The following is a 60,948-nucleotide window of genomic DNA, read 5'->3' as shown; positions in this document are numbered from 1 at the left end:
AAACAATACACAGTAAAATAACAATTAGTTTTTGAATTCAAACTAAAATAAAACAGTTTGCTTTAATGAAAATTGATAGGCACACTATAAATGATGAGGCGCTTATACTTACATCAAACCCTACGTAATGTACCACCCCCGGCCGAGTTAAAATGCGTAACCGGAAAAGAAGGTGTGCATGCCTGGCACGAACACTCAAAGCGTGTTCTAGCGTGCTGCTCGTACGGACTCAGAGCAAGGGTGAGATGTAGGTGTAAGGGCAGTGCGTGTTCGTCGGGAACCTGGTGCATAAGATCGGTCAAGGCCCGTTCTTACACTGAAAATTGCGAAATTTTTGGGTCCACCTTTTTTTGGCTTCTCTAAATTATAGTTATTGGAATTTTCGATAAGTTAAAATTTACACTTTCTGAATAAGAAGATTAGAGAAACATTGGTTTATTCGAACTTGAACATCAAACATTGGACATTCAATGTTCTAAACAATTTTGAAATTTTAAAATGTTTTTTTTCTGATTAGTTTACATAATTTTGCTTCGATATTTATAAGTTTAAATTTCCCGGGAGTCTCGACCGAATTTCCCGGGAATCGAGGGGTCCAAAAATGGTCAATTATTCCCGGGAATTCCCGCTCATCACCCTCTAGCATCAAAATAGTTTAAGCACGCAATTGAAATCAGCGTGCATTTTTCAATGTTTATTAGTTTCTATAAAATTTTTAAAAGGATTTTTTCAGTTTCTCAATGTATCGAAAACAGTCATGTTTTAATTTCCAAATTCGTTACTTTTATTGGGAACATTATTAAAATAATTAATCTTAAAATAATTAAGCAAAATTTGTACAGTTGCACTCTCTTAGCCCGTTAAACCTCATCCCCATCGGTCGTAACCAGATAATAATCCCCGTCGCCACACTCCAACACACTGTACTCCGGATCGTTGTCCGTCTCCGGCTCATCATCCCCGTCGATGATCTCGATCAGCTCGGTCGTTTCCTCTTCATCCGTATCCGTCGCCTCCCCGGTTGATTCCTTCCTCTCCTGCGATTCCACTGCCTTATCCTGCTCATCAACTTCCATCGGTTCAGCTTGCTTACCAGCTTCAGCTGTTTCCTCCTGCTCCTCCTCCTCTTCCGACTCCGCCCCGTAGTACTGCTCGATCACGTTAGCGATCTTCAGTGTCGTTTCCGAGTCCTGGCGGATTACCCCGCGCGGCTCATCGATCTCGCTGATTATAAACTGATGCTCGCCGTCGCCGGCACTCGCCTCCGACTCGCTGCTGCTGCTGGAGGTCGATCGCGATGCGTTGTGTTGATCTTCCGTGTCCGAGCATATCTTGAGCGGGCGTGGCGAGGTTTCCACCTTTGGTTGCACGGTGGCGGGGGTTGGTTGTTCGGCGGTTTGGTCCTGCTCATCGTCATCCGAGTCGATCTCGATCATGTCCGGTTGTTCCTCTACGATCGCGCAATCTTCGTCGTCGGCCTCTTTCGGTTCTGGTTCTGCTGGTGTGGCCGTCGGTGTCTCCGTCGCGGTCCTCGTCTCGGCCTGTGGTGGCGTTGGTTCCGGGTCTTGCACGGCCGCGCCGAACACCGGCCCGAGGTCGGCCTTTTCGTTGAAGCCCATGTTCTTGATGTCGCTCGCGCAGGTTTCCGTAAGCCCGGTGATTCGATCGATGGCGTATTTTAGGATGTAACCGACGTGGTGGTACATGTACTTGAGGTCCTGCTCCGTTTCGGCCGTTTTGAACGGGTTCGAGTTGATGAGGTTGTTGATCTTGGCCACCACGTGCAGGGCGATCTCCGCGGTGGAGATCAGCTGGTTCTCGAACTGCTTCTGAAACAGGTCGAAGGGCGTGATTTCGTCGTGCTTTTTGTAGATCAGACTTTGGAGAGCGGTCAGGCACGGTGCCACGACTGGCCGACGAGGCTTCTGGGCCTGGGTTTGGGGCATGGGATTTGGAGGGCGGACCGGAGCCGTAGTTGGAGCCTCAGGCATCGGAATTGGTATCGCTGGAGGCACCACTAACTCTGGAACCTGGGGAATCCTCAGTACCGTACCCTGCGACCGACGGTTCTTGTACGTTTTGTAATGCACCGGAACGGCAGGTTTCGCCGTTTCCGGCGGCGGCGGTGGTGGAACCAACATTTTTGGCGGAGCAGCACCCTTCTTCGCAACTCGTTCGGATCTCTTTTTGGTCGGTGGGATCGCCGTCAGCACAGGGACTTCCACTTGTTTCTCCGACACATCCGGAACCACTTCCGGTGCTTTGTCCTTTGGTATTTCCACGACCTGCTCCTTTTCGCCATCGGGCGGAGCAACTTCCGGCTCTGCGACCGCTGTGGCCGCCGCCGGAGCCTTCTTGGCTTGCTTGCGGACCTGGATGAGCTTCCCGTTGGGAAGGCGGAACATCTCCAGCTGGGAGGCGAAGCGTAGATCGACCACGAACCCGTTGATGGAGTGGTACAGCGGAGCGGAGTCCGGCTTGCTGGCTTCATCCGTTGCGGAAGCGGTTGCCGTTGAGGGTGTTGGAGCGGTGCTTGCAACAGGAGGTGGCTTGTTCGGGGTTAGCGAGGTTGGAGCTGGAGATGATTTGCCGGAAGTGGGTTCTGGTTGAATTTTAGCCGATTTGGGCTTGTGTTTTCTGTGGAAAGATTGAAAAATTGGAAATTTATCATTAAAAATGAAGTTTAACAAGAACCCATTTGAAAATACCGCAAATAATTAGAATTGCTTGATTTCACCGAATTGCTCTATCGAACAGATTTTTGCGGAATTTAAGAGCGAGTCCACGAACAGGGCATACCCCTTTGTATGGGACGTCGTTTGGACCTCACCAATCTGCCTGAAATTTTCAGGGGTTGTTTGTACATATATAACTAGCATCTGGCCAAAATTCAAAAACGTCAAAAATCTTAAAAAGGCTATAACTTAAGCAAAATTCAATTTAATTTCAAAATTCAAAATGCATCTGAAAAGGCTTGAAAAATGCAACAAAATGCAGGGTAGAGCATCTCAATTGGTTATTTCTAAAGAGAGTTATTGGCATTTTAGTGAAAAAATAGCATAATTTTCAAACTCAAATAAAAAAGTGTTCCATCCAGATATCAACTCGGTTCGACCTGCAGCTTGTAGGGGACATCTAGGACTACCATCTGAGACTGAGAACGCTTTGGGTAAGGCAGTTTAACATATTAAATAGACACTTTTACTTTTAGTGATTTTTTTGGTTGTAAATTTTTGCTCGGGGGACCCCTTTTCTTGGTGATAATTTTATCATATTCGTGTTCCTGAGACAATTTCACAATAGAAACATGTATAAAAATGTTTATTTTCATCCATTTTAACCCTTTAAAAAATGAAAGTTAAAAAAATTGAGAAGCTGCTCTTTTCTGGTGTCATCTAGTATCATTGGAAACGAACTTGATTTTCAATGAATGTGAATCGAAGATTTTTTTTAACTTTTATTTTTTTAAGGGATAAAATGGATGAAAATAAACATTTTTATACATGTTTCTATTGTGAAATTGTCTCAGGAACACGCATTTTGTTTGCATTTTGTTGCATTTTTCAAGCCCTTTCAGATGCATTTTGAATTTTGAAATTAAATTGAATTTTGCTTAAGATATAGCCTTTTTAAGATTTTTGACGTTTTTGAACCTTCAAACTTTGTGTCCCGATTTGCCCCACTTCCCGTTGACCTAGAGTGCTCATATTTTGGCCAGATGCTAGTTATATATGTACAAACAACCCCTGAAAACTTCAGGCAGATTGGTGAGGTCGATGCGAGATGGGTATGCTTTGCTCGTGGACTCGCTCTTAAGTTTAACAAATAACAAAATCTAAATGCAGTGTTCTGAATGCAAAAATTAAGTAAAATAAACTGTTTACTCCTTTATTTTACGTCCAAGAAAAATTGTGTCTTCGAAAGAGTTGTTGTAGGGCTAGATCTTTTGAAGTTATTGACGAACAATGTGACGACATTCCAAAGTGTCAACCAAAATCTAACTTTGTTTGGTGGGGCTTTATGGCTTTCGTGTCTTCGGTAAAGTTTTTTTTTTCATAAAAATATGTTTATTAGGTCCCTTTGCGGTGCTGGGACCTAGTTAAGACCGAGTCGGCTTTTGTAATTACATTTTACTTAAAGCTAAGAGTAATTACAGAGGATCTTGTGTGTAAATGTTAGTGGGAGGGGAGCCGATTACCCGCGGCCTACTCGGGGATCTTTGGAAAAGTTTGTAGAGTAGAAAATTTGTTGAAGAATCCAAATTTTTAGCTCTGGATATATTTTTTGCGATAACTCAAAATGTAAGCTTTTCCGGGGCCTTCGATGTTCTGAAGAGCTCCTTATAACATAAAATTACACATTTTTGCCCAAGACAGCAAAATGTTTCGAACCTTTATTGAGGAGTTATCACAGTTTGTTAGTGGTTTTGAGCCTATTTTCAAATTTTAATGTTATATAGAACTATAGAATTATCAATTTTATACGGAGTTCTATTAAAAAAACCGGTAATTTAATGGGTATTTTGATTGATGTTTATAGTAAAAATAATCTTTATGAAGAAATTTACGACGAAACCCAGTCAACTCAATCGGAATTCTGAAACGGAATTCAATTCGAATCGTTTACGAATAACGTTTCAAACCGCAACAACCGTACAAGGACGGTTTTCGTCCAGAAATAACCAAAAACGAAATTAATCAATTCCCCGCTGGAAACGCCATACAATTTACTCACATCACTTTCGCCGTACGATCCGGAACGGAGTTGCGCAGCAAAATCCGGTCCTTGTTGCCCTTGTGCGAAATGTCCTTCCGCTGGAAGTGCAAATGGCACAACCGCAGCCGTTTCCGGTCCAGCGTCTCCTTGGTCAGTTTGTTCACATTATGCTGGTTGATAAACTCCAGCCATTTGTCCAGCACCTCATCGTCTTTGGGAAAGCTTTACGAGAGAGAGAGAGGTTACTTCATTAGAGGGGGTCGGTTTTGTTATGGTTCGAGCTTACCTGAACAACGAGATTCGCTGCGAGGGCGAACCACTGTTTTGACTTTGGCGCGTTCTGCTGCACTTTTCGATGGCGCAAACGATCTTGCCCATGGCGATTTCGGGATAGATTTGCACTAAATTCCACTGTTTTTCACTGAAATTTTCACGGAACTCTGAAAGTGACGCCTGCCCACAAATCTACCTCTAGAAAATGACAGCTGTACGGTTCCGGAACCGGCCAGAGGTAGTGCTTAATTTGTAAGAAAAGCCGATTCAATCCGGATTCCCGCCAACAGATGACACAACTTAAAAGCTTACCTTTGGGACGCCATTTTGAATTCCTATAAGAAGGTGTGTGTCTCTGCAACAGATTATATGAGAAGAAGCTTGAGTTTATGTCCTGGCTGACACCTGTCGGCCAATGATTGAACTAGAAGGGCAAGCGTTACATATGCAAAATTTTAACAATTTAGACATATCATCAACAATCATTAGTTAACAATAGAATCAACTAATCAATGAAACATATCCCAAATCAAACGCAACAACGGCTGTTAATTAACTAATCAACGCTTGAATCGCCTAACAGCTGCATATCTTCGCTTGTATTACACTAGTTCAAGAAAGCTTCCATCAGATGGCGCTTTACTCGAGCTTTTCCAAGCGTCACATCAGCACGGACAGGCACCTCTCTTGTTGAGTTGCATGGTTTTGCTCTCTCCGGTGCGCACCAGTAGCGATTCATACCAGTATTTCGAATTCATACCACGTGTGTGTGTAGGGTGGAAAGCTTGAGCTTTGAGAGTGAAACGGTATTATTGTTGTTTACAAGTACCGTGAAGCTTGTGCTTTAGGAGAACCGTTGCATTCAGTTTCAACTTAAAAAACTTGTTTTGGGGAATGAAACTGGGAGATTGAAATTTTATATTTCTGCAATAAAATTTACAATTTTATTTGCAATAAAATTTAATATACATTTTAGAATCACGGCGTATTTTCTAAAACAAACTTTTCTTTCAAAAGTGTCTAACAGGAAGCTTTCCGATGCTTCAAAAAGCGAAATGTTTCATGACGAAATTGCTGAGAAATCTATTATTCAATTTTTTGTTAAAAATTCCTCCATTATTTATTGGAATCGTTTTAACCCCTTCCCGCCCAGAGCAAAATCGAGATTTTTTACGTTTTTGACCATTACTCGTAACTGGATCGACCAAATTGGATGATTTTAATGGTTATAAGCTAACATTTTATATAAACTAACGCAGTTTGAACCAGGTTGAAAAATTGCATGGTTGTAGAGAAATTTAATTTTGAAGACAAAAATTAGTTGTGCTCTGGAGTAACCATGGGCGTTAGAGGGTTAATAACAGTTCAGAAAACTTGTCAAATAAAGTCAAAATGTGCAAAATAAGACAAGAAACAACTTTGTAGAGTAATATTTGCTGAAAATTTTGTAAAACTAGGTTTTTGAAATTTCGAAATTATTTAAAGAAAATAGATGATTACATAATTTTTGTGATCAAATATTACCTGTCTGCTCTGATTTAGCATGGATACAAAAGATGTTTTAAACTTTAAAATTGACTAGAACAAGAGAGTACACGGGCATCGAGGTTACAAGTTTTACTACTTGTTTACTGTTGAAAATGCATTTAAAAGAAGCAATAAAATCCGTTTGTTTTCCGTTAATAATATTCCTAGAATCTCGTTAAAGATATTTTAGTACCTATCTTCAAATATACGGGAACTATCGATATACATTTTTATTCATCCCCCAAAGTACTATTAGCAAAATAATTTACAACAAAGTTTGACTATTTTTATAATCAGATTATTGCAGGATTGGGTCCGTAAGTTTGACAATTTTGGAATAAGAAGACAACAACTTCTTTCGTTGCTGTGTACCCTTAAGCAAAAATAAAATATCACTTTTAATACTTTAACAACACAAAAATAAACAAATACATCCATTCTAAAAAAATAATCAAGGAATTTGAAAAACGTTTATAAAAAAGAAGAAATTTATAAAATCTCTCTTTGATCACTTCACACTGATGGAAATATTTGTCGTGAAGCTTGCAACAGTAATCAGTAGTTCAATTTTGATTATAAAACGCGTTTTGTATCCATGCAATTGGTTAAGAACAATTTTGCAGAATGAAGAATGATAGAATGACCAATTGATCCTTACGAGCAGATGAAGTCGATAGTATTGTTTTTAAGGGTTGTGCACCGTTAAACATGATATATTTAATAATGGCTTCAATAAAATAACATTTTACTTCTAATAACAAAAATTCGGTGCTTGAACTCGCAATCCAGATCTCATTAGTTTAAACGGTTTAAACCCAGAGTTGAAAAGGGTTCATACCGTTTTTCAAAAAAAAAAAAAAAAATCAAAAAAGCTGTAGTTTAAATTTAAAAAAGAAGTTATTATTTTAATAACAATGCTGGTCATTTAGTAGAATAATTTAAGAAATGCGCACATTTTGTGCATTTTCTTAAATATTTTGTTTTCTTATCCCATGGGCAGTCGCGTACGTGTACTTTGTACACACTTTGTAACGGCACTTGTAAGAAATGCCAAAACACGCGACTTCTCGAAGGTTATTCTTTCGGAAGCCGTTCGAAAACATTTTACTTGAGAAACTGAGTATGATCGTAGTAGCTATTTATAACAGGAATAAGTTGAAAATATAGAATTTTAAAAATTGGCAGCATTTTTCCCACTAAAATAAATGGATAAAATATCATTTTTCATTCGCAAAATTGTTCTAAATATTGTTTGCAAAAATCTTACAAGATTAGTTTTCGCATTAAGACATGACAGTTTATTTACTAGAGCAAATTAAAAATGTTTTTTTTAAAAGAAATAACACTATTTTACACCACCTGATGAATCTGGGTCTCGATTCAAGATGTGCTGTGTCAGAAATATATCCTGGGCTCTTACAATTGGTATTTTGACGAAAATCAACATCCCTGTCCTGAGTTACACCAAGATTTTGGACGCATATTTGGGGGTTTAGGTAGTATATTACGGTTTTTAACTTCAAATTGAGATAAAATCAGTTTTCACCGACAGAATATTTTGGGACTTGATTTTTCCAACAACCTCCAGAAGGAATTTCCGAGGTGCACGCAAGTTGCATAATAATCCCCTTCCTACCCACCATGTTCGATTTGTAATTTTTAGCTATACTTTTTTGTAAGTTTTTCTAAGGATTATTTTACTAAGGTTCTGCCCAGCCTTGCTCCTATGTTTTCGGTAAAGTGAATTCTAAAATTAAACACATCGTTCTTAAACGCCAATCAACAAGTCTTTATTAAAGTTTTTCTTAAAATTATCTAGAACGAAATGTCTCAAATAAAACAAAAAAGAAACCTCAAACACAACCATTTTGCATTTACTTTCCGGATTCCAACCCTTTTGCAAGCTTTCGCCCAACTCTTAAACGTCGGTTTCGCTCTTTCCGTTCTTCTGCGCTTCCGGTCTGTCGCAGGGCTTCAGCGCCGCCGGGATGTACTTGTCGACGTAGGGCAGCACCAGCTCCCGGTAGCGGTAGATCACGATGCTGACGATGGTCACGGCAAACAGCAGTCCGGCGATGATTTCGTAGTGGTTCTCCAGGTGATCGTAGTCGTTCTCGATACCGATCAGGGCCCCGAAGAAGCGACCCAGGCCAAAGTGAGCGATTACGGGCAGAGCCTGGCCGATGGCGGTGACCTTGTGCGGGAGGATGTCACGGAAGTGCAGTACCAGGGTGATCCAGGTTAGGCCGAGGGTGGTTGGGAGCAGGAAGTCCTCGATGATGTCCCAGCACTGCCAGTCGAAGATTGCGAGCAGGATGTAACGTAGGACGAGGGAGAGGAAGGCCGCGATGAGGATCTTGCACATTCCGAAGACGTGGATGATACGTTCGGCGAAGATAAGGACGGGAACGGCTAGGAGGTCTCCGGCGAGGAGAAGCGTCTTCCAAATGGTACGGATCAAGGTTGGGGTATCGTGAGCTGGGATGTCCTCCTTGGGGATGTCGATCATGTGCGACTTGTCGATGGAGTCGATGATGCTCCAAAGGGATCCAAGACCGATGGTGACCAGGAAGGGAAGCCAGCACTGCTTGGCGTACTTCAGGAAAGCCGGATTGGAGAAGAACTTTTGCGGCGTGGTCTTGAACTTCCACCACTCCTCCGGTGGGGACAGATCCATCTGGAGCGGACTGAGCAGGATGACTGCGGCTGTCGTGTACAGCAAGCAGAACAGCAGGTAGGGCTGCTCGTAGTCATCGTTGAAGAAGATGATCCATCCGATCGCTCCCCAGACCAGCTGGCGGCCAAAGTTGGCCACACCGGTCGAGGCATCACGTGTCGCGATGATGATGATGGTGTTGAATAGGGTCAGAGCGGCCAGCAGGAAAAAGTCCAGCAGAGACCGGATCGACAAGTAGAAGTAGAAAGTGGAGTCACCACGATCGTCATCGCCGTCGTTGTCTTCATCCTGTGAAAAATGTAAGGTTAGTAGAGCATAACAAGTATCAAGTCATCCTGCATACACCATCGCACGCGGTTCCAGCCATCAAGCTGGAGTTGTCGCTGTACGGATCGCGCAGCGAACATTCAATAACCGGCTTGCATCCGTGGTCTTGCGCCTTGATCCAAGCCTTGTCAATGTGGCACTTGAAGCCATCTGCAACAAAGATTCGATTATCCCTCACTTCTTCTACCCAAAACGACTCTCAAATACCCAGCGGATAGATGCACTCCTCCACATCATCCCGTTCGCTTCGCTCGTCAATCGAAGCCCGCAGCTCGATCGCTTCTCCGCCAAACTCGTAGCACTTGACATCGTCGTCATCGTCATCGTCGCTGTCGGCCATCTCTTCCGAGTTGTCCACGGCCGGATCGTGGCAAATTTTCGGTGCCGCAAAGTCCAGCGCCATGTTTTCCACCGTATCGGCGATGCCGTCATTGTCGTCGTCGACGTCTTCCGCGTCGGGAATGCCTGGTGGGAAGAAGTTCGCTTTAGGACATTGAGTCTTGCGAATAGACCCAGCGCGTAACTTACCATCATTGTCATCGTCGTTGTCTTCCGCGTCAGGGATGCCTGCAAGTGAAATTTAATTTGAGCAATATTTAATAAACTACATGTAGATCATTTGAACTCACCATCATTGTCATCGTCGGTGTCCTGGTCATTGGGAATACCTGGATAGCGAAATAAGATCAAATTAGCTCAACCCAATGATATTGACCAGTAACTCACCGTCTCCATCCAGATCGTTGGCGTTGCGAGAACCGACGTCCAGCACATCCGGAATGCCGTCATTGTCATCGTCAATGTCCTCAGCATCGGGGATACCTGTAGAAATTTTTCAGTTCAGTATACGGAAAAAATATAAGGTTTTCAAACCATACCGTCATTATCGTCGTCCTTGTCCTCGGTATCGGGAATACCATCGTTGTCATCGTCTTCATCTTTGTCATTGGGAATACCTGCGAAAAAGGTAGTTTCATAGTTGTAAAGAGTTTAGATCACTTTAGTTACGTTTATTTTTTCAGCAAAGCATATTTTTGTTTGGGATTTATACAATTTTTCTACATCATTTCCTAATAAAACATTTTTTTCCCTTTTTAAAATTTTATGTCAGTTACTCAGAGGTATTTTTAGAGTTATTGTGTTAACTTCATATTTTTATTTATTTCTATAGAAATGGAGGTTATTTTTGAGATTTGTAATTATTCATAGAACGATTCATGATTCTATGAATTATCAAACTATTTTTTTAAGAAGTTAAAACATATACTACGATAAAAATACATTTTTTTCAAATAGACAAGAAAGTTTCCTATAACCCTGGATATATATAAATTGAACTTCTTCAATCTTCTTGACATATTTAAAGAATTTATGGTCTTTATGATGAAAAATACTACAAAAATATAAATTTATAAATTTCTTTTGAAATGGATACAGTGTTAATTGGTTCGCCTTCTATTTTTTTTCTCTATAATTTTAGTTTTTGTTTAAAAATAGATTTAATAATATGCATAACTTAAGAAAAAAATGTATATTGGTTAACATTTCTGCATAATACAAAAAATGGACTATAATTCAGCAATTCCCCACGAAAACAGCATGGAAAAAAACAAAAGTGCTCGGATCGGGCTCAAAATTTTTCTGGGGGTTCCCTGGCCGAAATAATTAGACCCGTATTTTTTTGTTTGGCCATTAGGGTGACCTACGCCGTGTTAGGGTGGTCGGAAAAATGGCCATTTTCGTCGATTTTCGCAAAAACCACTTTTTTCGAAAAATCATAACTCCTCGCCATTTTAACCGATTTCAATTGTCTTATACGCAAATGAAAGGTGATAAGTTGGCCTTTCAAAGAAAAATAATAAGAAGTTTCAAAAATCTAGCCTAACATATGAAAAGGGCGTATGAAACTTTAAAATGACGTTTTGACAGTGTCTGGACCAAAGAGCCTATGTCTGGAAATATTTTTATCGGATTCTCCGGACATTTTTACATAACATACTAAAAAATGGAAGGAGTTCATTAACAGGATTCCGAGTTATGATTTTTTGAAAATAAAATCCGTGTTTTTTGACGCGCCGCGCGCAAAAACCGGAGAATGACGAAATTGGCAAAAAATCAACTTTTTTCACTAAAACTGCGATAACTTTAAAATTTCAGCGATGACCTACAGATGTCTGGGTACCAAAATTTTCGTAATTAAAAGACGCAACTTTTGGTACCCAGACATGTATAGGTCATCGCTGAAATTTTTAAGTTATCGCAGTTTTTGTGAAAAAAGTTGATTTTTTGCCAATTTCGTCATTCTCCGGTTTTGCGCGGCGCGTCAGAAAACACGGATTTTATTTTCAAAATCATATCTCGAATCCTGTTAATGAACTCCTCCCATTTTTAGTATGTTATGTAAAAATGTCCGGGAATCCGATAAATATTTCAGACATAGGCTCTTTGTCCAGACACCGTCAAAACGGCATTTTAAAGTTGCATACGCCCTTTTCATATGTTAGGCTAGATTTTGAAACTTCTTACTATTTTTTTGAAAGGCCAACTTATCACCTTTCATTGCGTATAAGACAATTGAAATCGGTTAAAATGGCGAGGAGTTATGATTTTCGAAAAAGTGGTTTTTGCGAAAATCGACGAAAATGGCAATTTTTCAGACCACCCTAACACGGCGTAGATCACCCTAATGGCCAAACAAAAAAATACGGGTCTAATTATTTCGGCCAGGGAACTCCCACAAAAATTTTGAGCCCGATCCGAGCACTTTTGTTTTTTTCCATGCTGTTTTCGTGGGGAATTGCTGAATTTCTAGATATAGAGCAATTCCAGCCCAAAACAGGAATTTTCATGTACTTTTTTCTCGACCCTCTCCGATTTCAATGAAACTTTGTAGACATGTTATCCTTCGCTTACAGATATAAGCTAATTACATTGCTCATAACTGAAAACATCATAGTTTTTCAGTGTAGTATAGTAACCTGGATAGTAAATTAGCTTATATCTGTAAGCCCATACATCCAATTTAAATGTGGTCAAAGACAAACTTATGAGAAATTGGACGAGCTTTCCGATAAAAATATTTATGAGACTGAAAAATCAAGTCTGTCATATAGAAATTGCCAAAAACCATCAAAAAACCTATTTTTTCAACATTTATATTTTTAAAACCGCTGTAACTTCACAAGGATTGGACTTTGGACAGTAGTCAATATGGAGACTTTTATGTAAAATTATCTGGAGAATCGATTCCCGTATTCGGTTTTTGAAAATTTTGACGTTTAGAGCACTTTTCTAAAAAACAGTTTCAGTAAATGATTTTTGTATTTTTTCAGGTGAGTTGCTCTATCCTGCATTTTTCATGAGTCTTTTTGTAACATCTTAGGCTATCTTTACAAAAATTTTGAACGAAAAAAAATCGTGGGCTCCCCCTCAAGTTTGACTTTTAAACTTAAAAATCAAAAAATCTCATAAAAGTTGAGTCATTTTTTCTTTCAGTGTATTTTTATCAAAAAGCCCGCCAAATTTCCTACAAGTTTGTCTTTGACCACTTTTTGATACAATGCAACGGTTTCGAAATACAGAAATATTTAAATTCCGAATTACAAAAATATTTAAAACACTTACGCCCTTCTCAAATGTCATTATCGAGTGGAACTGGCTCCATATACACAAAAATGGCTTATATAAGCGAAGGATAACATGTCTACAAAGTTTCATTGAAATCGGAGAGGGTCGGGTACAACCGATTCCCTGTTTGGCATGGAATTGCTCTATAGGTTTGATTTTTTCTCGTTTTCTTAAGATCTAAAGAAAAATCAAATTGATAATAAATCTATGATAACAATTATAATCACAGATAATAAGTTTAACAAATAACGCAAATCTTAAAAATTACTTGAGACTTTCCTCGGACTCGATTTTCATGAATAATATGCTTAAAATTTGTAAATTTGTAAAATTTTAAATTATTCGACTTAGGCTAACAACTTATGTTTTTTTAATTAAAATATAAAAAAAAGTTATTAAGATTTTCAAAACAATTTTTCTGATTAAAATTAAATTGATGTTGCATCATATTTGCTTAATGTCAACAAACTTGTTAAAATATTTATTAGAAGTAAATTTAAATAAAAATTTAGGAAACCTATTTTTTAATACTAAAAAAGTCCCAATGTAACATAAAACTGATGAGATTTTACGTTGAAACCGATTGCTAAATTTCTATAGAGTTTGTTTTACCACTTTTTTTTAAATGTTTTAAATATAATTTTGAATCAAATTATTGTAATCTAAAATCATTTATGATTTTACGTTGAAATCGGTTGTTTAATTGCTTAGAGTTTGTTTGATCACCACATTTAAAAACAATCGATCGGGCGTCGAAAATCGATCGATCATGATTTTTTGCAGATTTTTCGAATGAATATTTCTCGAGAAATGATTGGATTGCGAAGCTTGATTTGGAGTCGGAGCCAAAATATTAAATGATTGTAGAATTTTTTCATCAAAATATTAAAATCTAATATCATTTGTTTTCAACTGTTAATTTCACCGTAAGATAAAAAATGTCTTGTTTTACTTTAAAATCTAATATATGTTTGAACAGCATTGAATCAGCCTTAAGGAGATATTAGACTATGACAAACAAACAAACAAATTCACACTTTTTCGTGTTTGACAGTTTTCCAAACTCGCAAACTTATTTGCGGCAAACTCGCAAACAACTCAAAATTTATATACGTTTCTGCAAACAAAATCATGGAAAACTGTCATAAAGTTTGTTTGTCATAGTCTAATACCTTTTAACACTTTTTATAAAATAAACTATTTTTTTAACTTGCAACAGTATTGAAAAATCAATAATATCTTCAGTATAATCGAAAAGGCCTTTTTAATATCATAAAATATCAATATAAAATTGTTTGACTCGAAAAAGTTGAAAACGGGTTAAGAACATTGATTCTCAACCTTCTTCAACCTTCTGCCATGTATTTCAAATAGGATGGTTAATCTGCAGGTATTATAATGTTTTATAGTTTTGGGACCTCGTAAACTCACCATCTCCATCCAAATCATCGGAAATCTGACCCTCCTTATCATCCGGAATGCCATCATTGTCATCGTCAATATCCTCATCATCCGGAATTCCATCATTATCATCATCGGTGTCTTCCGTATCCTTGATGCCTGCAAGCAAATTGGAATGTATTATTATAAAATGTTGATATCATTACAAACTTATGCGACTAAATCAAAACTTCTCAACTCACCATCATTGTCATCGTCGTCATCCTCTTCATTGGGGATACCTGGAAAACGTGCGGATTGGGATACCGTGAATGAATGAAGTGTTTGCCAATCACAGGGGCTTGCCAATCAATGCGAATCGAGAGTGATCTGAATACTTTAGGGCATAATATTACCGTTGAATTTTCGACATGAACACGAACATTTTTGTTAGTACCATGAGAGGCGGGGGTTAGTCTGACCATCACGTGCTCCCACATACCGTCACCGTCCAGATCGTTGTGCTTGGCCAGTGAATCCTTGTCCATGCTGTCCGGGATGCCATCGTTATCATCATCGGTGTCCAGTACGTCGGGAATGCCTGAAAATTGGGAGGTTCGGTTTAGATTGGACGTGATCATCTTCGCAGATGTTGTTACTTGCCATCGTTATCATCGTCATTATCTTGCGTGTCCGGAATGCCGTCATTGTCGTCGTCTTCGTCCTGATCGTTCGGGATTCCTGCAACGTGTAACACAGGTAGATGAAGCGTGGAGTTGTTGTCGAGGTTGTGGTAAAGGAAACATTGTAAATGCATGGAAGATGCTAGGGATGCGACCTTGTGGGGAATCCAGAGGCCTGCGGTCGAACCCCTAGTGCAAATGTAGCCAAAGTTTGTTGATTAGAGAATTTCGAGTTGTAGATTTTGGTTTGGGACTCGTTCATGTTAGGGAAGAAAGTTCGCTGAAGGAGTCGTGAAGATGATGAGGACGAGCATATAGTAACGATGATCGAACTCTGGGTCAGTATCGTACCCGAGCATGTAGAGTAGAGTATACGGAGAGTGATCGGTAGTGCGATGCATCGCAGTTTTTGGTAGCTGTTGTAGAGTTTCTTGTGTATGAGAGCAAAGAGAATGCTCAAGTAGATATGGTACACGCAACAGGCACACATGAACAAAGAAGAAGGTGGTAGTAGCGTCGAAGGGTGGAACCTTCCGTGCAGGTCCTACGTACCATCGCCGTCAAAGTCATCGTTGTTGTTGGACTTGGTTTCGGCTTCGGGGACCCAATCGCTGTCCTCCTTATCGGGAATGCCGTCATTGTCATCGTCGTCATCTTGAGCGTTGGGAATTCCTAGAAAATATTTGCTTTGCCGATTGCTATCCGAGAATCGCTACCATCCCACCAAGTTTTTACGTCGTTTTCCTTCCCGAGTGTTTGATACCAATTGCACCTTGACCATATTTTAGTCCTTTGCTATGTCGTTGATATGTTAATCGTTTTCAAAGTATACTAACAAGCTTAAATTCCGCAAAACCGCAAAACGTATCAACGACATCCCAAAAAATCGACAGGCTAATCTACATCCATACATACCGTCTCCGTCAAGATCGTTGGCCGTCATCTTCGAGTCCGGATCGACACTGTCCGGCACACCGTCATTGTCATCGTCCATGTCCTCCGCATCGGGCACACCATCATTGTCGTCGTCATCATCCTTAAATTAGTATAAAATATTGTTTTAATATCAGGACAATAGTATAATTCGTGAGTCCTAGAATACCTGCGTATCCGGAATGCCATCGTTATCATCGTCCGGATCCTGATCATTCGGGATGCCATCACCGTCCAGATCGTTACTCTTGGCCGCATCGGCGTCACTACCTCCACTGCCATCATCAACCCGTACCACCGCCTCGGAACCATCTCCCACTTCTCCGTCATCATCGTCGTCATTGTCCTGCACGGCCGCCAACAGCAAGGCCTGTTCCTTGCGCTCGTAGCAGTTGCTCTCGAACTGAACGTCCCTCTGGCAGGTGTACTTGCAGTCTTCCAGGGCCAGCATGCCCACCTTGTTGTGGTCCCAGTCGTGGCAGATTCCCTCCGCGGAGCACTTCTCCTGCGCAATGTAGGCGCCCTTTTTGTTGCACATGAAGCTCACCTGGGGCGTGCAGATTCCCGGCGCCGGATTACGACTCACGCCGAACATCAGCACCACGTACAGGACGACCGACGCGATCAAGCTGAGCGCCGTCAGGATCCGGATGCGCTTCCCATAGGCGAACGCACTCGAGGTGGCCCACTTGTCCACCAGCAGGGCAAACAACAGCGGACCGAGCAGGGCCACCACCGGAATGATGATCGAAATTGAGTAAATCTCGTTATAGTCGAAGCCCTTGTACGCCATGTTGGACTGGAGGAAGGGATAGATGCATCCCAGGCCTGGGGAATGAAATGGTTTGTAAGTTTTCAATCTACGAATCTGTGCCAAAAAGTTATTTATAAAAATTATCTCTTCAAATTTCACTTCAAAGTTATGTGGGAGGTGAACGAAAGTAACACTTTCGAACCATACAGGATAAGTGAGCAGTTCTCTGAGAAATCCTTAAACTTTGAAAATATTTTAAATTTTCTATATTTATGAATATGTGTTCCTCATAAAATGCTAAGAATTTGTTCGTCATTTGAAGGCTTCAATGTGATCTAAAATACCAGTTAACCGATTATACAAAATACTGATTTCAAAAATGAAAACTCCGAAATGTTCTATGACTCTGAACAGTCATATTTTTTGTGTTTATCAACGTTGTAAAATAGTAAGGTTATCGCCGATAAATTTATCGTTAAGGGTTTTGATATAATCGTGGCGAAAACTATAAAAGTATCGTTAATTTTATTGATGTACCGTAAACTGGGGTCAATCGGGACACATGGGGCGAATTGGGACAGCAGTTTTAACCATGTTAAAGCACAATATTTTGATTTTTCTGGTTGGTTTCGGTTAGAACAGACTCAGGCCAACAAAATGTGTACATCCATTTCCAATTTTAAAAGCTTTAAGTGCTCTAGAAACTGCTGTCCCTATTCAGACTGTAGTCCCGATTCACCCCAGATTACGGTACTATATTTTAGTTAGCGATAACTCATTCAAATTAACTTATTAAAACGAAATATTTTAACACAATCTTTTCAGAATTTCAAAGCAATGAAACATAATTTTATATAATTTAGTTTGAAAAAATGAAATTTAACTCAAAATTTGCATACAATTCTGCGTTTTTGAAAATACTTAAATTTTGATAATTAGCAATTGGAATTGAAATATCAAACAATGATAATATTTGCACAGATTTGCACTTTATTAGAGTTTTTAAGAGAAATCTCTGAAATTTTTACACAATACCAGTTTTTTTAAAACTCAAATATCCATTAATTTCAATATGGGTATCAAACGAAGCGAAATTTTGTTTTTATTTTCAAGATATTAGAGTTTTTAGTGTAAAATATATAATGGCACAAAATGCCGTATTTTTGCAAATATTATCATTTTCATAATAAGCAAAATGGGTTAATACCTAGGTTGATATCCGAAGCAACATTTTGTGAATATTTTCATTGGAGATTGCAGTTTTAGAAAACATACTGAGAAAATATCTTACTTTGTGAGGGCCTTCTCTATGACCACAGAAGCCATTTAGTGTCACTGGTTCACCCATACTTGTCTCCATATAATTTTGACAGCTGTCCATATAAGAATGGTTCATAAATATTTGAAAATCTGTTTCTTTTCAAGGAATTTTCCGATCGATTTGGTGTCTTTGGCAAAAATCAATACCTAATAAGACTATTCAGAAAAAATAAAGACGCGGAAAAATGCCAATTTTAAATTGGCTTTTTCCAGAAAAAATAGTTTCTCAAAATCCGTATTTTTAATATTGTTTTTTTTTATGTTTTATGGGAAAAAAAACCCGCAACTTTTGAGCCATGGAGAGAAACGGCCAAACTATTTGCCGTAAAGTTATAATAAAAAAATATTTTTTTGAAAAAAAAAAAAATGAAAACTCACCCACAACATTTTTGATTACAGTTTTAGGCCGTTGCAAATCATTTTCAAAGTTTATGTCGAAATTTCAGGACATTTTCTGAACTTTTCGACAGAAACATTTTTACTCATGGGTGCTATTTAAAAAAAGACGAAAACTTATGATTTTTAGTTAAAATCATTGGCTCAACAGTTTTGTTCCATAAAACCCGTTTTGCAAATGATGAGATTTCAGTATTTTGAATAGAATACGGTATTTTTTTGATTTTATTTTGTACTTATACGACTCATAAAGTCTCAAAAAGCTTACCTGATTCGAGGTCAGAATGAAAATTTGTCTTTTTTGGCCATTGTTTATTTTGGCAACAAAAACAGTTTTTGCCTTCCTCACCTTACTGAGGAAAGGCTATAAAATCACTCGAAAAATGAAATTCTTAATTTGATCTCCTAGACCCCCCATCACGTATATAGGGGAAATATACCCATTTTAATCACACTAAGCCGTTCGACCAATTCTCATCACTTTTGCCGTTTCTGCTATTAAATCAACATTTTCAGATGTATTAACAATGGAGAGTTGCTTGCTCACTTTTATTTGAGCTATTTATTACTTTGGAACAGTCAAAAACACTTTATATAAGCTGTAATTCATGATTAAAGTGCTGATAGGCCGATAATAGAAATAGGCTGAGAAAGGGTATAGTTCCCCTATATCGACTCAGAATCAAGTTCTGAGCAAATGTCTGTGTGAGTGGTGGGATGATTATAAGAAAATTGCACTGGATTATCTCGGCACTGGCTCAACCGATTTTGTCTTTATTGGTCTCATTCGATCCGTCTTGGGGTCCCATAAGTCGCTATTGAAAATTATAAAGTTTAGTTAAGTACTTCAAAAGTTATGCTAAAAAACAATTTTAGCAAAAGTCCGGAAGAATGTAAAAAGGGTGGTTTTTGTAAGAAACCCCACAATGCTATACATTTTTAGAAAGGTAATCAAAAGACCTTCCTAACGCGTTCAAAAGATTGAAGATCTGATAATCCTATCATAAGTTGTAAGCACATAAGTGCCCTGAATTATTAAGATCTGACTTCCCAATCTGATGGTATGAATCAGAGGGTAACGAAGAAGCCGCCATGTTGGAAGTACAAATAACAAACACTGAGAATCAATATTATTCATATTACTTTGGTAACACGAAGTGTGTTATCCTAGTTAAACTCAAAAGTCCTAGCAAATGTGTAAAACCTAACTGAAAAAATTGTAATGCCGATTCACAGTGTACGGGCGCACTGTTTGATCGACCAAAAGAAAAAAAGGAAAAAAAGGTAAACAGAAAAATCACTTTTTTCGATATGAATTTTCAGCCAAAATTGGGATGGAATCTCCAAGGATATGATAGAATTTGCCATCAGCAACACAATTCACGTGTTTTTTCATGTATTTATTGTTTGAATTGCGGGAAATTTGAAACCCAAACAATGATTTGTTATGGGCTACCATTTGACAGCTAGTGCTTTTGTTGTGGGCTCTCATTTGACAACCGTGCTAATGTCGACTGTTGTCAGTTTGCTTTAGTCGGAATAGGGTTGCCATCCCCCCGGTATGAATAATGAGTCAAATTAATAGAACACTGAAATTTCCGCCCTTTTGTGTTTATTTTGGATAGCATTACCTTCTAAATGTGAGGAAGGCACCAACCACCTAAGGGTGGACTAATCAACGTTTTTGCCTTTCTTACTAAAGAAAGGTATAGGTTTTACTTTAAAGCGGTATACGCACATCGGAAGGAACCGGTCAAGAAAAATTTCAAATGGGCAGCAGCGGCAGCGAAAGCAAGCCAGAGAGGGTGAAGAAAAGCCCCAAGAAAACGCTCCCTCTCCTTTGTTCTGCTGTTCGTAAAGCTGTTTCTTGACCCCTTTCCTTCCGATCTCCATACTAGCCTTAAGCCAGGACGTCATTTCCATCTTCGTAAATATGTCGATTCAGCATGAATTTTAATCGGAAAAATCGTCAAAAAATCACACTGCATCGATTTTCGACGCTCTATCGATTCACCTTGACAGAACTCGTCTATCTCCAACCCTCGAATTTTGAGAAAATAAATTCCGTGGAGGTCGATTGATGTTCGTATGTGGTAAAATTTTGCAAAATTTTGTGTCGCGCCGTTCTCAGCTCCCATATATCCGATTTCGATTCTTCTTAATGCAGATGAAAGCTAGTGTGCTGAACCTGGGCGAGTTGCCACGCAAATTTCGAAATATCCATCTGTTTTCGGATGCGGCCAGACTTTTCAACAAAATACACAGTTTTCAAATGAAAATATGGTCAAATTTTTTCATTTTCATATCTTTTATTTATCTCAAAAATTGCATTTTTCGAGCCCTACAACCTCCCAAATTTTCATCCAGATTCATAATATGGTTCTGGAGTTAGAGCCGTTTGATTGACCTACCATAAGAAAAAAAATCCCTAAAAAAAGGTAAAAGCCCACCTGGTGACCTTCGCCAACATTTTTCATTTCTGATTTTATTCAAAATTTCTTGCTACATTCATAGTACAGACCATGAGTGAGCATCTGAAACAAATTCGACATCGATGGGCAATCCCGATCAATTTTTAGAACGATTTACTTTTTGCCTTTCTTACTAAAGAAAGGTATAGGTTTTACTTTAAGCCAGGACGTCATTTCCATCCAAGTTGTCAAGTTGAGCTTCGAATACTGGCGCGAGAATGCTGGCGCATATATTTGCTGGGTCGACTTATACTCGTTTGTAGTAGCTTGTCTACCGATGTTTCCTACAACATGTAAGATATCGTAGCTTTTCGGTTTCTTTTGCCCTGTTTGTTTTTGCATAACTGTCCAATGTTTATTTAAAAACTTTTGTGATATAGGACATTCATCCGGCTACAATCTATTTGTTTTCCGTGTGCTCCGAAAATCGCCTAGAAGTAGACTTAATTTTTTTATGATTTCGTAAGTTTATTTAACAGGGTTCATTGGATAGGATAATAGGAGCTTTCTAAGCTTTTTATCGTTTATATCGTTTTCAAAGTTTTCAATGCTGGCGACGCCAATGGCTTTCTACCTAAGGTACTCGTGATTGAGTGTGTAGTGGTGCGGTTGTAAAAATAGCTATCTCTGACTCTGTCACATTCGTAGAAGCTGAATGGCTATCTTCCCTGCACCGTGCGGCACACGCGGTCACTTATACCTCGGTTTTTCTTTGCGCCTACCGCGGTGTGCGTTGTCACTAGCGCATGTGAAGCTTGCTATGCTCGCGTTTGTCATAAACGCTTGTTTGATTAAGAATATGTACGATTAAAAGTATTCTTTTGGTGAAAATTGCGTTTTTTGTTTCTTTTGGAAATCATATCATTTATAATACTTTGCTTTCATCATAAGACTTTCTTCTTCTTCTAAACAAAGTCAATGTTATGAATTGAAAGAAGTTCTACCATCGTTATAATCTTTAGTAAGAAAGGCTCTATCTCACCCCAGGTGGGATTAAATCGGGTTTTTGAATGAAATCTTTTTTTTCAAAGTTGAAAAGCAAATGTTTTCTTATAAAAGCACAACCACTAAGTTACATGAACTTGAATTTCAATGTTGTATTCATTGACTGATGTTTCTTTTAATGTTTATATCTAGAGTTTTTTTGTGAAAAGGTCCTATAAACATATGAAAGACAATAGCTTATAAGACCTTTTCAAAAAAAACAAAAAAAAAAAAAACTCTAGATATGTTAAATTTATTCTAAGAATATTGTTTTTCTAAATATTTATGTAACCTTAACTTTTCTTAAGATAATAGATATTAAACATAATCTACAAAAGATTTTTAATGATGAAATTTCAGTTTGTATAGATTGTAAAGATTCTAATGGTCTTCAAGGAAAAAATAAAATGTAAAAAATTAGTATCACTCTGAATTTCCAGAGAACTGCCCACTACCGGACAAGTGCAAAACCGCATCCACCAACGTAGTACTCACCTCCATAAAATAGAAATAGAACACATTTTAGCGAGAGGCAGTGCTTGCTCTCGAACAGTGTTTTGCCCTCCATCCCGGCGGAGGAGTCCGCTGCTACCATGCTCTCCTGCTTCACACTAGTCCGAGCTCCGGGGTCTCCACCTTGGGCAGCGTTTCTTCAACGTGTTTTACTTCCCGTGCTGCACTTCCTGGCGCGCGATGGTGATGGAGGAGAAACAATTTGTGAAATCAGTGCGGCCAAATTGTAAACACAAGTGCAATTAGCTGGGTGTAAACTTTTGTGAATGGATGAATGGCGTTTCGTAGAATTAGCAGGATTGTGTGTTCAATCTTGGTTCTCGACTCGACTTTTGACCAAAACACTTTTTGTTCTTCTTTTTTTCCATGAGTTTGATTACCACATTTTTTTATTAATTTAGTACCATTTCTTAAAAACAATCGAAGATCATGTCAAAGTCAGCTGAATCAGCTGTGAATAAATCTTACTAGTAAGACCAGAGTACTCAGCACTTCAGCGAATAGCTCTGCAAGGCAACACGAAATTATACAGCTGATGAAATATTTAATGATGTGAGAAAACATCAAGAAGCTAGGAAAGCAAAAAAAAACAACCTTAACTTGTATTTTGATCAACTTGTTCCAGTTTACACAATGAATTAGGAACACGGAGGAAACCCAGTTCACGAAATCGTGAACATGAACCATGAAATTCGGAACCACGAACAAAGTGTTCAAATTCAAATTTGTTCACGATTTTGTGAACTGATTTTTCTCCGTATATTCAATGTAGTTCTGTGAGCAATAAACAATATGTTGTCATGTTTTGAACAAGTCCCAAGCTCGCTGACTCATTTGTCCTGGAATTAATTGTCATATGGCCCTTTGTTCAATTTGTAGCATCCATGAATGCCATCATTAAATTTATTCTTAAATTCTATCGAAAGTAACGACAAAAATACAATAAGACACGAAACGAGGTGTCGCATGGTGCCCGAAACCTAATATTATTACACGACAAAAAGAAAAACCTCAGATGCCAAGTGCAAAAGTCGTGTACATCATCATGCCGCGACGAGTAGAATCGGGTCGATGTCAGATGTTGTTTGGTGTCTGTCGTTACCTTGCTCCTTGACGCGCACCGCGCGTTGTTCTGTTTGTTTCAGTTTGCACTAGTACAAACCGAGTGTACCAGCTCAAACAACAACAAACAGAAGAAAACATGACTCCTGAAAAATGTAACCAAACACACACACACTCGCACTCGCATATGACTGACGGTGAAAACGGTTTTATGGCACATCTTAGACAGTGGCAGCGTCTCAATTCAACCGGTCTATTTATAATGAAAAAATCTCGAATTGTTCACCACCTTCCTTCCTTTTGGTTTGGTTCCCTGTCTCATGTCTCCGCTTACCCCGTTCTTCTAAGGACAGGAAGTTGAGAGAATTACTACGGCACCGGTTGGCTAACATGGCGGGTATTTATGGTTGGGACACATCAACGAGGTGCTTCTCGAGATAGCGATGAGCATCCATTTATTCGTAGTTATGTTTCCACCTGGCCACCGCATTTTCTGACTCACGGGTTGTTACTAATCATAATGATGCCAACCTAAAGGATTTTTTTTTGTACGAAAAGTATTTTAACAAGTTCAATCATTTTCATGTTTACTTGTAAAATCAAAATGCTGTTCAGGCCAATACAAATTTAATTTAAAGTTTCAATCTCCTCCCTTTCAAAATTTTCCAAATAAATTAGAGGACAATTAAGTGAAAAATGTCAAGGGTTGGTATTAGCACACATTAAAACTTTTTGTAAATCTGTTTTCAGAGCATTAAAATATACCTGTCCAACTGTTAACAAAATTAATTTGAAGACATTTGAAGTTAGCAGTTTCAAAAAACGGGTGCCACGATATCTCAAAGTTTTTGATTTTTGTAAAGTTTTTGATTTTTTGTAATTTTAAAAAAAGCAAAATTTCAAAACGGACTTCATCATGCACACGGGATATGTCTTGAGAGTCTTCACCACAAATTTCAGCCAATTTAGTCAATCCATTCTCGAGATATCGTGGCACCCGTGAATCAACTCGGTGTTTCGAGAAAAAGGCTCAGAATGTTTGACAGCTTGCTTTGCGTATGTACCATTATAAAAGGATTTTTTTACAAATTTCATGAACAATGTGAAACTTTAGTTAGGGTGATGGCTCACCAGGTTTAAGATCGATCAGAAAAAGTGGATTGTCATTTAGCATTTTTTCGTCTTTGATTGAGGTGGAATGACTCTGATATCATAAAACCAAAATATATCGAAAATTAAAGCAAGCATGCTTATTATTACCCTCTACTCCATATAGGTAATTTTTTACAGGTATAATAAGGTTGTAATAAGAATTTTTTTTTTCAACCCATTTTCTGGTTTCTTTTGTGGTCCTAAACAACTCCCAAAAGTTTGGGAATCGATTCGCGATCGATCGCACAAAGCTATTCGATACCGGAAAAAGTGACATCTAGGAAAATACATTGTTTACACATTGTTTTAAAAACACTGCGATTTTCTTTTTTCAGCTGCAAAAAAAATGTGGGACATGTCATTAGAAGGGAAGTGTAATGTACTTTTCGAATCTGCAATAACCCAGAAAAGTATTTTTTTTTTAAATTAAGAACAACATTTTTTATTTTTGAATTTCGGTTTTTATTAGAGTGTAACAATGTTGTATGATGTTGTATAGCAGACATTAACAAATAGGCGTTTGCAAATAACCATCAAGAGTTATCGCAATTTTACGCAAAAATGTTTTGAAAATGTTTGTAATTGTCTGCTTCACAACTTTGAAGAAAATATTTTCACTCTGTAAAATAACTCTGCAAAGCTTTAAACAACATTATAACATAGCTTTTTTTTATTTTTTGGATAAAAAATAAACCTTCTCAGGTTATTGCACATTCGAAACGAACATATTTTTTTTTGAAAGTCCATGAAACTCTCTTTGGCACCAAATTTCCAAAACATCACCATTTTAGACTGCCAATTATTGATAATAATGCGTTGTTTTTGTGAGGGTTTATGCAAAGGTCCCAAAACTGATTTGCATCGCAATCATAAAACTTTAGCGCGTTCGACAAAGTATGCGGAAATTTTCTTCCCTACAAATTTGCCGAAGACGCCAAAGCTCTATCTCCTCACACTGTCAAAAGTTAGAAATTCATTAGCATGCTGTGATGTTTTTTTTTGAAAAAAAAAAATCATATTTCACCAAAAGTAGGCCATGAAAATGCTGAACAAAGAATAGAATATGTAAAAGCAAGAATATGCTTACTATAATAAATTAAATTCGTCAAAACAGCCTTTCTCAAGAAACATTTTAGGCTGTATCAAAGCTGTTATAACCGCTATAAAACCTATCAGCCAAAACCAACATTAAATCCACTTAGTCGTAACAGCCCCCCCCAGAACCCCGATAAACCTCTGTTAAAACCCAAAGAGACCTCCGCAAAAGGTTGTCACGGCCTATTTATAAAACCTACATAGGAGTTCAAGGCTTTAAAATTGAATCCTAACAACCTCCTCAAAACCTTAATAAAACCTTTGTTAAAACCCAGTTAGGAGTTATGGAAAAATGACATTTTATACGTCTTCAAACGTCTTATGCCAGACAAATTTTATTCTGGCAAAAAATAGTCTTTGTCTTGCCAAATGATATAATGGAGATGGTTTGCAAAAATGACGATGATGAAATAATATATATTGGAGGTAATCAAAATAATTTGAAAGATTATTTCTCGCAGTTGGTGACTTAATTTCAGCTGCGGTTAAAATTTTATCGATAAATGTTGTGATGATAGAGCCAAAAAAATCAACTTTCTTCAACAAAAACAATTCTTTTGTAATTACAATTTTAAATTAAAACAATATTTTTTTGCAGTTTTTTGAACAAAAATTTCAACACATTTTTGAACGTCGATGGTTATACTAGTAATGTCAGAAATTTATAAAAATGTGTGTTTTCATCAAATGCTAATCAAATTTATTGCTTTTTCAACCTTTTCTACCAAGATGGCGGACAATCACAATCAATCAAACCACGCGTTCAGCGCCATATTTATGCATTGCTATTTGGCCGCGTTAAATGCTTTTTTAGAGGCTTATGGTTTTAAGTTAGCTTTTTCCATGCCTATAGGCAATTGACAGCTGCATCACCCTTGGTTTTAAAAAAGCATGAGATAAAACCATTTTTTTTATTTTTTTTGAGATAAAACCATTAGGCATGATATTGCCATCGGGTTTTCAAGACTCTCTTAAAACTTTCATAAAACCTTATTGAAAGCCATTTTTCTTTTATTGCCAGCAGGTTTTATGTCCGAGGCATAAAATCTTCTTAGAACCTTTAAATCAGCTCATATAAACGTTGCTGTGAAAGCCAACATAAAACTTACGAGCAATCAATATGCCACCATAAAACCTCAATAAAATTATGTGGTGACTCGTTGGTTTAAAAATATTACTTGGGTTACCCAAGTTGGGTACGAACCTCGATTTTCAATGTTTAATAATTAAACTATTCTATAACTGTTTGCCTTTTTCAATCACAAATATTTCCAAATTTTGGGATGGAAAATAAACTTTTGAATGGAGATTAGTTGTTTTCAACATTTTAAAATCTTGGGCTTGATTTCTAAATTTTGAAATTATTTTATTGAAGAGAGCAGAAAGTTTCACAAAAAATCTATTATTATTTTTTAGGTTGAACCAGAAGTTTCCGATACATTGCGAGTTATTCAGAGATAAACACATTTTTTTCGCAAAATATAAGTTTTGAGAGCAGCAGCAGCCTTTAAAGCAAATTTAAGGACATTTTCTCAGCTCTTTTAAAATATTTTTTGTACGGGTGATTACTTTTAAATTGCAAATAATCGAACACTTTTTTAAAATTGATGCCAAATGCCTTCTTTTCACAAAGGAAAAAAATTAAACTTGTTAGATATTATTTTTACTACAAAAAATTTTAATATACTCAAAGTTTCCAATTTTCATAAGAAATAATTGTGGCCAAAAAAAACCAAGCTTATCGAATAATCGATTGACTTTATATTTAATAAACACAATAACTGGGGTCAGCGCTGTAGCGGTTAGCGTGCTGAAGAAAGGAGAGTCGAATCAATATTTTTCATCCTGGGCATGGTATTCCAATCATCTAGATACTCTGCAATGATTTTCAAACCAATTTCATGTGTTATCGTACCAGAGTGCCAAACCGGTAAAGTTACTCATTCTTAGATGTAATCCTCGGAATTGTCTCATCCCCACTTAAACTTGATCCAAAACATCTACAAATCTTCGCTACTGAGCGATAATCACCACTGCGGTCTTATTTCAAATGATATTCAAATTCATTGTCGCTTGTCGACAGATAAAACCGGCCGCCCCGACAAACGAGGAGCGGCGTTTTATTCCTCGCGAATAAAACTTATTCCGAAGTCGAACACATAATCAGCTGCTTGCTCTAACTGTAATGTGTGTGTGTGTGCACCGGGTGGGTAAGACATGTATCTATTTTGCTGTATTTAGCGCGTTATATCAGAGCAGTCGTTTGGGTGGCACAGAACGCGCGCGCGAGTTTCCTCCATCCGGCGGCGCGTCCAACACCTTCCTTTGCCACCTCAACACTGCCACTGTCGGTTGCCTGCCACCTACAGGATCTTCTTAGTGGTCAAGATTTGCACAATCACTCACATATGGCCCCCACTAGACGGCTGAGATGCTTACAGTGCTGGTCGAAAAATAGATTTTTTTTTTAGAATTCTGAATTCTTTATCAAATTATCTTCTGAAAATATTAAAATAAGGCATATTTCAATTAACAATCGGTAATTCTCCGCCAACTCATACGAAATCGGGAAAAAAGTTTCAAAAATTCAAGGTATGGAAGTACCTTAGCCAAAATAACTGCACCCTTATTTTTTGTTTGGCTATTAGGGTGGTCCTATCCGGAATAGGGATACCCAAAAAATGCATTTTTTAAAAGATTTTCGCAAAAAAACACATTTTTCAAAAAAAAAATCATATCTTTGGAACGGTTGAACTAGAGCATTCAATTTCCCGGGGTTACAAAAATCCCGGGAAACGGGAAATTTTCTACAAATTTCCCGGGAAATCCCGGGAAATTTGAATTTTTTCAAAAATTGATCTGATCCTAATTGTTGTTAATATTTTGCATTTAAATAGTAAACTGGAACTATAATGGTCAAAATAAGTGTTAGGTTCATTTATTGCTTTGGCTGCTTGTAAAAAACATACAACTTCTAAATAATTTTTCTAAATATCTGTCTTTCCATTCGATCAAAATATCAAAAAATAATGATTAGTATATTAGGTATATGTATAAAAAATTTCGACGGTTTTGTTCGAACGCGAATCAGTTCAATACGGAGCGATCGAGGTACTATTTGTTGCGTTGGGTTCGTATTAGCTCAAGGAAGGTTTATACGCTAACTAATTGACACTTTGGCCACTCTGGAACCGATTCCAGAGCATCGGCAAATTATATGGAGAAAGTTACGTAAACCCAAATTTTGATCACAGGAGGCTGAATAAGCAAAAAAGCAAAAAAACGTCAACAAACGAAAAAAAAAGGCAAAACGAAGTTTGTCGGGTAAGGCTTGTTAGGTCTATTTTTTTTCAAATCAAAGTTTTTGGAAAGTGAGTAAAATGAATTTATGCTCCAAAACGATAAAATTGCTTTTGAATACGTCTCTGTGACCAGTTTGAGAGAATATGACAAAGAATAAAATTGATTATTTAGATTAAATGCAAAACATTGGAATAAAAAATAATAATAAAGAAAATATGTTTTTCATGGCAAATAATTTATCCAGAACAAATCTAACTGGTTTAATCTCATGAATAAATCGATAAGCATTGAATTTACTTTAAAAATCTGCTATTCACTTGGAATACCATTTTTATGTAATCACAACTCAAAGTTTTCAAATGGTGTTTTTATGTAATCACAACTCAAAGTTTTCAAATGTTTGGGGCGAGTATTTGAAATATGTTTGCATTTTTTGGGCGCTTTTTGTATAATACGAAGTAGTTTTTTTTTTTATTAAATCTTACGCCCTTGGTAGCTCTAGTGCTCTAAAAATTTCAACTTTTAACTGAAATTTCTCGAACACTTTTAGGGACCATCCATAAACCACGAAATCCTCCTAGAGACATTTAATTATACCAATTCAATTTTCTTCCAATTTGGTCATGGTAAACGAAACGTAAAAAAATTATGTTGGGGGGAAGAATTACCTTGTTTTCAAATGATATAACACATTTTAACTGTTTATTTTCATTTCATGATATCGCAATTATTGTTGCCAACAAATAAACAAGATCTATTCCTAGTTGTGAAAGCATCAGACATTGATATCCTTTGAAATAAATCATGACATGAAATTTTTAGACGAACTGAATTTGATTGAATTCGATAAAATAAAATTTATTGCTTTCATTATTTTTTAAAGTTATGTATCAAAAAGTTAAGAAAATGTATACTTCCTCATAAATTTTGGGAATTCCCGGGAAATTTAGAAATTTCCCGGGAAAGGAATATCCATCAGCTGGATATGATTTTTTGAATTAAAATTATCGTAAATCTCAGTAAATCAATCGATCTCAAAGTACCACGATTCTCCATCCAAATGATTTCCCAGTACATTTGGCTGGAGACGCATGGTGCTTTATGTTCGATAAATGTACCGAACCACGATATTTTTTTTTTTTCAAAAAATCATATGAGTGCAAATTACGTATTAGTGAATGGCCAGATATTTTAAATTCGATTCCACTACGTAATATCCTTGGATAGCTATTTTGAAAAATTTTCCTAGGAAATTTGTAATCTAACAACACTGAGATAGTGAATTAAGTTATATCTATACTTTTCAATTTGAGTAGAACGAGGCAAAAGTACGCCCGACCAAAGGTACAACACTTAATTTTTACCTCAAAAACTCATATTCAGGGTGTCGACTTGTTTTAGGGTATATTTCATGTGTTTGCAAAAATAAAGTTTAATGTGTTTACAAAAAAAAAAAAGTTTGGGCATTTTAATCTAACAAAATAATGTACATGAAACTTCATGTTCGCGAAATCAGTGAAACCTTTTCACTAATTTTTAGCATACCTAATTACCTTGTTAACATTAAAGAATTTTGGAAATTCCACGTATTCTTATTTTTTACCATTTGTTTTCTCAAATAGAAATTTGCGAACCAGGTACACACTAGAATCAAATTAAAATTGTCGTGCATATAGGTGTTAAAAAAAATCCAACCCGTTAGATAACCTATATTTCTGATTGTATTTATTGAAAATTTCTGCTAAAACAGGACTAGAAAATATAGCTCATGCGAAAAAAAATTTTAACTCTGAAAATTAAACTTAAGTTATATATGGCTGGTACAAATTTTATTGAAAGTTTTTGTTCAAAGTTGGTATTTTTTCAAAAAACTTCAAAATTTCAATGGAAATTAATGTGCAATGAGCTGAAATCAATTTAAAATGCATTCTCCTTCGTTTAGTATTATTATTAGCATATTTTGGTTGATTTGAAAATTATCTGAATTTTTGAAAATTTTCGATGTTCACTACTGCAACTGAACTAGTGTAAAATGCATTTTAAAACACTTTTGGTATTCAAATGTTGAGACTATGGCTTGTTATTACAATTTTTATATATTTTTTTTATTTTTCTCTTTCTCTTGACATTTGAAAAAAAAAATTTTTAACGGTGCACATCAATCTGAGCGTTTCGCACAAAGATATTAGGTCTATTCCCGTACTGCAGTCCATGTCCATGTTAAATGTATAGGAAAAGTGCGTGACAGGGGGGAGGAGGAGGGGGTCTAAAATCCCGAAAATTTCTGGACGTAATTATTTCATGAAAACTTCGGAAACTGTCGGTATTATTTTTATTCATACTCTTAAGTAGGTATTTTTTTACAATTTCCAGGTTGTTTTTTTGTTTTATTTGTTTTTTTTTTTAGTGGGCTACAGCCCAGTTATCAAGCGCCAAGGTAAGAAACTTTCCGGTACATACCGAACAAGCACAGTACCGGATAATGTAAATTTTATTTGGACCTTAGGCAGGTCTACGCAGTCGGAATCGACAACTTTACAAGACCTGGAGATCTTCATCTGGTTGGTTACTTAACAACATTTTTGGGAGTTGTTGTCAGGCTCTTTCGAGAGCTGAAGATTCAATGGAAGTCGGCAATTTGGAACAGCCTCATTTGGAGTTGGAGCTTAATAAGTAACTCGGCTCCAAAGCTCTTGGTTCGTTTCTTTAACATTTTTTTTCACTATTTCCGACCAACACTGTATTTGCGAACGATTTTGGTGCGCCGCCGACATGTCAACCCCGCGGCTCAGAATTTCTTTCACTCGTGAAAGATGGAGAGAGATTTATTTTTTTCTTCTTTTAATTTTATCACTGTCGCTAAATTGAAGTAACACACTGCTGACTGCCCGCCAGCCAGCAGCAGTGGCTGATTTTCACTGCGTTTTTCTTCGCGGGGTTTTCTCCTTCTCCTTCCTCTTTGCTTCCTTCGAACGATTTCCCTCGTGGTCTCTTCGTATGACACTCCGCCTGCGATGGATTGAAAATTAGGATTTTTTCTTCTTCTGCGCTGCTCTGGCCGTGTTCGATTTTGCAAACTGTCGTGGGGTCACATTTCGAAATTTTACGTAATTTTTCCGGCTTCTCGCGCAATTTTCACCACATTATGAGCTCAATTCGGCTGAAATTTGGCACTCGATCAAGGTCGTCTTCGCGTTGCACGTGTTCAACCACCTGGAGATCCGGTGGAGCAATTTTTCCCCTTTTTGGCCATTAAAGCTCGGATGCTCTCACTTCTTCCCACTCAAATCACTGCATTTGCCGTCTCACTCTTTCCCACGAAAAACCCTCTTGGTATTAATGCATGTGTGTGTGATGAATATTTTCGGTTCTGCTCAACCGAACCGTACAACTTACTTCCGAACGCGACGGGAAATCTTACTCAACTGGTGGCAGAGTGCGGCTTCGGAATTGGCCACCCCTCTCGTCGGGAGGAGGACACTCAGAAAAAAGCGGCAGGCACTCAGAGTCGATGGCGCATGCGTTTCCGGTTTGAATCTCTGAGTGACGACTTGTCGTGGGGTAATGCATGATGGAGACGGCTGGTGGTTTAAATTTTGCGTCAATGTGTGGGATGAGGTTTTTGCTTTGGGGAGGTGATATTTTTGCCTTTTTTTATGACGAAGAGAATTATTATTATTCCTTTATTTTTAAAAAATCCTCTGATTGCGGAAGCTTCATAAATCGGCTTTTTCACTTTTGACTAATATGCAGTTGGCTCTCTTAACTAGAACATTCCATTGAAAGTCTATGATTATTTGATATTATTAAAAAAAAAATGAAATGGAAAAAAATCCGTTTCAATAATTTTTCTAAGCTAATGTAGCTTCCATTTTTTAAAGAAACCAACAACATATGCAATCTGAAATAAACCTTTAAAAAACTTTACAATTTTATTACATTACATTACCTTTTTTTGGCCTTTTTCGAAACCAAGTATCTTGTAAACAGTATGCGTCTCCACCAAATGTACTGTAAACTTATTTCTATGGGGAAGCAGGTTTTTCTAAGTTTGTGCAATGTACCGAAAAAAGTGTTCATTTTTTGGAGAAATAGAAACGTTACCCATATTTTTTGACTTCAGTTTTCAATGTAAAATCTAATTTGCAATACGTCGTTGATTCCCGAAATTCGATCTCAATCCTGAGATATTAAATAAAAACCGAAAAAACTCCGTGCGTTGTTGTCACTCTTCCTATGAAAGACGTTTCAATCTTGTCGTGCTATCTTGACACATCTTAAAAACTGTTGCAAGTGCGACAATTTTCCAAGGCAATTTCAGGTCAGAACGCGTTTGACACACGTACACACCCGACTATTGTAGACAATTTAATTAAAACTTGGGACTCTAGCAACCAAATTCATCCATCTTTGGGACAATGCACAGAATGGTCAACCACACAAAACGTGTTTATTATTGTTTACGTTGCTTGCTCTAGTTTGTGTTAGTTGAACGCGTTTTTCTCGGAACGGCATGTGCTACAAGTTAGCACGCCAGAGTCGAATCGAAAAGTACTTCACAAATATATTGATTAAGTTCACTGTTTTCGAATATGGCCACATAAAGCTTGAATTTAACTTAAAATGTGAAGTTTTTTTTCGATTTTTTATTTACCATTTTTAAAATTATAATTTTTTAAAAAGTTAAGAAAATTTCCTAAACATTGAAGAATGGACCTGAGCATCTCTCAACGAAAACGGCCTTTTGTAATTTTAATTTTTAATGTTTTTGTTAATCCGGCTGAAACTTTTTTCGTGCCTTTGGTATGCTAAAAGAAGCCATTTTGCGTCATTATTTTGTCCATATAATTTTCCATACAAATTTGGCAGCTGTTCATTAGGGTGCCCAGAAAAAATGACCCCCTGCTCCACAAGCGGAAAACGGTTTATTGGGTTATTTTAAGCATCTGTGCAAATTTTGAGTGAAATTGGTTGAGATTAACCCATTGATACCCGAGCCTAAAGTTGGCGAAAAAAATGTTTTTCATACAAAAATGACTTTTTGAAATTGCTAATAACTTTTCAGGATTAAGTTGTACAGCTTTGGTATGTTCTACAAAGTTGTAGAGCATTCAATTTCCAATGAGAATCTCACTTTTGGGAATATTTGGATGTAAGTAGCGCACCGTGCAGACCAAACCGTAAGAAAATTGGGTTTTCCATACATTTATTCGATTTTTTCCATACAAACTTCACCCCGAGTATCAATGGGTAAATGTTGACCGATTTTGCTCATATTTGGCTCAGAGTCCTAAAATAGCCCAAGGAACAATATCCAGCTTGTGGAGCGAGGTTTTGAGAAAAAGTCCCATATTCTGGGCACCCTACTGTTCATACATCTATGATATATGAAAGTTCAAAAATCTGTATCTTTTGAAGGAATTTTTAGATCGATTTGGTGTCTTCGGCAAAGTTGTAGGTATGGATAAGGACTACACTGAAAATAAATGATACACGGTAAAAAAAATTATTTCACTTTTTGTCACTAAAACTTGTTTGCAAAAAACACTATTTTTATTTTTTTTTAGTTTCCTATATGTTTAACATCAAATGCCAAATTTTCAGAAATTTCCAGAACGGGCAAAAAATCTTTGGCCGAGTTATACATTTTTGAATCAATACTGATTATTTCAAAAATCTAAAAATTTGTGCCCATATTTGCCCACTTTTTTTTTTGAAAAGCTGAGAAAACTCTCTATATTTTGTTTTTTTGACTTTATTGATACGACCCTTAGTTGCTGAGATAATGCCATGCAAATATTAAAAAACAGGAAATTTGATGTTTGCTAAGTCTCACCCAAACAACTCACCATTTTCTAATGTCGATATCTCAGCAACTAATGGTCCAAAATATGAAACATTCGTGAAATTTTCTGATCTTTTCGAGAACAATATTTTATTTTTTTAAATCAAGACTTACATTGCAAAAGGGCCAAACACTCGATATTATTTTTGCCACCAATATTTTGATATTTAAAAAAAACAATATTGATTCAAAAATTCATAACTCGTTCAAAGATTTTTTGCCCGTTCTGGAAATTTCTGAAAAGTTGGCATTTGATGTTCTCTAAAACATATCAGAAAATAAAAAAAATAAAAATAATGTTTTATTTGCAAATCAAGTTTAAGTGACATAAAGTGAAATTAAAAATCTTCGATATTTTTTTACCGTGTATCATTTATTTTTAGTGTAGTCCTTATCCATACCTACAACTTTGCCAAAGATACCAAATCGATCAAAACATTCCTTCAAAAGATATATTTTTTGAATTTCCATATATCGTATTTGTATGGACTAGGGTGGTCCAAATCCGGACGTTTTTGGGGCTACCCCCTGAAATCAAAGATTGACTCATCACTAGGCTAAATTCCAAATTTGAGCTCATTCTGACCACGGGAACCCCTCCCTCCAATCGCTTAAAGTTTGTATGGGAAAAATCGTCAAAATGTATGGAGAAAAGCAACTGTTTTACTTTTTTACCTGTGTAAGGCGCCATAGTTATCCGATTCTTACCATTTCTCAAATGTAGAACCTTCATTAAATTTGGAACAACTTTCCCGAAGACACCATATTTTTTGCGCGACCAGCTGTAAGGGGCTACCTAACAACGATGTTTATTTCCAATTCGTACACGCACGTGCTCTCTCTCAGGTTCAAACTCTCTCACGAGCTTGCTCGCCTGGCTGCCTGCCTGTTTACCTACAAGCGCGCGCTGTTTCTCTGCTTGGTCTTTTGTCGTCGTCGTTGTTTTCGTTAGCTATCCGCTGCGCTGCGTTCTTGACATGTTTATTATAATTTTGAGCTAAAATAGCAGGATTGTTTTGAGATATATTTAGCATATTAATTCTTAAATTATGTCAAAAATAAAAAAAAACTGCGCTGAAAAAAATACTTTAAAGAAAAGACAGCTTAGGCTCAATTAAAAAAAATACAGCAAATGTCATGAGAACAGGGGTTGTTTGTTTTTCCAAGCATTACACGCAGTTTTTCGTATATGCTAAAGAAACATGATAATGACTCAATTATTTTAAAAAAATCTTCAGGTAATACAATGTTCTTACAATTACAATTACATTACAATGTTGTTCCTTTAGGTAGTTTGCTTTAACAAAAATATACTTCAGTACAAATCAGAACAAACCAAGGAAATTTTACAATTATTGCTGCAAATTTTCATTCATACTCTCTAAAATTATGTTTTTATTCTTTCTGGAAATTTCTTTCTGTGTTCCTAGACCACCTGCAACAAATATTGCAACTGTTTATCATTTTTTGTCAGTTTACCTGTAAATTTTTCGATTCAGGAAACATCTCTTTCTGCACAATCGTTAACTACCTTCAGATCTTGCAGTTGCGGCCTTCCTTTAAGATACTCAATTGGATTCAGTTTAAAAAAAATCTTAAGAAAATTCCTTCCTTTTTTATCTAAAAAACTGCATGGTCTTTCTTGTAACAAAAGCAGATAAATTAAAATCCAGAACGTTTGCAATTAGTTTTGGATCAGAACAGATGACGATTCATGGATGAACTAATTCATCAAATTTATATTCTCTCTCACACGCTCTTATAATATGATATCTTTTGTTGATCACATATTACATTAAATTTTAAACAACCTGGTATTTTAGTTCAAGATTATAATAAACATGTCAAGAACGCAGCGCAGCGGATAGCTAACGAAAACAACGACGACGACAAAAGTCCAAGCAGAGAAACAGCGCGCGCTTGTAGGTAAACAGGCAGGCAGCCAGGCGAGCAAGCTCGTGAAAGAGTTTGAACCTGAGAGAGAGCACGTGCGTGTACGAATTGGAAATAACATCGTTGTTAGTTAGCCCCTTACAGCTGGTCGCGCAAAAAGGGACAGTTTTGGGCGCTAATAACTTCGCGGGAAAAAATCCTAAAAATATGGTATCTTCGGGAAAGTTGTTCTAAATTTAATGAGGTTCTACATTTAAGAATCGGATTATTATGGCGCCTTCCACAGGTAAAAAAGTAAAACAGTTGCTTTTTCCATACATTTTGACGATTTTTCCCATACAAACTTTAAGCGATTGGACCACGGGAACCCCTCCCGTCAGAATGAGCTCAAATTTGGAATTTAGCCTAGTGATGGGTCAATCTTTGATTTCAGGGGGTAGCCCCAAAAAAGTCCGGATTTGGACCACCCTAATGGACAGCTGAAAAATTTGTAAGGAAAAAAATATGGACAAACTATGCATATTAGTTTCTTTGGGCATACCGAAGGCATCAAAACAGTTAAATTGCAAAAAATAGACCAATTTCGTAGAGAATTGCTCAGAAAGGGTGACATTCAATTTTAAAAATATTTGGAACGGCTTAAATTAAAGTGGCAGATAATCAAAATTGATCTGTACTGAAACCTTACCAACGCTTTTAGCATTTAGCATTAAAATTATTTTTAGCATAGCATAGCATAGCATGCTATGCTAAAAATAATTTTAATGCTTAATGCTAAAAGCGTTGGTAAGGTTTCAGTACAGATCAATTTTGATTATCTGCCATTTTAATTTAGGCCGTTCCAAATATTTAGCATTAAATATTTTTTTCTGATAAATTATTTATAAAATTTAAATACATTTTATAGAATACAACAAATAAAATTTGCCTTTCTTAATTTAAAAACCTCCCAACGACTTACTTGTAATTTTTTTTTGTCATATTCAATAAAATAAAATATTTCAATACGAATAAAAGTTCCAAGAGATCGTTTATTTTTCGCACAATGAACATTTTTCTACAAGTACAAGCAATTTCGAACTGTTATTTAGATTGTTTACACAGTCCTGTAAGCATGAACTTTAGCATCCCAAGGAAAACGTGCACCCAGAATTATAAAAATGATCTTAGCTGAATAGTATTTCTTAAAAGTTTGTATAATTCTCCATATAACTTCTAAGTGCAGTTAGCTTCATTTGCATATTGCCTGCAATTTCTGGGTTGTTTTTAACAGCGACGAACCACCCCAATCATCCATACATTTGATTGATATGTTTACAAATAAAACTGTAGAAATTATTTTCTACGAGTGCATTGTTATTTATTTTCAAAAAATACCTTTAATCCTAAGAAAATGAACAGTCGAAAATTTGAAAGGGAATTAACATAAGGTTTTTGAATGCATGCATTTTTAGCACAAGTATTTTTCAGTTGATTTGGAAATTTAGTATGGACTTCTTCAATCCCAAACCGCAATACCTGCCTCGCAAGTTGATTTATGTCTAGCTAAAAAATAAACAAATCGCCCAAATCAAAACACCCATCGAACAAGCCCTCCATCGCCACAATCCGCAAAAACACGGGAGTGGCCATTAGCGTAAATAAATGCAAATCACTTTCTATCCAAGACACGAGCCACGTCTCTCACCAGAAACAAAGCTACTTTATCCCTAAACGACTCCATTAGCTTCAATCAATGCAGTATAAACATTGCCATCATCTGGGGCACCTTCTCGAGTTTTTGACGCAAACTTTGTGTTTTTGGAATTTCGATTGTGGCGTTTGTTTTATTGCAAAATAAATTCGACCAACAGACGCTGTCCAAACCGGAAGAAATATTTGGAAACAGGTGCCCCGGTTTTGGCGCGCGATTGTTGTCAAGTTTTGCTCAATTCGAAAGATTTTCCGGCAGTGGAACTCACGAGAGAGAATGCGATTTCTCTCTGAGATTTTCCAGTGTTGCCAACAAAACAAACCAGCGTAGTTTGGTGGAGACGGATGGTTCTTTTAAAAAATCAGTTTGATGGAGAGTTTTTGGAATGTGAATTTTATAATGAAACAAGTTTAATTATTTTTATTTTAGCGTAAATTTTATTTACAAATATATAGAACTAACACGGTTTGAGTGTCTGCTTGATTTGCGTCGATAATAACGTTGACATTTTTAGCACAGATTATTTTCTTTTTTTCTTTCAAGGTGGAAACAGTAAAAACACTACGGATTGTATGTGATAAACTGGCGATTTTGTATACATTATTTCATCTCTTTTTCCTGACTTTCGTAAATATTTCAATTTTATAATCCTGTCTGTTTGTATAACATCACTGGGCCGATCTCTCCAATAGACGAGTATTTGATTGCTGCTGTAACGAGAATTTGTTTTTATTTTTGTTGTTGTGTATTTTATAATATCAGGTTATCCGATTTCGACACGTGATTGTGTGATTGAACTTTCTCTTAAGACATTCACTAAGGCGAGAGCGCGTTTTGTAAGCTTCACTTTTCCCACTTTTCTTGGATGCTGGTTTTGTGCTTTCCCGAAGTTGAAATGTTTCAACTTTTTCCCGGCAACAACTGTGTAACGGTTTTGTAAGCTCTGTGTTTTGGTTGCTTTTTATTTGACGCTTTGCAAGGTACACTTATCAATTTTGGGTTGTAACAATTATATTTTCTGTTTTATTTTGTGGCTATTTAGTTTTAAGGTGTTTTTCTTGTAGCTTCTTCCAGTGTTTGCAGATTTTCCTTAATCAAAACCTTACACGATTGAGTTTTTAGTAAAGTATAAGCGTAGATAATTAGTTGTACAGAAAAATTCTCGCATCGAACCTTAACGACAAGACGGAAAAAAACCTATTCTATTGGCTTGAACGTTTTCGTGTTGGACGTTTTCTTTAAAATATATATTTGAGATAAAATTTAATTTAAAAATAATACAATACGAACTTCAACAATGTTTTCCCCGTGTGTGTGTGTGATTGTGTGTGGCAGGAAAGACATTTTGGCTGTCACGATTCGCGCGTAGCCTCACTTTGAGTGGGATAAGAGCAGAAAACACTATTTAATAAATAATCTATGTTTCGAGAGGATTTGCTCAGCAGTTTTCGTTTTGTGAGTGTACATTTTGGTACCAAATTTGCGTGTGCTGCTTAACTAAAAGAGGGGTCACAGACAAGTGGGCGATCAACTTTTTAAAGCTGTCAAAGTTGACATTTTGGTATTCCTTTTGTCGTTGAACTCCAAGATCAAGATAAATCACAAAAGTGAAATGAAAGTTTTGTAAAATCTGAGAATCTTAACAAATCTAATGGCGCATTCGTTTGGAGAACTGTTCCAAACTAATATTTTAACTGTTACACAAAAAAAAAATAGCTCGCCAAATCGGGAACTATCGTGTATGAAATTGAGAACCAAAAAGTAATCCGTTTAATTTCATAGAATATATTTATGAAAACGTATAATGAAATAGGATGGATTTCTTCTTAGTTCCCAGTTTCATGAACGTTTGTTCGAGTTTTTGCGATCCTATTTTTTTCCGTGCACTGTTTGAATCAAGTAACCTTTAACCCTTCAGAGCAAAATTTTCTCACTGATTTAGTGCTTGTGGTTACTTTGTAGATTGAAACTCTTGCCAAACCAGCCTTCAAACAAATGTGCCAAAAGGTTACTTTTTCTCCCGCAAGATGTCACCTCTTCAAAAGATTCACGTCCACTTGTCTGCGCTACAACGATACTCACGAGCGATCGAGTTTGCTGCTCTAACCGACGGAGACTAGATGCCTCATCTTATGCATGTACTAATCGCTACTACGAACCACCCTAATATCTAAAGTGTCCCTTTCGGCCGCGGTAGTTGTGGTAGATTCGGAGCGGTTGGTAGCTGCCGTTCGAGGGATGCAGGGGTTGCTGCTGCTGCGTTTGGTGGCCGTTCGAGTCCGGCGCGGTAATGTGCAGCGTAGACCCGGATGGCGCGGTGTTGAGTCGGTTGGCGCAACGGGGAGCGAGAACCAGGTGGTACAGGAGGAAATAGATGACGGCGACGGCGCAAGCCGTGATCGCTAGCGCCTGGAAGGTGGTGATCAGGCAGTCCAGCTGGGTCCACGTTCCAATCAGGGCGCCCAGGAATCGGCCCAGACAGAAGTGGAAGATCACGGGCAGGGCCTGTCCGGTTGTGATGATGCGGCGCGGGATGATGTGGCGCATGTAGAACACGATCGTCAGCCAGGTTAGTCCGAGGGATACCGGGTAGAGGAAGTCGATCACGACGCGCCACCAGGTCACGTCCAGGCTGGCGAGCAGAGCGAAGCGGAAGATGAACGTGGTGATGGCGGCGATCAGGACGTTCGAGTGGCCGCAGTAGTCGACAATGGGCTCGGCGTACCAGAGGGTCGGGATCACGAGCAGGGCACCCAAGATGACGAACACACTCCAGGTCGTTCCGTAGTATTCTTCGCTAATGGGGTGTACTTCGAAGTTCTTGACCAGCACTCCTTCGTAGTTATCGAGGACACTCCAGAAGGTACCTAAGATCAGCGTTACCAAACAGAGACCAGCCGCCTCCGGGACGTATCGTCGGATGGCGGACATGGGAATAGCTACCATGCCGCACTTGGTGTGCCACCACATCTCCGGCGGGGTCAACGGCATTCCTGACGACACGAGCAGCACGATCGCGGCTAGGACAACCAGCACGATGTACACGTAGTACGTCTCAAACACCCAGGACAGCACAAAGTAGAACAACGCCCATCCGATCGCACCCCAAACGATTTGCCGACCAAAGTCTCCACGACCTGTTGAGGTTTCACGCGTCGCGATGATCGTGGCCGCGTTTAGCAGTACGATCGCAGCAAGTGGGAATGCGTCCGCAAATGATCGCACCAAAAGGTAGGACCAGAAGGTCAGCTCAGGGTCTCCGACGATCTAAAAAGGGAGGTTGAATTAGCTCTAGACAAGCAAGAAGTCGCCAATCAGACTCACCCTCATGCAAACACTCTCCGCCAGCACGCTCTCGTCGCTGCCGTACGGGTCGTGCACCTCGCACTCGATCTTGGGCGTACAGTTGGACGAGTTGATCAGCAGCTTCATCCAGACGACCTGCTTCTCGGGGATGTTGCAGGAGAAGCCGTCCAGCGGGTAGCGGCACCACTCGGCGCTGTGCGTTTCGTTCTCCTCGTTGACGGCGCTGCGCAGGATCGTTTCGAACTTGAGCGATTCGGTGGCCTTGGTGTACGCGTGGCAGATCTCGCTTTCGGGTCCGCCCTTGCGCTCGCAGATGTGCGGGACCGGGATGGGGGTGTTGTCGACTTGGGGTTGGGGCAGGGCCAGGTTTTCGGGCGCAACGTCTACGTCGTCTTCGTTGAAGATGTAGTCGTCATCCTCGAGGGAACTCTCCGTCGAGGGACCCACGGTTACGCCCTTGGTGTAGGGGTGGTTCAGGTTCTGGAACTCGATCGGCTTCTGACAGGTGTACGAGCAGTTCGTGAGCGTTAGGTGACCAATCTGAAAGATAACAATCCGATGAAAAGAAAATTCTCGATAAGACAAAACTCCGAACAAACCTTCTCCCGTTTCCACTGGTAGCAAGTACGCTCCTCGGAACACCGCTGCTGGAAGATGATCGCACCGTCCAGGTCACACGCGAAGCTGACCTGCGAGCGGCTGGACTCATGCCGCTCAACCGGTGGCACAACGAAGAACAAGATCGAGTACAGGATGGCGGAAACGATCATGCAGAACGAGGCCAGGAAGCGCAGCCGCTTGCCGTACGAGGATCCGTTGGTTCCGGCGAGACGATCCGCCAGCGGAGCGAAGATCAGCGGGCCAAGGATGGCGATCAGCGGCGCTACCACGGAGATGATTTGCGACTCCTTGTAGTTCAGACCGGTTAGGGCCATGTGCTTCGTCAGATAGGGGTGAAGACATCCTAGGGCTAGAAACGGGAAACCAGGTTAAACAAATCTTCAGTTTGACGGCCTTAATTACCGTTAACCTACCCGCGTAGAACAGAAATAGGACAAGCTTGAGCGATATAAGGTTTCTGTTGACCAGCGCCTTCTTGGCAGGTGGCGCACCCATCTTGTTCCGGTTTTATAGTCTATCAACTTGCCACTTCCTCAAACACCTGTGTCCTTATCAATCACGTGGAAAGAGAAAAAAGCTTCACAGTTTAGAGCTTTCAGCAGCTGTAGTAACGAAGGGAGTGGTTCAGCAAATGTTTGGACAGCGTTGATCCATTTGGCCTGACATGGTCATCATCGTCGCGATGACTTCGCGTTGAAAGGAAATAAAACTCAAGTCTCGGATTTCCCGACCAGGTCTGCTATTTCCTTCTTCTTCTTGGTTGATACCAATTTATTTTCTCACACAGGAAGGGTTCTTCCCGTCTTCGGCGGCGTTCGGTTTTTGGGCAGTCGGAAAATCTGAAATAAAACGCCGGGAAATGGCAAATCAGTGAAAAGTGTATAAACATAGAGCGGAATCTAATGGTTACGGGCAGAATTCACGCGAGAGTTTGGGATTTGGGTTAATGGTGGGTGTCGTCAGACTTGTGGAGTCGAAATGATGTGACGATGTGGCGGTCGGGGAAAATTGGATAAGTCATCGCCTTCCGGGTTGGACCGTAGAAAATCGGTGAAATTTATTTAAAGATCTTTGAAGTTGGGAAAACGTAATAATTTTGCTAAGACATAATAAATCCAGATCCATCTCAGAGTAGATAATGTTGTTTTAATCCAGAAGCAGTTAAAATTTTCATTTGAACGGCTTAGCGTTGAGATATGAAATGGATTTGATTATTTTTTGAGGCAAGTCAAAGTGGTGGATCACGTCGAAGTTTGTCATTTGTGAGTAGTAGCAGCAGCAGCAGCAGTGCGAAAAATAAACAGATTCTATCTTTATCTGTTTGGTCATCGTCCCACTCGAGAGCATTGGCAAAAGTTGCCAATGTGATGCAACGGGATTGTTTAGCTAAACTTGTGCGACTGTCTTTGTCGGTGACTTATTGGTCTGATGTTTACACTTTGGATGCTGGTGAAATTTTTGTTTTGAACAAAAAAAAAAAAACCATAAGGTTTTTTTTACGAACATCTTTGTGCACTTTTCAGGAATATAATATCTATATTCCTGAAAAGATGAAAATTTGAAGCAAATTACTCAATTACTAATCATTTGCACACTGCATCAATAAACTAAACTTGTGTTCATTTCTCCAGGGCTTCAAAAGTTAACAATTTCGTGACTCAAAAATTTTGAGGAAATTTGAGTTTTAACATTTTTTTTTTGCGAAATTTGTGCAAGTTCTACTTAGAATCTACTTAGAATTTTACCTACCGTCAACTGGGATGACATTGGGTATGGGGGGTGAGATTGGGTCATAAAAATTTCTGTATTTTTGTATGACCCAATCTCACCCCCTAGACTCAATGTCACCCCTGATGACGGTATATAACAAAAATACGATAATGTTTGAAAATTTTAAATCATTTAAAAAAATTCAAACCACTTAAAAAAATCGTATGAAAAATTGTTGTAGCTTTTAATTAGAAATCATGAAATTTTTATTACATAAGATAAAAATAGTAACTTGTCCAATTGACTGTGAACTGGTTAGAATACAATACATTTGAGAGTTTTGTATTTTTAGACAAAAAATGAGTTCTTAGATATTTTCCATTTTTGTTTTGCAGTGTCTTGACTGCATTAATGCCTCAACTGTATTAATGCCTTTGATCCAGGGTTGTTAAAATATCAAAATATCAGCTCTCAGCAACTACAATTATCCCGCCTGAATATTCATGCCTCAAATACAACTGCTCTTCTCTCTTCACTGAAACTCTCAGCGCCGAACATAGCCGAACACGTTTTCGTGTTTACCCACTCGCGATTGACATTTTCCTTTTCTCTCTCATTCCCGCTTCCACGATCATCCTACCGCAACAGCGTTTAACCACAAAAGCCGCCACAAAACCAATTTCGCAAACGCAGTTTAACGGGACGTCATGCGTGGTCGGCTTCTAATCGCCATCTCGCGTTCTCTCATTGCAGTTTTCGGAGAGATTGAGATACTCAGCGGCGAGAGCGCATAGTCGAGGAAAAGGGGAAGAGTGATAGAGAAAAGGGGAAGAGTGATAGAATCACTAGACACAAGAAGAGATCTCACAAGCTATCGAGAAATTAAAAGTGAGAGTGTGTGCAACATGGAGTTGAACTTTCTATGAAGTTGCTGTGAAGGTTACCATGACACTTTGAAAAGTTTAACTCCATGTTGCACTCACACACTCTCACTTTTAATTTCTCGAAAGTGACGGCCGCTATGCTCTCGGATATAATCTATTGATAGCTTTTTTATCACTCATTTGCAACACTGCTTTGATCATTACCTGGGTGCTGAAAAGACAGAATGCGTAACGTGATTTTCGAATGCTCCCAACTGTTCCTCACTACTACAAGTGCACTACTGCTGTAATCATAAACAAAGTAGAAGGCTTTGTTCAAGCTTAAGCGTGACATATTTTTTGCTGCTGAAGTGATTTGTTTTAACACATTTTGGATCTGTTGATGTTCAAGTTTTCGCCGAGGTTTTCGCTGAAAAATTTAGTGCTTCGCGCATTTTTTGTTCGTAGACTAAACGATGGGCGGCCAAAAGATGCTTTTTTTTATTTTCCACGTGACGAAAATTTGCGTCAGAAGTGGGTGGAATTTTGTGAAGCAGAAGAACAACCGAATTGAAGTTCCGAGATTATGTATCTTTGTATCTTAAGATTTGTTGACTTCGAATACCTCAAAAGCTCGAGTCATTTTTTTAATCCTGACAAAATAAATTGTAGATCGGTTACAATACTTGCCACTTCTTAGTATCATTTTGCAAACAGTAAATTGGTTCCGCTTTGACAGTTCTAAATTGAGGCCGCTTTGCGAACCACTATTCTGCACCCAGATCATTACTAGAATAATTCTGATTTTTTTTTAATCATAAAAGCAAGAACAATACAGAGAAAAACATTTTGAGAATAGCATCTTAGCAATCAACACTATTTAAACCTCTTTATAAAATAATAATTCAGGAATTTCCAGTTTCATATCATGAAAATAACAGCGAAAGAAACAACAAAATATGACTGTTTCAGTTTTGTAATCAAATTAAAAAATTACATTAACATTTTCTATAATGAAAGAGAAAAATTAAAATTGAAAAAAAAAAAAAAATGATTTCTTCAATCAGTCTAGTAAAACGGTTATATTTTTGTGGGGTTCTAATTGATCGTTGAATTTTCTGACTTACGTGAATTCCCATATGTGATGACATTTATGCGAAAATTCGCCAAATCATGAAAACGTGCGTTTCGGACACTTATTTTTTTATTTTTTCACGTCCTAGCTTTCTTGTGAGGATGGTTCAATAATAACGTAAGGGGGGAATTTAATTGGTAATACATTTTAATTTGCTTTATAAATAAAAAAGTTGCAGCGTTATGGATAAGATTTATAAATGGACTAATTTAAATATTTTTATTTTATTTTAAAAACTCTCATAAATATTTTCGTATTTTCTAGCTTATGCACTGGGTGCAGAATAGTGGTTCGCAAAGCGGCCTCAATTTAGAACTGTCAAAGTGGAACCAATTTACTGTTTGCAAAATGATACCAAGAAGTGGCAAGTATTGTAACCGATCTACAATTTATTTTGTCAGGATTAAAAAAATGACTCGAGCTTTTGAGGTATTCGAAGTCAACAAATCTTAAGATACAAAGATACATAATCTCGGAACTTCCATTCGGTTGTTCTTCTGCTTCACAAAATTCCACCCACTTCTGACGCAAATTTTCGTCACGTGGAAAATAAAAAAAAGCATCTTTTGGCCGCCCATCGTTTAGTCTACGAACAAAAAATGCGCGAAGCACTAAATTTTTCAGCGAAAACCTCGGCGAAAACTTGAACATCAACAGATCCAAAATGTTTTAAAACAAATCACTTCAGCAGCAAAAAATATGTCACGCTTAAGCTTGAACAAAGCCTTCTACTTTGTTTATGATTACAGCAGTAGTGCACTTGTAGTAGTGAGGAACAGTTGGGAGCATTCGAAAATCACGTTACGCATTCTGTCTTTTCAGCACCCAGCTTATGCATAATGAAAGGGTTTACTGTAAGGATTATTTGTTCGGCAATTTACACTAAATTTATTTTAAGAATCTTTTGCTTTAAACTTTCAAATAATTTAAATTACACATGTGTTGAAAGAAATTTTCATGGTAGAAATAAACAATTTTGGAACATGTTACGTAATATAAGAACTTCCCCCTTGAAACCACATTTGCAAAACGGTCAAATTTCGCACTCAGCTTCTGGTGACGCTGCTCGGTGTTTTTTTTGCTCTCCCTCTGCTCTGGGAGTAATTAATGCCCGACAAATGTGTTTGGATTCTCGAGGCCAACACTAAAAATTTGCGGACAAATTATCGCCAGCCAATACGGGTTTGAAGCAGCGAGAATGTGTGTCTTTTCCTGCCGAAATGTGCAGCATTCCACACCTAATAGATCGCATGTGTAGGGGTCACTTTGTTGGTTATTTGAAATATTTTATATTTTTTTATTTTTCAAACTTTAAGTTTTTGCGAAAAAAAATCAACTATCTCTTTTTGAAAGCTAGATGACATCATCTTGAAAGTTTTTATTTTTACTGCAGCTTTTGAAGTGGTCCTCATGTTTCACCATATTTTTTTCGCTCTTTACTACCGGGAAGTGCATGCATCTGGACGCTCGTTGAAAATGTGAATCCAGCAAAAGTCGCGGATCCGAGCCGGTGGTTGTTTTTATTTTAAGACACGTCCAGCGAGCTACAACTCTGTTTGGCGAGTCGTTAACAACGATTTCAAGGATTATTTTCGCTCGTGAGATTACGCTACGTGAGATTGACGTTCCACGAACAATGTATTTATGGTTAATTGATTAATCATTGTTTGGGCTGTCGAGATATTTTTGTCCGAAAGTTGATTCTGCGTAAGGTTATCAATTTACATTTTGGCAAATCTTGAACCATTCTTTACTTTATAAATGTCTGGACTTTAGTTCGATTGCGTAACCACTGGATTAGCATACAATGAAACCCCCATTAAAATAAAGCGATTAACTAGATGGGGCGGCTATAAAATGCTTAAGTATATGCAATTCGGTAGATCAATGTCACCTCGGCTAGGATAGGCCCGAAGAACTGGTAGCAGCAGCATTGTAACAATAATAATAACAAAGTATCATCGAAGCTTAAGTTGCATTCATCCGGCAACATCATTTTTCCATTTATGACGACTAAGCAACAAGAAGGAGTTCCTCGAAATGGCACATTGGAAGGCAATAAAATTCTATTCATTGTTGTGGGGAGTAGCAATTGTGGATAGAGATTTTGTCATTGAAAAAGGTGAACAAATGATCGAAAATTGGTCATATAAAAATTGAGACATGGCTGAACTTTGCAATTTTTAAATTTTTCAATTTCCAAACACTGCTAATTTGTTATAAATTTGGATCTTATAGAGCATTCTGAAAGAGATTTTTAAAATTTAATTAAATTTAAAAAATGTTTAGCATTTTTATGTGCATACTCTCGGTTTCTAATCTTAAAAAAAGTTTTTTTATAGTTAATGGAAATTTATAAATCTTTGCTATGTAATGTTTACCATTTAACAATTGTTTACATGATAACATATTTTTTTTTGCGTTTAAGGAAAATTTAATGTCCTTTTCTAATAGATTATCCCAGAATGGTTTTTTTCGTTTAGAAAAAATCATTTTAAAAAATAGTGTTTTTGTAACTTTGCAGGGTTTTTTTTAGAAGTGTATCATTGTTCTGCAAAGTTGTAGAACAGACAATTACAAAAAAATGATTTATAAACATAATAGGTTTGCTTGTAATTATCATGAATTATCGCGATTTCACGAAAAAAGTTTTGAAAAATTTACTTTTTGTGTTTATTATTATTTTATCGTTTGCACGGTGCTCAAAATACCGTTATTATGAAAAAAAAATGCAATCCGAGATTTTGGTGTCTATCGATTCCTTACACCATAACGCAACTCTTAGCAAAAAATGAAAACATTCGCTGATGTAGATTTCGAGATACAGCACTTTTAAGATGTTGCATCCGATTTTCAATAAGAAAACCAAAACAATCTATACATTTTCGGCATTTCAAAGAATATGCATTTCGAGATAATGATGAATTTTGCTTCATATGACTGTCAAGTATCTCTGGGTAAAGTTTCAGAAGGTTTGCTGTTGTAGTTCTCGAGATACAGCCATTTTAAAATGTTATTTCCGACTTTTTCTGAGAAAATCTATTAAATCGGCGTTAAAAGTCGGAAATAGCATCTTAATACGGCTGTATCTCATAAACAACATCAGCAAACCTTCTGAAACTTTGCCCAGTGATACTTGACAGTCATATGAAGCAAAATTGATCATTATCTCGAAATGCATATTCTTTGAAATGCTGAAATTGTATTGATTTTATAGATTTTCTTAGAAAAAATCGAAAATAACATTTTAAAATGGCTGTATCTCGAGAACTACATCAGCAAACCTTCTGAAACTTTGCCCAGAGATACTTGATAGTCATATGAAGCAAAATTCATCATTATCTCGAAATGCATATTCTTTGAAATGCCGAAAATGTATAGATTGTTTTGGATTTCTTATTGAAAATCGGATGTAACATCTTAAAAGGGCTGTATCTCGAAAACTATATCAGCGAATGTTTTCATTTTTTTGCAAAGAGGTGCGTTATGGTGTAAGGAATCGATAGACACCAAAATCTCGGATTGCATTTTTTTTTCATAATAACGGTTTTGAGCACCGTGCGTTCGTGTCTGTGCGGGTGACGATGAACGGCCATGATCGACACTACCAACTTTTTCAAAAAAAAAAAAAAATCGTAAAATCGCGATAACTTGTGATGATTACAAGCAAACCTCTAGTGATTATATACCAAAATGTTTGTATTAGTCTGTTTTGTAGAACAATGCTACACTCTAAAAAATAATCCCGCAAAGTTACAAAAAGCACGAAATTGTAATATGAAAATTTTGTTTTGAATGTTAAAATTACCCTGTAGTTAATGTAGATTCGAAAAGAACATTAAATTTCCCATAAAATGTCACGTTCCAAATTTTTGTTCAGTTGAATTACGAAAATTGACATAGTTTTTAAGACTTTTTTTATGGTTTTTAAGATGAAAAATACGATTTGTTTCGAAATTTTGACACCACATTTCCATATAATATCCTGCAAATTATTGAAAAACATGTATTTTTTCGCATGTTCAAAAATTGAAGGGGTCGTACCGCCCCTCCGTCACGATAATTCAATTCAATTCAATTGTGTTTTTATTAGAATTTAGCAGTTCTGCTCCAGGATGTTACATTTGCAATTCAGAGATTTGGAGAACCTTTCAACTGAGATCAATTCATAAGCCTTTACAGGGAGGGTACATGTTTCTATGTTTAGATGTTGCTAGCTGCGTGCTCTTTTAGGGAAAATAAATTTTGAGAAAAAACCCTAGATCTATGACCGTCACGATAAAAAATGGAGGATTCGTGATCAGTGACAAAAGTTATCCCTAAGGACAAAGTTTCACGCAAATCAAAGAGGGGTCGGGGCAACCTTATCAGATTTCGTGTGAGTTGGTCTAGAATCACCCTATGGGAAAATCGTATTGTTAATGTTATTTTTGTCCATTCTTTGTTATACCTTCTTTCATTTCAGTTGAAATTTTCCCAAGAGTTCAAGCTCAAGTATTTCTTGCATGTGGTACTAATAAGATCAATAATGCTGCAAATTGAGCCACTGAGAATTCTTTCAACTTGATATCTTCGTACAATTTTAATCGTGTCCAGAACTTGCAAACTAATTTTTATTATCCCAGTTATGACTGCATACTCAGTACGTGATCCATAAAAGCCAGTCGCTAAACGCGCTCGCGCCTCCTCCCGTGTCTTTCGTTGAGGTGGTACCCGGCTCTGATTGATTTATTCATATATTTCCAACTCTTTTGTTTCACCGGGTGGTTTTGAAAGCTTTTTTTTATTGACATTTCCAATTTTTACCCATTCACAGTAGGGCGGTAGCAGTTTGTCTAGCTTCACTGCACCTTTGAATGCCGTTGAAGAGTTCATTCAAGGCGAACTTCTGCCAGCCGGGGTTTTCGGTGGAAGGTGGTCCACGTGGTCGTCGTGGGTGAGAAAGGGGGCTGGATGGTGGATGGTATCACGACAATGTTGTTGATGATGATGGCACACTCCTCTCTCGGAAGTGACAATCAATGGCGAAGGAGAGGGGGTGTCTCCGTAATTGGATTTTATGATGCGCCTTTTCCTATGTTTTTCACTTTGCTGTCTCTAGTATCGGCTAAATATGGTGGTTGAGCAGTGAATGGCTGCGCAATATGCGATTCAATGTTGAAAAAGCCGCCAAACATCCGAGGGTGGTGAATTTACTTGTTGCTGGAGTTGATCAGCAGTCGTGATTGAGGGAATCCGTCGGGATATGTAAATAGATATTCGGTACATGTCAATATAAATTTAACATGGTTTGACACAATGTCATACCATAAATTGAGGAATCTATCTCTACTGCCCCTGATCGCATTAATGTCCCATATGCATTTTCATCACTTTTATGTTATTGAGCAGTTTGGTTCAAAATCGTGTGTGGGAAATCCAGTTTTTCGCATTTAAAAAAAAACATGATGTTATAACACAAATAAAAAAAAAACTCAATGAAATTCTACTTTAAATAATAGAAAAATCATCAAAATTCGCAGTTTCAGTCTAGAAAATAACCAAAATGTGAAAATAGTCGATGATGTAAGGCATTGACCGCGTTCTGTCACTTTTCTTTTTACCGCAAGTTGTGTTCCGTACCGGCTCATAAATTATATTATTCATGGCACATTTTTCGCCACAGTCACTCAGACGAAAGGACATTCACTGAGAGCTGCACAAACACACACACGCACACACTCATTCATCTCAACGAGATAATTCGCCAACAATAAATAAATACGTAGACGTTCGTCTCTCTTTTTTTCGCTTTTGGACGACGCATTGTGCTGTGTAGACCTGTGTGTGTCTGTTTTTTTTTCTGCATTTCTTCCCGTCTGGCTTTAAAAAGGCACTAAATCACACGTTTCGATGTACGCTCGGAGAACGGTACACTCCCGAGGCGAGATAAGCAAATGATTAAAGACTGGACGGGCGTGAATAATGTAAAGTTTGTTCTGCTCCACGAGCTACTTTAAAAGTGCCTTTGTGAAGTCCCATTTTGTCGTTAGTTAGTCATAATTAATTGTCGTTGATCACTTAATTTTACGAGCTTTAAATAAGCCCGAATTGGCAAACAAATTGAAAGCCTTGCCGAACCGGGTTCGGTCGATTTGGCCATTTCCATAGCACTATTAATGTTTGTTTGCTGTGTATTTGCTCGTGCCAAAAGTGGTAGACAGCAAGTCTGCTTGATGAAGTGGTTGAAACTTTGGATGGAGTCGCATTCCACGAAATAATTCATCATCATTCTTTTGAGAGGAGTAAAAAACTGAAGTCATACAAGAAGGTAACAAATACAGTTAAAGAATTGTGTGAATTTGGAAGATGTAATTTAGGAAGGTTGAATATTATCTCTTTTATGATGTAATTTTACCTCAATTTAGACTGAAAAGACCAGAAAAGTGGTATAATTACACATTTTCAGAGGTTAAGATACACATTTTTTCTGACATAAAAGATGTACCCCTTCCCAGATGTAATATTACCATGATTTGTTTTTACTGTGAAGCAACGCATGTGACTCAGTCAAATGACTTTTTTTTTGCCTCGATCCCGTTAGGGTTTGAGGACGGATAAAAATTTACTTTAGACTCATTAGAGTATCCCTCTCCACGGAAATCTTTAGTAAAAGGCGAAAGATTTATTCGACAATTGAAGAGAGATCAGAGTATTAAATGCGGCGTTGTTATGAATATGAACGAGAAGATTTCCAAGAAGATGAGAGTTTTAAACCATTTAACATCTAGGAGACAATACAAAAGAAGTAACAAATATAAAGGTACACCCAAACTAACGAAGGCAACAAAGCAATGTAACCTCAAGGAGGTGTCATTGAATTGTAGCACTACCCGAAGTTTGGGCGAATTTTGTTACCGGAGTCCCGAGTTATAATTAAAAATGTTTACAGTAGTCGGGCATGTACGTGTGTCAAACGCGCTCTGACTAAAATTTCGTTGACCAGTAGTCACACTTACAGCAGTTTGAAGTGTGTCAAGATGTTCCGGATTTTGTTGAATATCTTAGAATTGAAATCGAATTTTAAGGATCATTGACGGTCACCGTGGTGTAGGGGTAAGCGTGATTGCCTCTCACCCAGTCGGCCTGGGTTCGATCCCAGACGGTCCCGGTGGCATTTTTCGAGACGAGATTTGTCTGATCACGCCTTCCGTCGGACGGGAAGTAAATGTTGGCCCGGACTAACCTAAATGGTTAGGTCGTTAGCTCAGTCCAGGTGTAGGAGTCGTCTCCCTGGGTCCTGCCTCGGTGGAGTCGCTGGTAGGCAGTTGGACTAACAATCCAAAGGTCGTCAGTTCGAATCCCGGGGTGGATGGAAGCTAAGGTGTAAAAAGAGGATTGCAATTGCCTCAACAATCAAGCCTTCGAACACCTAGTTTCGAGTAGGAATCTCGCAATCGAGAACGCCAAGGCAATGCCGTAGAGCGAATAATTTGATTTGATTTTTGACGGTCAAAGGTGAGCCATTGAAAGCTTTTTTGTTTCAAATTTTGTTGTACAAACTGCAAATTTAGTGGGGGTGAGGGGTAACATTGGATGTAAGAGCGTCGTTTTCTTACATCCAATGCACAGTGGGCGAAATGGAACCCAAAATCAGACTTAATTGAACGCGGCTGGTTCTCTGGTAAAAATAGTGTTTCTTATGTACAAAAAATCCGGGGAATCGATTGGTGATGGTTTCATCCACCGCACGGGTCCATTTTGCCCCAATTTCCCATTTTTTTAAAATTTTTTCTTGAAAATCGGGCTATATTTGGAGCGGAGGCTTTATGCGACCATCCCAAATGCACTTAACTTATGTGAAAATGACTCAGGAATCCAGTAAAAACAACCACCCATTTTTTTATCAGGCAATTTTACATAACAATGACGATTTGCATTTGATTGTTTGACACATTTATGTTGATATAGAAATTAAACTAAATAAAAAGATAGAAGAATCAGTTTTGGGCCGATTTTCCCAAATGCAGAATAAACTGCCTTTTACATAATTTTTGTTTTATCAATATAAAAAATCATATAATCATATAAAAAATGTCAGTTTTTGATTTTTGTATTTTTTTAAAAAGCAAATTTAAAAAATCGGGCTTCATCCTGCACACGGAATGTATCTTAAGAGTCTTCACCTCAAATTTTAGACAAATTGGTCCATCCCATCTCGAGATATCGTGGCTCCTGTAAATCAACTAGATGTTCAGAGAAAAACGCTCACAAAGTTTGAGAGTTCGCTTTGCGTATGGCAAAATTTCAAACTTAAATCGTCTCTCACTCACTTTAATCAGGAGTTATGGAAAATCATCTGTTTAGTGGATTTAATAAATTTTCTGTAATATAAGAGTATGATCGAAGGGGGAATTTCTCGAAATTATAAATACGCCGACCCGTTTAGTAAGACTGTCCAAAACGTTCTGATTTTATTGTAATCGAAAAGTCCCCCAGAGCCTCACACATGAGGTACTGGGTTTTTGCTTATTGAGCATTAATCGAGCCTCTTGCTTTAATCGCGACGAGGTAAACGAAGTTTAGCTTTGTTCGCAGTTTGGATAACTGTACTGATGATATTGGTGGCGTCGATCAATTATGCGGAAAGCAATTTCCGTAACATAAAATTTTGTGATTTTCTACATGTATGTAACCCCTTAATAAAGAACTTGACCGCGCAAGCTTTGGTGTACTTTTAACTATCAAAAGATGATTCTATTCTGTGTTTCCTTTTAATTTGAACATTGTAAACCAAACTAAGCAAAATAACCTTAAATTCACAGAGTGCCCAAGATCGCATCGTCACATCTTCAACAGAAGAGAGGTTCTCGCAGCAAAGACAAAGTGGGCATGCGATCACCACTCAGACACCACTCAACGCGTACTCGAGCTGCGGCGCATACAGTCATCCCACATATTCGGAACACCCACAAATTCGGAACACTTTTGTGATAATTTATCAATAACATGCCAATTGCATCTTTTCTGTCGACCCTACTATTTTTAGGACCTTTATTTGGACATTCTCTTGCTATTTCACTAGTAAAAGTAGTACTTTTTGAACAAAAACCTTCATTTCAAGACTATTTTATCCTGAGCAGCAAAACACTGCCTCCAAATTGCCTGTTCCATGATTGTGGGATGTTATTGTGCCTCCCACAATTGTGGAACACCTGAATTTAACTGATATTTTCACAAAAAAAGTTATCAGACCATGGATAAAACATCACTAAGCTTGAGTTTCACTGGTTGTAGTGTGTGAAGTCATTATTTTGTTACAAATATGTACTCCTGGAGAGATCCAAAGTTTGTTTACATCCGTAAGAAAAAAGTGTTCCGAATTTGTGGATTTCAAGGGTCAAAGTTTTTCTTCAAAAACTTGATATAAAAGTTAAATTTGCAGTTGTTCGGTACAGCATTCGAAAGATCGCAAGAAAAGCTTTCGAATGAAGGTAAAAGCGAATCATTAAATTCAATTATCGATTTGCTATGATTTTTTGAACATTGGCCGATCTGTAAACCGTTCCGAATATGAGGGATGGCTGTACATAAAAACTGGGTGAAACAGACACCAAGCGAAAGCGACGTGCGTGGGAGTTTTTGCTAAACGCGCGCGGTTTGATGACGAAATTTGATAGCTGTCCGTACACAATCCATCAAAGGTTAATTGATGCCATGGGCAGGGGGGGAGAGGAGCTGGAGGGGTTCTGCCCACTACGTTTGATGAATGATTTCATTTGACCTCGCGGCTTGTCGTGTGCGCTTCAATGGACACCCCCCCCCCCTTCACGCCTGCACTTGGCCACTAAATGGTCCTATTACCCGCCGTCCGTTGGTTTAGTCATTTTGGTGACATGATCGAGTTTGACGATATGCACGATCCGGACGATCTTTACCAACTGCGGTGACGTTGTTGTATGCTAATGGATGAATGGGCGATCCAATTTAGTATGCGTCCCACGGTCACACGTGCACCTTTCAGTTGCAGCTAATTGAATAAGAGTTTTGGCACGATCATGATCGCGAGCAAAAATCGACTGAGTCTTTTTCGATGAAAGATTCTTAGTTTCTAGTTGAAAATAGAGTATTCTAATTTTGAGAAAAAAGTTGGAGCGATGCTAATGGTTCGATGTAATCAAATCCATACAAACTTACAGAAAAAATAGTCATCGATTTGTGGAGTTTTGATCAAGAACTAGCGTTTTGAAGTGACTTATTGAGAGCTTTGGGAGTTTGTATAATTTTGATGTCTAGGGTATTCAAGTGTTTAATAATAAGACCCAATTTATAACTTTTATATAACTGTGAGTTCAAATTCTTATGATGATTTCTAATGATCTCAAATTTTAACCTTCGAATGCAAATCTTCAAAAAAAAAAATGGTCTGCACTTAATTTTTTTTTGACTAGTTAACAGCCCCTGATCGCATAAATGTCCCATATGCATTTTCATCGATTTCGAGTTATTGATGCAGTTTGATTCAAAATTGTGTGCTCTTTCAATGGAGCCTATAACATCCAGTACTTTGTTCTAGAAATCAGATGGAAATCCAGTTTTTTCGTGAAAACTTAACACGTAGCCTTATGTCTAATCTAATCTAATCTAATCGAACACAAGCGCAGCCAGTCCGAAGAAAGCATCCGGGAAGAACTTATGGTTAGATTGCGCCTCAAGTTCTTTCTTGTCATTATTAATGATTGCAGTACTTTCGAGAACCCCCGAAATGTATTACACTCACTAAAGCGGCCCGGCCTACTGCGTTGCATTAACCGCAAGAGACAGATTCTATGAACGGAACCCACATTTCATGGAATCATCAGGGGAAGAAGAAGAAGTGAGGACATACCGTACCAACCACTTCGAGTTATTTATAGAATATGGTGTGTAGTGTGTGTAGGGGAATCGTTGGGAAAGGGATTGTTGTATTATTTAGTAAATGACCTTGTGACATTATTTCACCACAACGGATTAATTCTCTCAAGGGGTGTCAACCCCTCGGTGGCCGAGTGGCTAGAGCATCTGATTACCAATCCAAAGGTGTGAGTTCGAATCCTACCTGATTCCATGCGTTTTTTGTTCATATTCAAAGTTCAACTATGGTCGAATAATTTCAAGGAGACCGGTCGGGAATCGAACCCGGAACCTTCCGCTTATGAGGCGGGAGCCGTAGCCATTAAGCCACGGGCCGGTCCGAAAACTTAACACGTAGCCTTATGTATGGGACAAACTTCAAATGCGTTTTTCTCAGGTTGCTGTTTTTGCATATGGGACATTAATGCGAACATGGGCAGTTAAAGTCAAAACAAAAAAGTACATAAACAGATCTTGAGGCTGCCAATTAGATACAATGTCCAAAGTGTGCGATTTCATGGCTTGATAAGTTTTCGCGAGTGAGTAATTGGACTAAAATTTGACAAATATTTCACGCTGCTGGTTTTGATGTGATGTTCATGGCCACAAGTGGTGAAAATGTGAACGATCGACTGAACGGAGCCCAGTGGACAACATTGTGAATATTTGAATTTTTAATTTGCAAGATTTGTTTGTATTGTTAACTTTTACATTATTCCGTTATCAATTACTTGAACATGCGCATGCGCATGTTAAATTTTATATGTCTTCATGATGGTCACATCATAAAAACATATAAAATTTCACATGCGCATTTTTTTACATTAAAATTCAACATCAAGAAACAGAAAAACCGCTACATTTCACCAAAGAGCCGGTAAAACCGTGTACAACATCTTTCTCTCATTCACAATGTAATGTTGAATGAAAGGCAACGCCGAGCGTCGGATGTGTGTAACGCATGAGCATCGCCGTGACCTGCCCCACACTCTAGTGACCATCAAGATTGTGACTAAATTGCCCCTTGCCACGCGACCGTTTAATTCAAAACAAAACACATTTTCTCGCGAGCCGGTGAAACGGTTTTCTTAAAAGCCCATAGAGGCATAATTGTCTCATGAGACGCAAATTCAGTTAGTTTATGAAAATATTCTTGTTTATTGTGTTCTTATGAATATCTTTCTTATAAAGTTTTATAAAAGTTATATAAAAATTATGAAAGTTTTCCTTAAGTCAATCTTAAAATTGAGACCAAAATAAGTCATTTTTGCAATTATAATTTATAGCTGGAAAATTTGCGAAACAACCTTTACACTACAGGTAAGAATGCTTTCCTTAGTATTAAGTGATTAATAGCACCTTCAACCATCAAGAACACATCTGGACGGCCCCCAGTCACGTGCGTGACGTGGCCTCAATTATCTAATGACCGATTCTAAAAGGTGGGCGTCACCCACCTTGCACAAGACGAAACGCCCCCGCACACGTCATCGGTTCTACGCAAGAAGTCCGCAGCTCATCACGCCGAAATGGATCACTTTGTAAGCATTTGAGCTGACCAGATAAGCTCCATCTGTTGAGTTGAGCAAGTTTCGGACATTTCGTCGAATGGTCATTTCGAAGAAAAATAAATTGTATCTCCAGACAAGATCAAATGTTTTGATCCGATGAAGTATACAAACTTTTGGTCAAATGATCTTTTCGATGAAATCACTTTCGGTGAAATGACCATCCCCCACCAAACAAACACTGATCTTTACAAAGTGCTCCGTGAGGGGGGACGATCCCCCCCAAAAGATCCCGCAGAAAACAAGTTGACCCTCGTGAAAGTGGTTCACACTCGTGGGGGACGACTACACTTTTGGACAGGTTTTATGACGCTTCTGCAAGGGGGGTAAAAGACCCGGTGGAACCCGCGCAGAACCATTAAAGTCAAAGTATTTCAACAAACTGACGTTTTACTACTTTTTGTTTTGCTCAGCTTTTGCCAACTAACGAACGTAAAAGTTTCGGCCCGGTATGTGATCGCAGACCAACTAACTAGCTCTTGGATTTGGCCATCTCTGTCATTCCGAATGTGTGACCCTATCGGGGGGAGAGGAGGAATAAAGCTGGCAAGTTTACGATATTGGCTCGAGTTCAGCTATTCAGCTATGATGCGGGTCGGGCAAACGTGCACGCACATGGGAGCGTATTTCACGGTTGGCTGATTTGCCATGGGGTTTGGAGCGTTTGTACGACTGCGTTTGCGGGGTTTACTAACAGTCGATTTGCCGGTTTTGGTTTGGAATGGATATTTTTAGTCTATTTCAGGTGATAAAATTGAAATGTACACTCTGCTTGACTTTTTTTATTCAGTTTGAGTGGGAGCTGATTTCTAAAAAGTCTTTTTAAAGTTATTATAGGAATAGTTTTTTTTGGTTATCACACTCTGGGACCATCCATAAACCACGTGGACTGTTAAGGGGGGGGGGGGGGTGGTATGGCGATTGTCCACGATCCATACAAATAAGTTTTTTTTTGTATGGTCAATTGTCCACGAGAGGGGGAGGGGGGGTAACAGATTCCCAAAAAGTGTCCACGTGGTTTATGGATGGTCCCTCTCAATTCAAACATTTCAACATGTTCAACAATGTCAAATGCATTACCATATCTCGGATTAGTTTTAAAAAGCCGTAAGAGCCATTGGTAAACAAAATCCTTTTTACATCGGTATTCGACCTACTTATGAAAAATTAATATCAAAAACGCTCGAGATTGTTCATCTACACGTCCTTCAAGTGCCCCAAACTAAAAATAAACGAAATTTTGTCTCATTTTCGAGAAAAAACGAAAATTAGTGTAAGAGGTCACGGTGGCTCTTACGGCTTTTTGAAAACTCACCCGAGATATAGTTAGCGTTTATTATCAAATCCTTGCTGTGAGTTTCTCATAAATGTTGCTTGAGCTTTTTAAAATAAAATTTAGGCAGTTTGATTTTCCACAATGTTAAGCCTTCCTCTCTGAGGAAAGCTGATTAGTTCTGTAGAATTTCGCAAGTTTTTTTTTTAATTTTGTTTTTTATTATTATTTGAATGAAGAAATACCGCAAAAAGTTTTATTTCGCAAAAAAAATTGTTTTTGACAAATCTTACATTTTTTGAAAATTAATGATAGCAAAAAAAAAATGAAATTAATGATAGCCGGGACCGTGGTGTAGGGGTAAGCGTGATTGCCTCTCATCCAGTCGGCCTGGGTTCGATCCCAGACGGTCCCGGTGGCATTTTTCGAGACTAGATTTGTCTGATCACGCTTTCCGTCGGACGGGAAGTAAATGTTGGCCCCGGACTAACCAAAAAAGGTTAGGTCGTTAGCTCAGTCCAGGTGTAGGAGTCGTCTCCCTGGGTCCTGTCTCGGTGGAGTCGCTGGTAGGCAGTTGGACTAACAATCCAAAGGTCGTCAGTTCGAATCCCGGGGTGGATGGAAGCTAAGGTGTAAAAAGAGGCTTGCAATTGCCTCAACAATCAAGCCTTCGAACACCTAGTTTCGAGTAGGAATCTCGCAATCGAGAACGCCAAGGCAATGCTGTAGAGCGAATAATTTGATTTCTGAAAAAAAAAGAGACTATACAACTATGGCTCCACACAATATTGCGGGCTGGTCATAATAAATGGGTATGAAAATAATCGAAAATGTGTATCTATAGGAGAAATTTTCTGTTGGATTTGGTGTCTTCGGCAAAGTTGTAGAATATGATCAGAACTATTGACGGTTACAACGCCAAATAGAATAAAAAAGTACGATTTTGACCCGGACCATTTCCGATCATAATAAAACT

At 37.9% G+C, this 60,948-nt stretch overlaps 3 protein-coding genes and 1 non-coding gene across 4 annotated transcripts; all 4 read right to left on the bottom strand.

The window, feature by feature from the left end:
- Positions 1-760: 760 nt before the first annotated feature.
- LOC6049077 (proteoglycan 4) lies at positions 761-5,179 on the bottom strand. Its single transcript, XM_001865858.2, has 3 exons — positions 5,003-5,179; positions 4,735-4,938; positions 761-2,637 (listed from the first exon to the last, which is right to left on the bottom strand). Exons 1-3 carry the CDS (start codon positions 5,092-5,094, stop codon positions 861-863), a joined length of 2,073 nt encoding a protein of 690 aa, XP_001865893.2. The 5' UTR covers positions 5,095-5,179; the 3' UTR covers positions 761-860.
- A 3,102-nt stretch (positions 5,180-8,281) lies between these two features.
- On the bottom strand, positions 8,282-32,701 carry LOC6049076. The gene is made up of 16 exons (XM_038255089.1): positions 32,590-32,701; positions 22,564-22,751; positions 16,313-16,971; positions 16,126-16,246; positions 15,763-15,882; positions 15,191-15,268; positions 15,030-15,128; positions 14,791-14,829; positions 14,579-14,707; positions 10,399-10,476; positions 10,247-10,342; positions 10,150-10,188; positions 10,049-10,087; positions 9,728-9,985; positions 9,537-9,670; positions 8,282-9,481 (listed from the first exon to the last, which is right to left on the bottom strand). The coding sequence occupies exons 2-16, from the start codon at positions 22,661-22,663 to the stop codon at positions 8,435-8,437; spliced, it is 3,036 nt and encodes a 1,011-aa protein (XP_038111017.1). The 5' UTR covers positions 22,664-22,751; positions 32,590-32,701; the 3' UTR covers positions 8,282-8,434.
- A 7,799-nt stretch (positions 32,702-40,500) lies between these two features.
- LOC6049071 lies at positions 40,501-43,156 on the bottom strand. Its single transcript, XM_001865855.2, has 4 exons — positions 42,965-43,156; positions 42,530-42,900; positions 41,949-42,470; positions 40,501-41,891 (listed from the first exon to the last, which is right to left on the bottom strand). Exons 1-4 carry the CDS (start codon positions 43,044-43,046, stop codon positions 40,788-40,790), a joined length of 2,079 nt encoding a protein of 692 aa, XP_001865890.2. The 5' UTR covers positions 43,047-43,156; the 3' UTR covers positions 40,501-40,787.
- Positions 43,157-52,831: 9,675 nt separating this feature from the next.
- LOC119768206 lies at positions 52,832-52,954 on the bottom strand. The gene has a single exon (XR_005278018.1). It is a non-coding gene; the product is annotated as a U5 spliceosomal RNA (small nuclear RNA).
- Positions 52,955-60,948: the final 7,994 nt, after the last annotated feature.

This window comes from Culex quinquefasciatus, chromosome 2 (genome assembly GCF_015732765.1).
Source record: "Culex quinquefasciatus strain JHB chromosome 2, VPISU_Cqui_1.0_pri_paternal, whole genome shotgun sequence".
Classification (NCBI taxonomy): Eukaryota; Metazoa; Arthropoda; class Insecta; order Diptera; family Culicidae; genus Culex; species Culex quinquefasciatus.
Note: the sequence above shows the minus strand (reverse complement) of the source record. Positions and strands in the feature narration are given on the sequence as shown.

Excerpts from the sequence above, each read along its gene's own strand:
- LOC6049077 (XM_001865858.2), bottom strand. The coding sequence starts at position 5,094 with ATGGGCAAGATCGTTTGCGCCATCGAAAAGTGCAGCAGAACGCGCCAA. Across the intron at positions 4,939-5,002 it reads CAGCGAATCTCGTTGTTCAG|CTTTCCCAAAGACGATGAGG; the intron begins GTAAGCTCGAAC and ends TCTCTCGTAAAG. Across the intron at positions 2,638-4,734 it reads GATCGTACGGCGAAAGTGAT|AAAACACAAGCCCAAATCGG; the intron begins GTGAGTAAATTG and ends ATCTTTCCACAG.
- LOC6049076 (XM_038255089.1), bottom strand. The coding sequence starts at position 22,663 with ATGGTAGCAGCGGACTCCTCCGCCGGGATGGAGGGCAAAACACTGTTC. Across the intron at positions 15,269-15,762 it reads CGATGACTTTGACGGCGATG|GAATCCCGAACGATCAGGAC; the intron begins GTACGTAGGACC and ends TACACGTTGCAG. Across the intron at positions 9,986-10,048 it reads CAACGACGATGACAATGATG|GCATTCCCGACGCGGAAGAC; the intron begins GTAAGTTACGCG and ends TCTTCCCACCAG.
- LOC6049071 (XM_001865855.2), bottom strand. The coding sequence starts at position 43,046 with ATGGGTGCGCCACCTGCCAAGAAGGCGCTGGTCAACAGAAACCTTATA. Across the intron at positions 42,901-42,964 it reads CCTATTTCTGTTCTACGCGG|CCCTAGGATGTCTTCACCCC; the intron begins GTAGGTTAACGG and ends TCCCGTTTCTAG. Across the intron at positions 41,892-41,948 it reads CGGAGAGTGTTTGCATGAGG|ATCGTCGGAGACCCTGAGCT; the intron begins GTGAGTCTGATT and ends CTCCCTTTTTAG.